At 42.5% G+C, this 72,089-nt stretch overlaps 1 protein-coding gene across 1 annotated transcript; it reads left to right on the plus strand.

Moving 5' to 3' along the window:
• The first annotated feature begins 2,829 nt into the window (after positions 1-2,829).
• Positions 2,830-49,376, plus strand: LOC145394495 (estradiol 17-beta-dehydrogenase 8-like). Its single transcript, XM_080268343.1, has 5 exons — positions 2,830-2,923; positions 4,108-4,301; positions 4,445-4,629; positions 4,868-4,995; positions 49,122-49,376. Exons 1-5 carry the CDS (start codon positions 2,830-2,832, stop codon positions 49,211-49,213), a joined length of 693 nt encoding a protein of 230 aa, XP_080124469.1. The 3' UTR covers positions 49,214-49,376.
• Positions 49,377-72,089: the final 22,713 nt, after the last annotated feature.

A 72,089-nucleotide genomic window follows, 5' to 3' on the forward strand; every position in this document is an offset into this window, starting at 1 on the left:
TATTGATTTTTGACTTGCTAGGGGAGGGCAGAGATGGGTAAAAGTTCTCCTGCACTGACTCCTTTCATTGCATCATGCACTTGAGATGGGTAATTATTCTTGTTTTTTTTTTCTCAGATGCCAGCCCCTATCTGTATCCTTATATGCTTATTAGTCTTTTTGCCCTAGATAGTGATAATCATTGCAGGTTCTGTTTGTAATGTAAGTGAACAGGCATAGGGTATGGAAAATACTGTCTTACAAGGCAACAGCGTGATGTGCCGATTTTATTGTACTTTGACTGTGTGAAGTTAGCCCCAACAAACATCTAGCTCCTTCCACCCTACCCTGCCAGCCTTGCCAGTATTAACCCGCCCCATCCCGCCATTTTCTGGGCAGTGGTACGTCCCAGTCCCGACATTTTTGGACCTTTTTTTTTTTTTTGGCTCAAACATCCACGTTTGGTGAGAAACATCGAAATTCATAGAGAAATCGCTCACCTGAGGTTTAAAATACTCGATCTAGGTAAGAGTACCTCCTTACCTGACTGGGTTTTCTAACAGGCTGGCACCAAAGAAAACGAGTTCTATGGGAGGGTAACTATTTTATCCACTCGTAAACAGTATTTATTTATTTACTTGATACGAATTTATATGTAGTACAAGAGTATATTGGTTTTCAAACAGTAATATAGGCATTATAAGCATTGTTTCACTCACTAACTCATCGCCATTCATGGCCTTTTTTCCCACATTACCTGATCATCATTTTTGACTGTTTCTTCCTCTAATGCTATGTAAACTTTGTCCTCCACATTGTCATCGATTGGGGAATCACTCTGGCCCTGAATGGCTTTATTGGCCAGGTCACTGGTAACAGGTGAATTGCCGAGACAATGTCGTGCAGGGGGGAGGGAGAGGTTATGCGGTGTAAAGCATTGTCCCTGCTTGGCATCTTGTAGAGGAATAGAGGAAGGTGTCCCGTGTATATGTGTCAAAAATCACTCGGGATATCACTCGCGAAAATTGAAAATTGTGCAAATTAGGGACCTTGCAATGTTGCCGTGTTAATTCACGTCTCCAGGATATGAGTGCACATCATGTGAGGACGTGAATTCACCTCTCCGGGAAGCGGCGGGTTAATGTATGTCCTTGTATTGTTATCCAGGTATTTTTTTCCTGTTTATGACTCTGAACTACTCACATTCATTGCAGAATCACGTAGAAAGTAGTATAATTGTGCGTAGGACGTGAGTATGATATCGCACACAGTTACCGTGCAATACTCTTAGTTTATCGTATCGTGACCATTAAAGTGTTGGGAAACATCCAGCTTTACCCTTTTTCCTTACTCAGGCAGAAAATATCATACTTTCCCACACTCACGACAGACAGACAGCAACATATATTGCGACAATAACAATGTAAAATGATAGAGAAAGGTGAACATATTATTATGGGAAAAATACGTTTTTCCCCATCTGTAAACGTATTTATTTCTACTTGTATCTCTATTCGTAATACTTACACTTATTCGTAGTTGTGAAACTGAGTTACGATTCTATTTTTAGCCAAGCATGTGGTGTGAGAGCGGCAAACTGCGACTCCACTCCTCTATTCCTAATCGGATCTGACAAGATGCTAGTCCACCTGACCATCCACTTTCATCCCCGTGGGAGAGCCTAGCCTCAGGGGACGGGCAAATTTCTCATTTAAGACTGAAACTTCGACCCTTACACTCCCTTTTCCAAGCATGGGCACAACGATAACGCAAAAAATAACTCGAACCTACCAGAAACATATTTATTATCAAAAAGGTGAAAAAATATTCATAATAATTTTCTTTTGAGACAATGTTAACATATTATGTACTGAAATTATTTGATATCATCATATCTAATATATGCACAACATTTCAGCACCATTCACATTGTTTTGGGGGATAAAAAAAAAATTATAACAAGACGTGCAACGTTGCAGCGCAGTAGCACCTCATGGTGTCGGATAACGGTTGCCGATATTTCTGCAACTTTTGCGCTCCAGTGCAAGCCACAGAATGGGTCTAGGGAGCTGGGATTTGCACTGTTAGGTGCATCTGAACGTCCTCTTCATTATGGCGACGAAAAACCATTGAATTTTCTAAACTTCAGAAAATGGCCTGGGGCGCACGTAAAATTCAAGACCCACGCCCACAGAGGGGTTAAAGAAATATATATATATATATATATATATATATATATATATATATATATATATATTACTGATCATTTGGCATCTATTGCAATGTCATCATCAGCGGCCAGTCAGCAGCTGTGAATCAAACTCACCCTACTCGCCTCATACGTCTCAGTTGCAAAGGTCAGTCAAATAAGGTAAAATGAATTTTGATGTAATATAGAAGTGTATCGTATGTCTAGGTGACATGGGATGGAATAGAGCAGCCAATCAGGATCACCATTACAAGTGATTAAGTTCATTAATAGAAATCTACGATTTACCACGGCAAGTTGGCAGGGATCACCAAGAGCTTCTTGACGTGTAGGAAGTTCATATGTCTGAGGGAGTACATGGTCTTTCTGGAGCAGAAATACTGAACTAGAACAAATAGGATTCAAGTGTTTGCGTTTTTGGCCCGGGAACGCCGGTTACCCCTGCTTATATATCTGTTTGTTCATGAATTACTCCCTCAATTTTCATTTTACCTGGCCATAACCTACATATTAGGAATCCTTATGACCCAAGGAAGGTTTTAGGGGTCAAAATTCAGATCTGGATCATTTGAGGTCACCAGTTGAATGTTTGCCTTTTTGGCCCCTGCAACGCCGGGTACCTCTGCAGCCCAACTTTGGGCATGGAGACTCGCAAGACCTCTACTTTGGACATACGCTATGTAAGGACTCCGAGGTCATTTGAGGTCACCGGTCGGAGGTCATTTTATGTCACCGGTGATAGCAAACAAGTACACACAAATACAGTGCATTAGTCTGTCAAAGCTGAAATAGAATACTCCTGGACCTCTTATAATCCCAGAGCAAAAGCATGAGATGTAATGGTCTTTCTGGAGTAGAAAAAAGGATTGAACTAGAACAAATAGGATTGGTGTGTTTGTCTTTTTTATCTTATGACACAAGGAAGGTTTTAAGACCAAAAAGACCGATGGTTTGAAGGAGGGGGTTAGTGTAGTACGAGTCAGATTAATAACGAGCGAGAGAGAGAGAGGGTAAAGGACAGGAGGAGGAAGATAAATAAGGAGGGGGAGTGGGAACGCCGGGTATCCCTGCAAGTATATACGAGTATATATATATATATATATATATATATATATATATATATACAGGCTATAGAGAGAGAGAGACAGACAGAGAATCTCTTGCAGGAGGCCAAAGCGCTCAACACGAGTACTGAAGACTGGATGGGAAAACCAAATATAAATGAAGAAACACAAGTTACTCTGAAATGCATTTGCTTCATTCTCTTTTCATATATTATACTGTATATTGCACGTGTTGCTTGGTGCAGTGAACCGGCTGACAATGTTTCCTATGGTGATTTGACATTATTATTTATGAGTATTTAAAACCCATTAGCGCTGTTTCAATATTGGCTCAAGAGTGCTCAGAATAAGTGGATAATTCTTTCTCTATCTCTCTAGGTTCCTGAATCAGAACAGTAGAATTCCATTTCAGGAAAGCCATTCAAGTTCACAAGTGATGGAGCACGATTATTTCTTCTTTCATTGATGCTGGCATGTCCACACCTCCACATGTAGGGTACGATGGTTCAGTTACTACCCGAATGAGAAGGTTGACATTTTGCCTCATGTAAGCAATCTGTTGAAATGCTTATTGTGCCCCATTCTTCCAGTCCTTAGGTAAACCATTCAAATTTTGCATTTAGGTCTGTCCTAGTGATATCCATTTAACTTGTTAACTGGAATAAAAGGACTGTATTATGTTTCTCACAACACAAATACCCTTTATTTTCTACTTTGACGTTCACAAATCATTTGTTTTAATTGCTATTTGCACCTGAGAATTTTCTGGTAAGCGAGATTTTGTTGTTGTTTACAAAACATCTTGTAATATATCATAATATAAGAACATATGCATTATTCCCCTGTCTCCGGCAGGTGGGCAGCAGCATGTGGCTCTGGCCATGGACGTGAGAGAGAGGAGGAGTGTGGAGGAAGCAGTGAAGTCAGCTCAGGACCAGTGTGGCGCCCCACCCTCACTGTTAGTCAACTGTGCCGGTGTGTACATCATCGCTTCCCTCTTAGAGACTGATGATGACACCTGGCATAAGATTATTGATGTCAACCTGACGGTCAGTTCCAAGTCTGTTAACCATTTTAGTGAATAAAAGTACATGACGTAAAAGGTAACAGAATATGGCAAAACTATAATGAAATTAATACTGATAAATAGGCAACAATGAATCTAATATAATTATTATCTTGAACTCCACAGGGAATTTTCTTGGTAACCCAGGCATTCACAAGATCACTGCTGGAAAATGGGAAAGATTCCAAGGGAGCAATAGTGAATATTGCAAGTATTGTGGGGAAAACTGGCTTTAGCAGTTCGATTGGATATAGTGCCAGTAAAGGAGGAGTTATTTCACTCACCAAGACGTGTGCTGCGGAATTGGCGAGGTAGCTAAACCATATAGCAATGCAGACAATGAGCTGATCATGGTTTCCATGCACAGTATTTGCTTTAAAGCTTGTAATTATTTTACACACACACACACACACACACACACACACACACACACACACACACACACACACACACACACACACACACAAATATATATATATATATATATATATATATATATATATATACACACACTAAAGTGTAAGTTTCTGAAACTCCTTACCCTTTCAGCAAAGCCATACGTGTAAACTGTGTGCTACCTGCACTGGTTGACACACCAATGGCAGCGAGAACAAGTGAGGAGATGCGAGAGCACATCAGGCGGCTCATACCATTGGGTAGATTTGGCCGCCCTGAAGGTGAGTGGAGGCAGTGAGTTGGTTGGTAGGGCGATGTCGTGAGATGACTAGTGGCTGGATTTGTAAGTTGATAATACTTAATTAGCCGGATGTAGACGTCTTGCACCAGGAGGAAGGGTGGTTGGCAGGGCAAGGTGTCATTTTAGCCCCAGGCATCACCAAGAGATATGTTACAGATTCTTTTCCCCATAGCTCTGCTGTTACACTGACTAAATAATTTCACGTTATACAGATGGACATAAAAATAGTTGGAGAAATGCGATGCGTTTTCAAATATTTTATCTGACCACAACTAACTGATATAAAGCGAATAAAGCCAAATGACTTAGAAATTTCTATGCAAATGTTCATGTTCTTTGACATCTGATATGAATACTGAATCAAATTAATAAAGGCAGGAATTCCATTTAGAGAATTCACGTGAATGCAACGGGATTACTAGATTTACGGTAAAATTTAATGTAAACAAAATGTGGTACAGTACTTTTTTTTTCTGCCAAGACGAAGGAGTGTGATGGCACCAAGTCAGTTGTGAGGAATCCAACAAGTGTTTCTTGTGCATGACCCATATTACCTCTGCAAATCTTTTGCGTTTTATACAGTATTAATATAAGCAGTGATAACACCGTCAAAAAGACAGTACCTGTAAGCAAGGAACTACTACTACAAGAATAACAATGTCAATTTTATTTTGTGTGTTCTGCTATAAGTGTTTACAGTTCTTTCAATCGGTATGACATCTCATCTATCTCTGCTCTACAATCTGTTTATTTGATCACTGATGTCCTATGCCTCACAGGCAATGACACTGATCCTATTTAACACCCACTACAGCACCTTGCAGACCATACAGAACAACGTCCCAGGCATCATTACTGGCTGCACTAAAACCACCCCCACAGCTCACTTACTCTGAAACTGAAGTTCTTCATGTTAGAAAATATTTTGATATGAGATGCACATAGTTCTATGCAGCAGCCTACGCTAACACACAGTACCCATGCCATTATATAACAGAGCCATACAACACAGCCAGGCATATAAAACAATCACGCACAGACATTACCAGACTCTCTTCAGCAACATCCCACCTTCATACATTACGACACATGCAATGAAGACACACCAGCAAAATTTATTCCCAAGCAGGACAATACAACACCTTATTAACAACAGTGTGTTACCCCCTCCTCTCAGAATTCACCAAAAACGGTATCCTAAATTAGACCTGGTTGCGTACAACTAGTTACATTTACGTTAAGACATCACCTAATCCTCTTCAGTTACCAGCTTCGATTCAGGTTGGGTGGAAATAAAGACTACACATGCCATGCTTCTGGAATAGACCCACACAGTATAACACACATAATGGAGCACTGTACATCACATACCACACTAAGATGCAGACACAGGATCAATAGGGTAGAGAATCTGTGTGACGAACCCAAAGGGGCAGTTGCTTACCTGTGGTTGACAAGTCTGCTTGACCAGGCAGACTGGGGTTATGCAGCAACAACAAAAACAACAAAGCATAAAATCTGATGTGCTATGTCCTCATGCAGAAGATTATGTCATGAGATTTAGTATAAGCAAAATGGAGTAACAGGTAAACTAGAAAATTCTGGGTCCTGGTAAGGCTTACTCCTGAATTACTGAGAAGACTGCAGCCAGGGGATAGATTAACAATGTCATGGGATGATGTTCTATATTCAGTGGTGACAGGGGTAATAAGAATAAGCACTCAGAGAGTGCAACACCCGTGCCTTACAAATGGTCTAAAGGAAGCATATTTGACTTGGTGCAGTGACGTAAACCCTTGACTTACTGATTTTAAAATCGAACTTCTTCATTCTTGCCTGACTCTGATGTCCTTTCACTAACACTGATCCGAACTGAATCGAAATTGTTTCAGTTGTTTTTATCTGTGACAGACTTTTCACATTAATCTCTAAATCAAATCTCTTCACATTTGATATACCCCTCAATTCTTCCATTAACTTTGGTCCAAACTGTAATCTGATCTGTCTGAGTCACTGAGTGGAACATTATACCTTGTCCTTTGGCCTTGACTGTTGACTGAATGCTATTAAAACCGGATACTTTTTCCTTGGCTTACCTTCAACACTTCCACCAAATCTGATCTAAATTAGATAAAATGCATTTATGTTGATCTTGCCATCTGATCTTGACCTTTCATCTTTGTGGTCTTTGCAATTGGCTGATTGTTCTCAAAATCCAATTCCTGCATCCTTGCCTTTCCTGTAACCCTTGTAGAAGGTTTGGTGAAAACTCGACAAAAACTGTGTAAGTAGATCTTACAATGAGAAATTTACCTTTGTCCTATTGTTATTTTTTAACCTGCCTCGTCTCGTTGACGTATGGGTACGTTGCAACATTTTGCATTTGCCAGTCCCGATGACGTACTGGTACGTCGTGCAATTGCAAGGTCCCTAACTTGCACAATTTTCAATTTTCGCGCATGATTTTTTGTACGTATACATGGGACACCTTCCTATATTCCTCTACAAGATGCCAAGCAGGGACAATGCTTTACACCGTATAACCTCCCCCTCCCCCCGTTACGCCATTGTCTCAGCAATTCACCTGTTACCAGTGACCTGGCCAGTAAAGACATTCATTGCCAGAGTGATTCCCCAATCGATGACAATGTGGAGGACAGTGTTTACATAGCATTAGAGGAAGAAACAGTCAGAAATAATGATCAGGTAATGTGGCAAAAGAAGGTCAGGTATGGTGATAGGTTAGTGAGTGAAACAATGCTTATAATGCGTATATTATTGTTTGAAAACCAATATACTCTCGTACTGCATATAAATTCATACCAAGTAAATAAATAAATACCGTTTATTAGTGGTGTGAAATAGTTACCCTCCCATAGAACTCGTTTTCTTTGGTGCCAGCCTGTTAGAAAACCCAGTCAGGTAAGGAGGTACTGGTACCTGGATTGAGTATTTTAAACCTCAGGTGAGCGATTTCTCTATGAATTTTCGATGTTTCTCACCAAAAGCGGAGGTTTTAGCCAAAAAAAAAAAAAAATCTAAAATACCTTGGGATTGGGGGGTGTCAGAGGTGCGAAATAGCTTGGGACGTGACGGGTTAAAAAACAGATCAACCTATTGGCTGATCCCCAACCGTTCCTCCAAGCATGATCCAAATCAGATATTTTTGTTTCTTCTCACACAGATATACATGGGTAGAACCATGACAATCCCCAGTGACTTTGAGCTTTGAATGACTGTTCTAAAAAATTCATCCCTCCAATCTTGCCTAACTTCCATCCCTTCCAACATGTTTGTTATAAATCAAACAAAATCTACTGAGGTTAACCTTGCCATGTGACCTTGACCATTGACATGTTGGTCTAAAGGAATTGGTCTACCACTTGACTTATCATCAACCCTTCCACAGAGTTGTTTAAAATCAAATCTAAACCTAGTTACTGTATTTTTTTTACACAGATAAACACAGAGACAGATACACACACACATATACACACGCGTCACGAAAAGCATTGCATCCGCTGAACCATCGTCCCTGAAAGTGTAAAAATCTGTAATGCCATGATCATATAAAATACAGTCATCCAGTCCTTTTCTGTTTCACAAGGATCATGGGGGTTCAGGTCTAGTGTTCACTCCCATCATGTAAGGCAAGGGTGGCCAGCGTCACTGGTCCCTCAGTGCCATCATGTATGCAATGAAACCCTACCACCTCTCAGATGGTAATCCTTGTGAGCCCCATTGTATTGATGCACATTAACCTACTAGATCACCACACTTCCATTTCGCTCTGTGGTTACCACACAAACTATTACATTTCGGGGGCGTTATACATAAAACACTAACTGTGAGCGCCGTATCTGAATTATGGTGCCACTGTTTATTATCGTGATGTCGAGAAGCTGGAACTCTAGCATAGTTTCTCATAACCAGATATTTCTTTTCCGCCCATCACCCTGTTCATAACCTCAGGCTTATCCTTTGGCGGCAGATGACGTAGTGTCTTCATTCAATCCATTGCAGGCGCTGTCAGAAACAACTCTTAGGGATCGGCAGTCATTTACAAAATGATGACAACGCTATCATTAGTCAGTGGTTTGGGCATCCATAGTAAAGACATTTTTGCCTACAAATAGACTTCTCTCCTCAGGTCTTTCATAAAGAAATTCATTATTAACCCGCGGCGTCCCGTCAACGTGAATTAACGTCCACACGTTTTGTCACTGCCAATCCCGTCGACGTACATAAACGCGAATCAATTGCAAGGTCCCTAATTTGCACAATTTTCAATTTTTGCGAGTGATTTTTGGCATGTATACACGGGACACCTTCCTCTACAAGATGCCAGGCAGGGACAGTGCCTTACCCAGCATGACCTCCTCCCCCCCTTGCATGCCCTTTTCTCAGCAATTCACCTGTTATCAGTGACCTGGCCAGTAAAGCCATGTCATGCCACGGTACGAAATTCAGGGCCAGAGTGATTCCCTAATCGATGACAATGTGGAGGACAAACATTAGAGGAAGAAACAGTCAGAAATGATGATCAGGTAATGTGGCAAAAAAAGATCGTGAATGGTGATGAGTTAGTGAGTGAAACAATGCTTATAATGCCTATATTACCGTTTGGAAACCAATATACTCTCGTACTGCATATAAAGTCGTACCAAATAAATAAATAAATACCGTTTATGAGTGGTGTGGAATAGTTATCCTCCCATAGAACTCGTTTTCTTTGCAGCCAGCCTGATAGAAAACCCTGTAAGGTAAGGAGGTACTCCTACCCGGATCGAGTATTTTAAACCTCAGGTGAGTGATTTCTCTATGAATTTTCGATGTTTCTCACCAGAAGCAGAGGTTTGAGCCAAAACAATTTTTTTCCACAAATGGTCGGGATTCAGGGGTCAGTGGTGGAAAAGTGGTCGGGATGGGGCGGGTTAATAAGCATATTGCAACCAAATAAAGTGTACCAAGCAATTATTGTATCATGAGGCCATTGCTGAGTTCCTATTCCCACTGTTAAAAGCACCAGAACTGTGGAAGCACTAATAATAGAATGGGTATTGGCCATCATTTCTTGCTCTGTGTGTCGTGCATTATGTGGTGCCAGTACCACACGGCAAGGAAGATTTGCATGAAGTAGAAATAAATAGTATCGTAAGAGGTATTCATCACTGACTTCCAGAGGACGTAGTGGATCTATGTATCTCATTTCTTGCCTTCTGCCCGGTTGACCATACAAATAAACAGCTCGACGCCCTAATCCCGTAAAGGGTGGCCGCAGACAAAAATCCTCCAGGTCGCTCTGTTACCCACCATTTGACTGCCCTCTCCACAACTTGCTCCCCCCTCCCTCATGTACCTCTCAACTCCATCCCTCCACCTCATCCTCGGTCTTCCCCTCCCTCTCCCTCCCTCCACTTCACCCACATACACCCTGATAGTCAGTCTTTCATTCTCCATTCTCTCCACACGTCACTAACTCAATTTTCTGCACTGAAACATGACTTGGGATATATTTTTGCTTCTAATTCTAGTCCAATGGTTGATAATTTGGTGTTGTTATTCATCCCATCATGGTATGGCAATTTAATTCTGTAACACTTAACAATTTCTCTTCAGATAGCTGTCATGTGTTGTGCCAGACACACCTCTGTAAATTTTAACTGCTTCACATAGATAAGAAAGCAATCAAAGGAAGATGAATAACCTAACCATTCTGGAATGGCAAACATTGGAACTGCGCATGAAATAGTTCTAGGTATCCTCTGTCTCATCAATTCAACAATCCCCCTATGACAGAATACAGAGGTGGCCATGATATACTGACTGGTATTACCAGTTTATGACATGGCCAATGTGTGCTGAAATACTAATATGCATGTCATGGGACAGCAGCCTTCAACCCTCTCACTTCTTTGCATTTTTGCACATATTGGTTCATAGCAGTACTGCTACACAAGAACTGCAACTGATATATCTTCCTTGCTTGAAGTAACTGTCGCGAAGATATATAGGTATCTTTTATACAGCCAAAATGGGACCAGCCTCTGCTCTTCATTTTTAGGTATAACATGTCTACCACAGCTTCTTAATACATAACAGAAACCTTTATGAAGGAATGCTATATGGTAGGCATGTAATTAAAATTAAAAACGAAGGCTACTGATATAATCAAAACGAAAAGAGATAACGTCACTGATCAATCAAACGATGACAATACAAGTCATGTATCTGTCCTCAACTAAGCCAAAGCTTCGACTATCAACAAGCACTTACTGAAGGCAGGCCTTGGGATCTCTGCATTCTCAGAAGGTAAAACAGGAATTACAGTCAAATCAGAAGTGAAAGGAAGTAAAAATGAGAACAGTGTATATGCAGCATACCGTGCAGTCGATGCTCAAAAACGTACGAGTATATAGCGAAACAGTAGTTGAAATGGATACAAAAACGGCAGAACACAAAGCAAATGTCCGGTGTCTGAGAGTGTATATTTTCCAAGTGTTGCACATATATCAGCACAATCATTTGCCCAAGTGGGAAGATGCTACTGTTGTTAAGAAAGATCTGAATAAACAAGTGTGTAAAAATGAAACTAACCATAGGGATGGATACTGTATTTCAGCTTATGTAGGTAAACAGCAGAAATAACACTAATCACGCAATCAGGGATGGGGTAGGATAATGGAATTTTCCTGTAAGTTAGCAATTAGGTTGCGACACTAGAAGGGGGAAGGAATTTCCAGGGGTACAATGTCTTGGCGCTATCATGTTTTGTTTAGAAGGACTTTGATGCATGGTTGTGCAGGGTACGAACATGCTTGTTCTGCTCTTCCACAGCTGTAGAGCTGCTCCATCAGCATACGCTTTAATGTTCTCCTTTAGGATGTTGTCAAGTAAGGTTAGTTAGTACTTATTTTCCTCCCTTCCCTATGTTGCGATACAATACTTGTTTGTATTTATTGCTTGAGATTGCCTATGTTTAGTCACCTCTAGATTGACGCTCTCACTCATCAGTCTTAGCTGCCTTATTCTGGGGATCTTGTCCCTTGCTCATTTTTTCTTTTTTCCTCTTCACCCACGGAGAGGTGGTTATTATGGCGGACCCCCCCTACTGCCTCTTACCCCTTCAGGGGAGGAGGTGGTACTGGCGGACCCCTGACTGTGTCACAGACTGTTTGCCCCCATCAGCTCATACCCCACTTGACAGTTCTGTAAATAATGCATCTTTGTTGTATTGCCTGCCTTCGGTTCATTCACCTGACTAATCTTAACTCTTTCATTATTAACAAGGTGAGTAACTCTTTCATTATTAACAAGGTGAGTTACAGCTGTTCTGGAGATGTGGAACAAGTGAAAAATTTTGCTAGTGGAGACCTGGTTAAGACTCTTACTTCTTCTCTGGTAAAGACTGATGGACTGAATGCATTAAAATCTGGCGGTGCAATTGCCAGGGTCATATGCCGCTGGACAACAAGGTCAAAGACGCAGGAGAATAAAAAGTGCATATTCAAAATAAAGTTAATATGTCTATCTATCTATCTAATAACAGACGCCTTAATCCCATACGGGATGGCCACAAACAAATCGCTTCCACATCGCCCTGTTCCCCATCATTTCACTGCCCTGCCCCCAACTCACACCCCTCCTCTCTCATATACCTCTCCACTCTATCCCTCCATCTCATCCTTTTTTTTTGGGGGGGGGGTGAAGAAGGAACCAAAGGCAATGAGCCCGGAAAAATGTTCCTTCCGAGAGAAAAACAAAATACAAGAGAGAGCCAAATTCAAGATCCATTCATTTCGAGATGCCTTGACACACTGCGTTTGAAAGACTGGAGATTATAGGAAGCAGGAAATACAGACAGAGGGAGACAGTTCCAGAGTTGACCTGTTGCATAAATGAAGGACTGTGAGTAATGGTTAACTCTTGCATTAGAGAGTTGGACAGAAAAGGGGTGAGAGTTTGCTGCTACGCGGGTGCTATGCGCCCGTCATAGAAGTGGAGGAATGCATGCAGACAGTTCAGAGGAACAGTGACCATCGAAGTAGTGATAGAAAAGAGATAAAGATGCAACACTGCTGCGAAGAGACAGAGGTTGAAGGAAGTCAGTAAGAGGAGGAGAGTTAATGAGACAAAAAGCCTTTAACTCCACCCTATTGAGAAGAGCTGTATGTGGGGAGCCTCCCCACACATGAGAGTTGTACTCCACACAGGGGCAGATAAAACTCCTGTATAGAGTCAACAATTGTGCAGGGGCAAAGAAGGAACGGACACGGCTAAGCACACCCAATCTCTTGGAAGCAGATTTTACAAGAGATGTAATATGATCTTTCCAAGACAAGTCCCGAGGAAATGAAACACCAAGCATGTTCAACGATGATGCAGGATTAAGCTAAGTATTATTAAACATAAGTGGGTATACCTGTGGAAGATTTTGTTGGGTTGATAGGTGCAAAAACTGAGTCTTTGATGCATTAAAAACAACCAGATTATTTTTACCCCAGTCAGAGATACGAGCCAAGTCAGACATTAGGTGTGCCATAGCCTCATCCCTTGCCTGTTGAAGTAACTGCTGAGATGGACGTTGTGGTTTTCGAATGGAAAGGTGAAGGGTGGAGTCATCAGCGTATGAGTGGATAAGGTTGGATGTACAGCTTAGAAGGTCATTGATGAATAAAATGAAGAGAGTTGGTGATAGGACAGATCCCTGAGGAACACCACTGTTAATAAATCTAAGAGAAGAACGATAGCCGTCTACAACAGCTGCTATAGAACAACCAGAAAGGAAGCTAGAGATGAAGGCACAAATAGAAGGATAGAAACCATAAGAGGGCAGTTTGGAAATTAAAGATTTATCCCAGACTCGATCGAAAGCCTTTGAGATGTCAAGTGCAATGGCAAAGCTTTCGCCAAATTCTCGAAAGGAGGGTGACCAGAAGTCTGAAAGGTAGGTGAGAAGATCGCCTGTGGAGCGTCCCTGACGGTACCTATACTGACGATCAGAAAGAAGGTTGTGATAGGAAAGATGCTTTAAAATTTTTCTATTAAGAATAGACTCAAAAACTTTTGAGATACAGGATGTTAAAGCAATTGGACGATAGTTAGAGGGTTGGGAATGGTCACCCTTCTTTGGGACCGGCTGAATGAGAGCAAACTTCCAGCAAGAAGGAAAGTTACAAGTTGACAGACAAAGGCGAAAGAGTTTGCCTAGGCAGGGTGTAAGCACAGAAGCACAGTTCTTGAGAACAACAGGAGGGACTCCATCAGGCCCATATGCCTTATTAGTACTGAGGCCAGCAATGGCAGAAAATATATCAGCTGAAGAAATTTTAATGTTAGCCATGAGGAAGTCAGAGGGGGGAGGTGATGGAGGAACAGCACCGGAATCATCTAAGGTGGAATTGGAGGAGAAAGTCTGAGCGAAGAGATCTGCTTTATCAGTAGAAAAAATAGCTACAGAGTCATCAGAGTAGAAAAGAGAAGGGAAGGATGATGAGGTAAAGTTGTTAGAAAGGTTTTTGGCAAGGTGCCAGAAGGAGCGAGAAGAGTTCGAGTTAAAGAGTTGAGAGCATTTTGTACGGATGAAATTATTTTTAGCAGAGCGAAGAACAGACTTAGCACGATTCCAGGCAGAAATGTATAAAAGATGTGATTCAGGGGTGGGTTGGCTCCAGTACCTTTTATAGGCCCTCTCCTTGTTGCGGACAGCATTAGAACAAGCGTGATTAAACCAAGGCTTTCGTGCATTAGGCAAAGGATATGAGAAAGAAATGTATGCTTCCATGCCCGAGAGAATAACCTCCGTAATGCGCAAGGCACACCCAAATGGCTCCCGGCCATGGAAGCAATAATAATTCCAGGGAAAATCAAAGAAGTACTGCCTGAGGGCCTCCCAATCCACAGCTCCAAAGTGCCAGAAATGACATTTTTTTGGAGGGTCCGCAGCCCGTACCGGAGCGATAGGACAGGTTAAGGTGATAAAGTTGTGGTCGGAGGAGCCCAATGGAGAGAAAAGATTAACAGTGTAAGCAGAAGGATTAGTTTTAAGGAAGAGATCAAGTATGTTGGAGCTCTCTCCAAGGCGGTCAGGGATACGGGTAGGGTGCTGTACAAGCTGCTCTAGGTCATTAAGGATAGAAAAAGTGTAGGCTTGTTCACCAGGTGGATCAGTGAAAGGAGAGGAGAGCCAAAGGTGGTGGTGAACATTGAAATCTCCAAGAATGGAGATTTCAGAGAAAGGAGAAATGGATAGAATGTGTTCCATTGTAGAAGTAAGATAGTCAAAGAATTTTTGATAGTCAGTAGAATTAGGAGATAAGTAACAGCACAGGTATATTTAGTCAGAGAATGACAGGAAAGCCGACACCAGAGTGTAGAGAATTCAGAAGAATCGAGTTCAGGAACACAAGAGCAAGATATGTTGTTGCGTATATATACACAACAGCCACCTTTGGCTTTGAAGTGAGTATAGAGAAAGTAGAAGGATACAGAAAAGGGTTTGCTGTCAGTTGCCTCAGACAGTTGAGTCTCAGTTAGGAAAAGAAGGTGAGGTTTAGAGAAGGAGAGGTGGTGCTCAACAGAGCGAAAGTTAGAGGAAAGGCCACGAATGTTGCAGAAATGAAGAAGAAGAGAGTCAGACAATGGTTCCAGGCACCTTGAGTCGTCACAGGGAGAGGGGCTGAAGGTGGGGGCATTTATGGTCCTCCCTCCTGGGGACTCCGAGGCTATGCTATTCGACGCCATTTTTTTGAAAATTTTGAAAAGGAAGTGTGGTGTGTACTGTGCATGTAGTTTGGTGTTGATAGTTGGAGAAACTTGTATTGGAGAGCATGCTGGTCTACTCTCTGTGTTACTGAGACACTGAAAAAGTTCAGCAAAGGGGGATGGTCGGGGCCTAGTCCCGAGGGCTGATGAAACGGGAGCTCCAGCTCTCCCTGTCATCAGCTTGGCTTCCCCCTTCCTCTATTCCCCTCCACCTCACTCACATACACTCCTTGTCAGTCTCTCTCTCTCTCCATCCTCTCCACATGGCCAAACACCTCAAAGTGTTTCTCCTGACGTTTTCTATCACATTCACATCCACATCACAATGCTCCTTTACATCCTCATTTGTCAGTCTATCTCTCCATGTGACTCCACAGGCTCCTCTCAAATAACTCATTTCCACTGCTTTTGCTCTCGACTTGTGTCCTTCCAACAACGTCCAAGCTTCACTTCCATACCTTAGAGTTGGTATCACAATACTGTTGTGCAGTGACTTGTTCACTTCCAAGCTCACTTTCCTGTTTCTTATCACTGCTTTCAAGGAAACAGCAACAGTGATAAGAAACACGAAAGTGAGCATGGAAGTGAAAAAGTTACTGCACAACAGTATTGTGATACCAACTCAAATGTATGGAAGTGAAGCTTGGACGCTGTTGGAGGGACACAAGTGGTAGATGGGGGCACCCATCATCCACCCACTTAGTGCCCAATGCAAAACCTAGAAAGAGGCACCTCCAATTGTCGAGACATGGAGGGGAGAACCCTTGGCACAACCACTCTGAAAGATTTCTTTTAGTTTATTATGAGCAACACCATCCCAGTGTCTCTGTCAATACATACAAATTGCGTACTGCAAGTAAGGTGTTACATCTGAAGCAGGAAGTGGGTAGTAGGTTGGGGTCTGTTGAGAAGATGCTGCTTTAGCTGATGTACCTACTTTCTCATTGCCCACCACACCAACATGTGCAGGAACCCAACAAAAGTCCACATGGCAGACACGTCGGCCAAGAAGAAAAAGCCAATCTGAAATTGATAAAACCAATGGATAGGATGCATTAAAAGACTCCAGTACAGACAACGCACTATACGAGTCACTAAAAATCACAAAAAACGGATTGGGGGAGAGTAAAAATGATTTTAAGAGCATATAAAATTGCAGTCAGTTCAACCATATACAATGAAGTAACGCCAGGAAGGCTACTGCCCCTACTAAAGGAAAGGAAGACAACACCAAATCCTACTCAAGTATCAGTCTTACACCCGTCAGTATTGACGGGGATAGAACCCTCCTAAGTGGAGGCATGTTCTGAAAAGAGAGAGAAGGACACCTGCGAGGGAAGTAAGCCCTTCATTTCAACAACTGACCTAGAAAATGTCACATGAGGGAGTAGCCAGGAACCTGCCCTTGGGCTCTGATGTGGACAAACTGCTGGTCTCGGAACAGAGAGGGCTAACATAACAGAATGGACCCTGTAAGCAAAGGGCTTCGTGAAGATACGACAGGTGTCATAAACAAAAGATCAGGAATCCTGGGAGATGATGGCACAAGAAATTGAATCTGGAATGTGGTGAAGACGATATCAATACCTCATCATCAGCAACTAGCATTGCAACTCCAAGGGTAGTACACCAGCATCCACCAATAAACTTAAAATCGGGGATGATCTGAATGTCCCAGTTGCCACATGTACCCCAGCATGATGCACAGAATTTAAGAATCAGAGACAGGCATCTGTTGCACAGGAGTACACCCTCACACCCATATTCAAGTTAAGGAAGACTAAGAGACCTATGCAAGAGAAGGAGGGTCTGATGGTCAGCACCCCAAAAAGTATGAGCGAAAACCCTCAAAAGACTCATAACTTTTAGATATGCTGCCTTAACCCCTTAACCGCGGGGCGTCACTTTCGCTTTTGTGATTCTGTGTTATTTTGAATTCACCCAGGCTTCCAAGTGGGGGCTTGTATCATCTATCAGTACTGCCAATGTCCAACACTAGTCAGCACTCCTAATCTCATCTGTACTCCCATCCATTGTTGACAATTTAGCCATTTCTCCCCGTTCTTGACTCCCCTCCCTACCCCCCCTCCATTACCCTATCCTCTCGCCTGCCCGGCCGTGCTACGCTAAGTAAATCTTACCTGGAATTTTTCACTGATTTCATCCATTGAAATAAGCCCTATGTCCTATTCTTATACCAAATAATATATACAAGAAAGAAATAAGGTAAGTGAGAATGCCATACACCTGGATTTGGCTAATTATCACCTGACAACACATCACGTGCACTCGTTCGCTAATTTTCGCTGTTTTTTTCCCCTTGAAATATGCCGTATAATCTATTTTCGTAATAAATATACATGTAAGGAGGGAAGGGAGAAGCCTAAGTGATATTTACATTCACCTGGAACTACCTAATTTATAATGTATTGTCTAGATTTCCTGCCAATCATATCAGTGCTAGACAAAGCTGTTTCAAGATCTAACATTGGTAGCTCTGTATATATATCTCCTAAGTAGGCCTCTAATCTATTTTCGTAATAAATATACATGTAAGGAGAAGGAAGAAGCCTAAGTGATATTTACATTCACCTGGAACTACCAAATTTATAATGTATTGTCTAGATTTCCTGCCAATCATATCAGTGCTAGACTTAGCTGTTTCAAGAAGTAATATTGGTAACTCTGAATAACCCCTAAAGCAGGCCTCCACGCTGGCCCTCCGTTATCAGTTTACTCTCATCTTCCGAAGCGAGGGTACGTATGTTTCTTCTTGCTGACTTCAAGGCCTTTTTTCAACCCCATGCAAATGGCCCTGTGACCTTTACCCCCTACTAAACCTCGTGTGGAAAGAGGTAAAGGGCTGACAATTGATAAAAGAGTGACTACGATCTTTCTATTGAGTAAAACAGTGCAAGTGGAATTGTAAATAATGTGTAAACAGCAAGTGAAAGTAATGAATGTAAATATACGTGAACAATGGAAAATAGTTTAATAAGCTATTTCAAGTGACAGTGCACAACACAGTGTAAATAAAATAGAAATGTAAATAACGTAAATAAAATAGAGAACGTAAATGAAATGTAAATGAGTAGTATTATAAGAATACGAGTATATACCCTAGGAGTAATGAAAGTGAAAGTTTCACTCTAGCATGTCTGAATGCTATGAGTTATGAGAGTGAAGATGAAAGTGACATTCACTCTCAATGCCAGTATACAGGACGAAAAAGTGAATGCTACGTATTTTACTGAAAGAAATTGAATCCCTACAGTGACAATAAACTAATACTACTAAAGGAAACTTATGAATAAAGACTGTCGATATATATAAGTGTTATATAGTAATAGAAATATAAAGTGTGAGGGGTTTTATGAATAATAAATGACAGAGTACCAAGAGCGAACTAGTGACAGTGCGACGATCAGACGCGCTCGTAATTTCCATTGCTTTCACAGTGTTTTTTTTTTTTTTAGTATGGATCCCAAACTACTTGAAATTGTAGAATAGTGTTTATAGTGTTTGTATCTGGCTGTGATAATCATATTACGGGTTGTCGGGAAGTGTAAAGTGGAGACTTCACTACCCTACTTCAGAGGTCTCCACAAGTCCTACGGTAACCGATGAAGGCTCAACAATCATTCCAGGAGAAAGCTGAAGGTATGTGCCATAAGCATATGTAATTTTATTATTCTAGGACTAATAACTAATTTTTGGCAAATATTCTTTGAGAGTCTGTCGGAGCCCAAATAACCCCGCGGCACACACAGGTCATTGGTAAACAAGCCCACTGTGTAGGGGTTAACAGAATGAATACGAGGAACCCAGGTTAGTTGTCTATCAAACAGAAGACACAGAACCGGCGTCTCTCCCGCACAGGATATTCTTCGACCATAGAGATACAAGTCAGGGTCTGAGTGAACCCCTCGAAGATGTCAAAAATGCATAGCCACTGTCTTTGTTAAAGACAGACGGAAACTGCGAGACTCTGCCCAGTCAGAAATTCTATTAAGAGTGAGCTGCAACTTCCTCTCTATCAGAGACATTCTAGATGCGGTGAAGGAAAATGAGAGGTCGTCGACAAGTAGTGATCCTCATACACTGCCAGGAAGTACACTGATTACCCTGTTAATGGCTACAGCAAAGGGAGCAACACTAAGGATACTCCCCTGTGGTACTCCATCTTCTAGTGCACAGGCATAAAAAAGCACTCCTCCCACTCGGACCCTTAAAAAACAGTTAGATAAAAATAGGCAAACGCTCACAAAGACCAAACTCATGAAGAGAAAGTAAAATGCCATGAAGCCAGGCAGTGTCATATGCCTTCTCCTGATCGAAGAAGACCGTGACCTGGTGTTGATTGGTGGAGAAAGCCTCATAGACAGAAGATTCCAAGGACATTGGTGTATCAGAGGTTGATTGCATTTTTTGAAAATCACTCTGAGCAGGGAATAAAAAGTCACCTCTCTCCAAAAACCACACAAGTCTAACATTGACCATCTTTTCCAGAACTTTACATATACAAGACGTCAGAGAAACAGGCCGATAATTCGTCGCCTGTAGATGGTCCATATCTGTTTTGAGAACAACTACAGCAACACCCTAACGAGCTGCAAACCCCCAGAACACCAAATCTTATCAAACAGTGAAAGCAAAAACAAAAGGGACTCATCAGATAGGTGACGTAAAAACGCATAAGGAATATCATCATAACCAGGAGAGGAATCATGGCACTGTCACAGAGTCGCCTGGAGTTCAGAAATTGAAAATGGAACATTGTATGGCTCTCCCCCAGCAGAGACAAAATTGAGACCATGAGCCTCTAGGCGCATGGTGGCAAGCCGAAGGCATATCTACATCCTTCTGTGGCACACTGGCAAAATAGTCGACAAGGAACTCTGCAACTGCAAAAAGGATCAGCCACAGTTCCACCTGCTGCAGATAAAGCAGGAGGGGAGGGAACAGTAAATTTTCCTGAAATTTTCCTTACCCGGTTTCATATCTAGGTGACAGAATTCCATGACCTGATGAAGGAAACATAGCCCTTCCAGAATGAATGCCTGTCCTCTAAAAACCAGCCTAATATGAGCTCGTTCCCTCTGATATGCCACCAAATACTGAGGATCCCTACGGTGACCATGAAGTCGAGTGAAGGTGATTCGTTAGGCTCTCACTGCGGAACTGCACTCAGGATTCCACCAAGGAACTGGACATTTCGGAAATTGACCCCTCGTTCTTGAAATATATAAAAGGTATGCTGAGTGCAATAAGTCAATGAAATATGACACTGCCTCAGTAAGACAGCCAAACTCATTGACAGAGAGGGAAGTGGAGCTTAATTCCCTGAAATGTGGCCAGTCAGCCTTATCCAGAAACCAGCAAGGAAGACGTGGCTGAGGTCCACTAGCAGTTAAAAGTAATGGAAAATGGTCGCTGCCATAAAGGTCTGGTAAAACATCCCGAGCAAAATCTAAAACTGCATCAGCTGAGCATAAAAACAAATCAATGGCAGTAAAAGTTCCAGTCTGGCTATGGAAATAAGTCATTTTATCGGAGATGAAAATGCCCAACACCTCATCTTCTGCTAAATTGGCTCACATGACACCCCGAGGGATGGCTTCACAGTTTCTCAATAGTGGTTGGTGACCATTCATATCTCCAAGTAAGAAAAAGGGAGAGGAAAGGCCATGAATAAGGTGTTCCAGATCCGCCCTTTCAACAGTAGCACTAGGAGGAAGATAAAGACTGGAAAGTGTGTACTGCTGATGTAAAAACATCCGAACAGCAACAGCCTGCAGGGGAGTGGGGACGCCCAGATGACTGTATGGAATATCCTGGTGAAGGAAGATAGCAGCACCTCCATGACGACCTTGGCCTGGCACAGGATCAGAATAAAAGGCATGGTAAGTAGAAGGACTGGAAGGAACAGCATCACCTACCATGGTCTCCTGGATGTGCATGCAGAGGAGTAAATTGAGAAACAAGATGACACAGTTCCTCACAGTTAGCATGTAAACCGCGATAGTACCACTGGATGATAGAGTCCATTGTGGAGGGATGATGATTAAGTGCAGGATTGTACACCTGACAAGTGAGCAGGTTTGGACTGATGCTTATGAAAGCCCTTTGGAGGAGCCTACCCGGCACCAGAAACCCGCATCCGAAGGCAGATGTGAGGATGAGGAAGTAAGTTTTACGACATTCCTTGGAGTGGACATACCAGTTTATTTGAAAGGCAGCTTGGGGGCCGCCTTTGGAGTCAAGAGCCCCCACCAGAAGCCCCAGAAGTGGAAGTAGAGTCCACTGGACTTGAATCAATTGTGGAGGCCATCCTATACTTCAGATCTGAAGCACAAACGACTATCCAACATCATTTCCAGGTAAGGATGGGACCAGAAGTGAACCATCAGCTTCAGATGACACCTGGCTAGATCTCTAACCCTGCTGGGCAGAGGGAACAGGAAAGGTGTCGACCGAAGGGTCAACAACAGAGACCTTAGGTGACTGGTCTTCAAGCTCAGAGGACTCTGACAAACAATGGTGATGTTTGCCAGACACAGATGGAGCATTAGGTAAGACAGGAGAATAAATCTGGCCAACGTGGACATCTGTCACCACCACAGAAGTGTGTAAGCCATCGGCCACCGGAGTAGGGGCAGAAACAATCGGAGTAGCGGTCATGCAAACATCATGCTCACAAACAGGACTAACCATGGGGACAGCATTCTGTATATCATGGGTTGAAGGAGTGGGTACTGGAATGGGGCCTCTTCCATGTGTTGCTGTCACATTACCATCCCCCAACCGGGATGTATGTGACGACTGATTACCTCGAGTTGCAGGTGGGGCAGCAGGAAATGCAGTCTCATTGCAGTGAGGGACCTCCTTAAGACGCGAGAGAGCTGAAACACAGGTGACCCCAAGGTGGATAAACATCCCTTTGACCCTTTTCTTTGTGTCTGCAAAAGAAATCTCATGGGTTCGAACTGACATAACTTTATTCTTAGACTTATACTGGTCACACTGTGTTGATGAAGCTGGATGTGCACCACGGCAGTTGATGCATGAGGGGGGATCCCGGAAGTCCATCTCATCATGTGAATTACCACCACAATCAACACCTGTGAGAGACCTTGCATGGTCCTACAACAAGACCTGCTGACAAGCCCAAATCTCTGGCAGTGGAAGCACCTCCTAGGTCTTGGCACATATGCCTTAACCCGAAGGCGGTAGTAAGCTGCCTCTAAGACGTCAGGGAATGTCAGCCAATCAAAGGTGACAATCAGTGATGGTGTGCCTGTCAATATCCCATTTACCTTTTTCTTTATCCTCTCCACCTTCACTACTCCCTGGTCTTTCAGCCCATCCAGGAGGTCTTCCTCTGAGTACATAAGGAACTCCTTGGAGAAGACAACACCCCACATCTGGTTCAGTGTGGAATGACTGGTGACTGACATCAGAGGAGGCTAAGCATTTATTGACATGGATGCGAGCACTTTGGTCAGCATCCCTGGCCTCTATAAGGAGTGACCCATCTGCCTGTGGAACAACCTTTGGGGATGACCCACAAGCCTTGACCAGGTCACAGTGAACCTTAACCCGCCCCGTCCCGGCAACTTTTCGACCACTGGTACCCCCCAATCCCGGGCAATTTTCGACCTTTTTTTTTTTGCTTAAACTTTCGCTTTTGGTCAGAAACAATGGCCGGTGGCAAAGAAAGTGGTCCCTGGGGTCCCTAATTAGCTTAACCAGGTATGCGATGGTCCCACCTGGCCCCGTGTTCTCCCTATGCGGTGTGAGCATCAAACGTTTTCTATGGTATTATAAGTTTGGGAAACCAATGAAAGTAAGTAGAAATGAATTTATTACAAACATAAAAACATGTGATAAAAGAGTATATTGGATTTTATACAAAAATAGAGCAGAAATAACCATTGTACCATCGTGAGAAACGAGCAAAATCGGCCAACTTGGTTCCCATGAATCGCTAACATTCTAAAATCATGATACATATAATTTTTTTTACTTACATAATACTTCTACAATAACATTATACCATTTTACATTATATTGAACTGTTTTTACGTATTCACAGGCCTTTTGATAACATTTAGCGTAATGCTAGCGCTAATTTACGTAGTGAGTAAACTCGCTGTGACTGATGTTTCAATTCGTATTGTGCTTTTTCTACTAACATAATACTTTTCTAATATTATTATACACTTTTCAACTTTATAGAACTGTTTTGAGATTATTTCAGGCCTTACGTAAATATATAGCGTAATAATAGCGCATAGTAACACACACGGTGAAGTCGCTATGACAACTAATTCAACTTACAACCTATTTTTTTACTTATATAATTATTCTACACTAACATTGCACACTTGATATAATTGATATTACATCATTTCTGAACGTACGATGGAACTTAGCGTCATATTTGCGCGTACTTACACAGGGAGTGTTATCGCGATATCATTTGTTTCATCTTACACAAGTAATCAACTTATAAAATACCTTACTACTAACATTACAACATCATCCACTGTATATAATTCCTATCACATACTTACTGACCAGAATGTGGGTGTAATCGTGACATCAATTATGACAACTTACAGTAATGTTCAACTTATACGTTTTATTCATGCTAACATTACACCCGTTTCTACTTTATTTCCTTGCTATCACATATTTACTGACCAGATTTACACAGTGGGTGTAGTTTTGATAACAATTCTTTCCACTTACACTAATTCTCATCTTATACATTACTTTTCTGAAAAAATAACACCCGTTTCAACTTTATATTTGACTTAGCACCTACTGACTGGCCTTACCATTACCATGAGCGTCATTTCGCCTTCCCACACAGTTTCAGAAGTGTACGAGATTATGGTATTCCTTGAAACAAGGCTGAAGGCACAACGCAACATTGCACTCGACACACTCGTATCTTGTGTCTTTTCTCTGCGTTGATGGTCTGACTGTCGAAAGTGCTTACATACATGGCAGCGACGCTGGGGTTTACGACGGTTTGGTTCGGAAGGGATTGCGCTGGGGTAGTGGCGGGCTGCAAGACGTAGGGGAGTCTGAGCAGCACGGGGGCGCGGGGGCGGTGTGGGGGTCTTTCCTGGGCATGCTTGGCGATTATTTCACGTGCCAGCTCCCTCACAAACCCCTCAAAGGTCCTCGGATACTCCGGTGGTCATTGCGTGCAGGTAGTGGGCGTTCAGGACCGTGATGTCGAGCAAGTGGAAAAAGAGTTTCTTGTACCACTTCATCGTTGTCCTGGCACAGTCAACACTTGAAATCATCGAGTCTGACTGATCAACTTGCCTCATGTTCAGATTATAGGCAAGTACAGACTCTGGTTTCCATACGTTGCGCCTCCTCTCGCTACGGTGATCCACGGAGTCTGTGCGGTGCATCAGGGGGCTGTGAACAGTTGATAGGAGGCAAACTTCCCTGTTGTGGTTCCACAGGGTGGCAAGGATGTTATTGGCCTGGAAGAAAACCACCTCATTCTTGTCAAGTTTCCTCCCTATCTTGACCATATGGCGACGGTTTCTCTTGACTGTACCACAGACTCCGGTGTCGTGTTGGTGGAGGAACCTAGCGAGAAGAGGGCTAGTGTACCAGTTGTCCAGGTACAAAACATGACCACGATGAAGGTACTCTTCTATCATTGTCTTCACCACGGCCCCAGAGAGTCCTATACTCCGATCTTCTATTATATCTGTCTGTGCGCCCGTGTACAAGACTATGTCTTGCACATAACCAGTCTTACAGTCACACATAACAAAGATCTTGAACCCGAAACGGTGTCTCTTGCTGGGTATATACTGCCTAAAGGAAATATTGCCTCTCCACAATACAAGACTCTCGTCTATGACGAGGTCTCTGTAGGGATAAAATGAGGAGCGGAACATTTCCCGCAAATGATCAAATACCAGCCTAATTCTCCTCATTTTATCGGTGTTATTTGCATTGGCTGGATCATCTGCATCAAAAAAGTGGAGGCGGCCGAGAATAAACTGAAATCTATTACGACCCATCACCTTTCCAAAGAAAGGTGTTAGGATGATTGGGTCCGTTGTCCAATAGGCAGGAATTTGATTTTTCTTCACCACACCCATCAAGATTACCAGGGCCAAAAATAGGAACATCTCTGATATAGTCACGGGAAAGTCATACTGTTCTGCATGCTTGCTTGTGGTTCCTAGGCGTTCACTTTCAAGGCGCTGGGATTGTGAAAATATATTCGTCTGTTCTACTATGCGCCCAACAAACGCCTCATCAAAAAACAAATTGAAAAAATCTAAACGTGACGACCCAGCATTTACACCTGGAGCCGGTCAGCCTTACCGCCACTCCTCAGTGAACTGGTGAATGATGGGAGTAAAATTACTCCCATCCTCCCAGTTCCACGTGACACCACCGTCTCTAGCCACGTCACCATCGTCCCCTTCGTCAGGGTAGGGAGGTGAGGGTGGTCGGGGAGGTTGGGGAGGTGGAGAGTGGCGCCTCTCATCACTCGCACTTCTCTTCCCTCTCCCTTTTCCTTTACCCTTTCCCTTCCCTTTCTTTCCTTTCCCCACATCCTGGGGCTGTGGGGAGGAAGTTTGGGCATATTCAGGGGCGAAAGAAGTGCTGGGGAGTGACTCAACCTCCTCTCCCCTAGGCCTACGAGCACCACGTGCTCGTGCTGCCTCCCTCCCACCAATGGTCCCTTCACCCCGCACTACCCCCACACCACTCTCACTTTCACCCCGCGCTGCCGCCACAACACTTTCCCTTTCTCCCAGCAATCCCACCACACCACTTGCTACTTCCCCAGACAAAGTACTTGAACCATACCTTAGGTGTCGTCTCGCCCCACCTTCTGATCCACGTGGTGATATTTTTTCCTTTCCCAACCACTCGGCGATATCACGTCCTAGCCCTCCGTCATCCTCATCGTCCTCATCCTCGTCCTGATCAGAATCGTGATGGAGAGATAGCTGTGCACGTGGTTGGGGAGCAGCCTGGCCTTCCCTTGCCTTACGGTATGTCACATACCGCGTTTTCGGGGCGAAGGGACCTCCTCATCACTGCTACTTATTTCTTCCTCTGGCTGGACGTAATCGCGATCCACCACATCATCATCGAGTGGAGAATCACTGTCTCCAGTGAAGGCTTCCAGGACGGATGCAATTTGCTCATCTGAGAGACCTTTCCGCGCCATGTCTGACCTGGGTCACTGCTGGCAGGTGAGTGACCGAGACAAGGGCGAGCGCGGGTCACGCGGGGTCTAGGACGCTGCCCGCCTGGCGGCAGGTAGGGGAGGCTTGGGTACCCGGGCGAAACGAAAATCTCCCGCGAATTTTGAAATTTGTGGAAATTATGAACCTTGCAATTGCAGGACGTTGAAGTACGTCCTCGGGACTGGCTGTGACAAAACGTGAGGACGTGGAAGTACGTCCTCGGGACGGCGCGGGTTAAATGCATTCTCGTCCCTGAAGGAGGAGCCAAAAGCCAACTTCAGTACTAGGAATTTCATGAATTAGTCAGGCACAAAGAAGCCAGGCATCATCTCAGTAAAGGGTGAGAAAGTTTTCCTGGAGGGCTGTGTGCTTCTCCCTCGAAAGCGTTCCTTACCCTTGTTGATCTTATGTGGTACGAGGGGGCAGGAGCAGAGACGTGGCTGGCTGTTGGTGACTCGTGGGCCTGGCCACCTGCCACAGGAATACCAAAATTGGGGGGAATTGAACCCATAATTAGATAAAAAATTCCTTGATTCCCCCACCCAACCACCCACCATGGTGCCCAACAAGAGGAGGTCGTATGCCACGGAGAACACCACTGGTAACCCCAGAGGTAGTGGCAGTGTACACGGGTAACCACTGGGTGACCTGGGCAAGAGTGACTCCAGGATGATTGTAGCCACCAGGCTCCCCAGTGCCAACCTGACTCTAGCCAACGCATGACCGGCTGATTGACCTGGTTGGCCCCAACCAGGCCACCGTCTAGCCAGAATAAGGGACCAAAGAGATGTATTGCTAGCTGTAGGGTGCATCATGTAGCATTACTCAAACCACAGGACTCCTGTCTCCCAGCATTACGGGACACCTCACACAGCAAACACGTGGGGAGGTAAATAGTCCCACCCTAGATGGCAAATGGGCAGGGACTAACATCACCAGAAGGCCTCCTCCACCAGTGATGTAGGGAGTGCTTGGCCCACAAGGCCAACAGATGCCGAACCCTACAATAATAGGCATGCCTCCAGAGTAGGTGGCACTGCCAGTCTTGCTTCAAGCCCCAACACTGCATCAAGGAGACCCCTCTCAGTGGAGCTCACAGGTAAAAGACTTGTTGAAGCCGCATAAGTTTCACTCCTTTGAAGTAGAGCCGAGGATCTCAGTTTCCATGAAGTCATGCAAGAGTGTTATCACTGGTAGGGACCTCATGGTTATGGAAGAGGACATCATACATTAACATATTAAAAGTACTATATGCAAAATTTAAAATATACATTCAGTTACTCATAAAACACTTGAGAAGCAAGTATCTGAAACCTTATTTGCCTTGTCCTCTAATGTATGTGATATGACTGAACATGTCCCAGCATATAGAATTATCAATTTTGGTAGAGGGCAGAATAGGTTGATTTTAGAATGCCAAATTTTACATTCAAGATATATGGGACAAATGACAACTGTTTTTTTTTTAATCCTAGAAAGAAGGAACCAAAGGCCATGAGCCCACATAACCGCTCCTTCCAAGAGCAAAACAAAATACAAGAGAAAGCCAAATTCAAGATCCGATCATTTCGAGATGCCTGGACACACTGTGTTGGGGGGTATTACATGTCATTATTCAATTTTTCATTTTATTTTCACCCCAGCTAGTGGGTAAGACTAGTATGACCAATTCTAAGACGAGCTTAAGCAGTCCCCCAGCTCCTATTATGGTGGCAAGGGGTCAGTCAAGGAGAAATAAAGGATTTAACAACTTGGAGTTAATTATTAGTGGTAGAGTCCCAACAAGACTGCCACTAGTGTTGAAGGAAGGAAGATAGCGCAGGAAAAAAATCAGAGACTGAAATGAGGAACGAGAGGCATCTCTGGCAACAGCCATGCTAACCAACTGATCAACATGTTCATTGCCTGCGATGCCCACACATTCTATAAACCAACAGAACTGGACCATTTTACGCCTAGAAGAGATACGGAACAACCATTCCAAGATACTAAGGACTTAAGGGTCACAAGCTGAAGGTGACTGAATAATGGACAGAGCACTATATGAACCAGAAAGTATCACAAATGAGGGAGAGAAGGCATGACAAATATGCTGCAATGCAAACAAGAGGGCATATAACTCTTGTGTTAGAACACTTGCCTAAATGGGAAGGCTAAAATGATAAAAGGTTTCAGGAAAGAGAACCATGGCCCTAACACCCACAGGGATTTTTGAGCCATCATTTTATATAGGGACTGCAGAAGACTGGCAGGAGAGATGGTTGGTGAACTGGGAACGGAGGATGAATGAAGAAGAATTGGACTTGGAATAAGGGGAAAATGGGAGGACAAACTTGGGGTTACGGAAGTAGCCACGGGGGAAAATGACACGTGGAAAGAAAAAACATTACCAACGGTAAGGGAGGTGTGCGAGAGGAGAGTACGAGCTCAAACTGCAAAAGGTGGTTTGATCCTACGATATGAGGAAAACGTGTTTAAGTCAGGACTGAGAGGAAGTAGAGAAGGGGTATTAGGAAAACAGTGTAACGTAGCATAGATATGAAGAGAAAGTAAAGCACGAGAGTTGAGAAGTGAAGGATCTCCTGATTCAGCACACAGACTCTCAATGGGGAAGAATTAGAAACACCAAGAGAAAGACACAAACCGTGATGCACAGATTCAAGTTGTTCGAGGACGATGTCTGAAGCGGAAGAATAAACCTGGCAACCATAATAAAGTTTGGAGAGAACGAGAACAATCTGGAGGCGAAGAAGAGTAGTTTGATCAGCACCCCACAACACATGAGATACTATTTGTAAAAGATGGAGGCTTTGCATGGCTGAAAATTTAAAGGAGACAATATGATCCTGCCAAGTAAGATGAGAGTCGAAAAGAAGGTCAAGAAACGAAAGCAAATTTTTTTTATGGGAGAGGAGAGCCATAGAGAAAAAGAGCGGTTGAGGTTGAAGACAAGAGCGAGTAAAAGTAATGGCATATACATATGAGGCATAAGAAGAGACAACCGGAAATCATGATGCAGCAGAAACCAGACATTGAATGAGAGCACCAAGGGCAGAGATATCAAAATTTGAGGCATATATTGCAAAGTCATCTACATATAAAGAATAGTGAACCTCACCTGGGAGACAAGAAACCATTCCATTAATAACTCACTGGTCAACAAAAATAAAATTACTTCATGGTTCTAAATTGAAATGATCTGATGCCAGAGTAATCGAAGGTGCTGAACTCGAATATGGCATCAGTAAGGACGTATCAGGTCCGGTTCTTGAAAACCTGTATATCAGTGCATCTTTCTCACAGGATGTGACTCATACATTTGTCTATTTAGTTCCATTGATTATACAGTATTTGTATTTTTGTTGCAGGTTACATAGACTGTTTTCACTTCTATTCTTGCAGAATTTCTCGGTCACTTTGATAGTGATGAAAGATGGAACGCCGCAAATTTGTAAACAATCCTGACCGTTTTTGTTAATTTGTGGACGGTTCACCCCATAAAGCCTCAAGAAACCCATCACGAAGGCTGTTCAAGTGAACTATAAAAGCTACTTCAAATGGTTGTTGGGCGACCAAGACAAGAAATGGGCACCTCACATAGCGTGTAGGTCCTGTGTCAATCACGTGAGTGAATGAATGCATGGAAAATGAAGTTAGGGTTTGCTATTTGCTGTACCAATGGTGTGGCGAGAGCCCGAAGACCACAGCAATTACTGCTGCTTCTATCATACAAACATCATAGGAATATCTGTCAAGACACGAGCCACAGTACTGTGCCCCAATATTGCTTCTAAAGTCTGACCAGTGCCACTCAGTGCAGAACTACTGGTTCCAAACTCACCTGCTCAACACGAGCTCAGCAGCGAATCTGAATCCACTCATAGCCTTATAGATGTTGACTACCAGGATGACTCAGGAAACACTGGGCCCAAACTATTAAACCAGGGAGCCCTTCATGATCTCATAAGGGATTTTGATTAGTCTAAAGAAAAGGCAGACCTCCTGGGATCATGACTGAATTAGCATAACCTGCTGGAAGATGGAGTGCACATCACTGCAGTGCATCATCGGTGTAGACAACTGTCTGTATTTTTCAAAATGGCAAACAACCTTTGCTCCTGCGATGACACGGTGTCTCTCATGTAACTCTGCATGTCTGATCCATATAAGTCGGATGATTGGAAGCTATTTATAGAGTCATGAAGAGATACTCTGAAAGCAGTCCTCCTACACAACGGGAATCGGCTTCCATCCATGCCAGTAGCACAGACGGAGAAGATGACTGAGAGCTATGATACTATGAAAATTGTGCTTTCTGCTATCAAGTATGAGAAGCATCAGTGGAAAATATGCGGGGACCTCAAAGTGATCAGTCTACTTCTGGGCCTTCAGAGCACACAATGTTACACAAAGCACAAGTGCTTTCTCTGATTGCCGAACAGTAAAGCTAATGCTGAGCACTATGAAAGAAAGAATGGCGGCAAGACCAAAAGATGCACCTGGAAGGTTCAACTGTTTTCACAAACTTCTTGTGGATCCAGAAAACATTCTTGCCTCCACTGCATCTCAAGCTGAGCTTGGCAAAAAATTTCGTAAAAGCCATAGATCAAATGGATATTGTGTCTCAATACTTCTCTATGAAGCTCGGTGGCATGGTATCTGAAATCAAGATGAAAGAATGGGTCTTGAATGGTCCTCAGATCCACATACTGGTTAAAGATGGTGACTTTATCAAGGCATTAAACCCGTTGGAGAGGGACGCATGGGAATCATCTTTAAATGTCTCACAGAACTACCTTGGAAACCATCGTGCAGACAACTACGAAGACACTGTGGCAGGCATGTTACGGAGTTATCAAATTCTGGGTTCACACATGTCCTAGATTTCTTTCACTCCAACCTCGATTTCTTCCCATATAACCTCGGAGACATCAGTGACGAGTACAGTGAAAGGTTTCACCAAGGCATTGCTATAATGGAGAGCAGGTATTTAGGCCGATTCATTCTCAGCATACTGGGCAACTACTGCTGGATGCAACTTGAAGAGAGTCAGCTGAACAAGCAGGAAATCAAATTGTGGAAATATTTTTAGAACTTCATTGTTTGCTAATAAAGTGTGCATTTTATTTCCATATTGTTGTACCATAAATCATCACAGTATTTTCTGTGTGTGTCTCAATATATGTTATAAGGTTGAGCCGAGTTATGCCACACTGAATATGTTTTCAGTGTGATATTCAGGAAACCTGGTCTGATGGAGCAAAATGAATATATTTGAAATCAGTGCTATCAAATTCTTCAGGGACACATACGTATGAGAACCATTTTGGCTGCTGACCAGTATAGCCAATAAAAAGAGAGTAGTGCTTAGAACATTGCCTTCGGGAACACCTTCATATTGTGGTATTGGATCCGAATAAGTAGGTTGAATACAGACTCGAAAGAAACGTGCTGATAGAAAACCCTTTAAGAAAACACGAAGGTTACTGTCAATACTGCAAGAAAGAACTGTCTAAAATGTAGTAGTCCCTGGCTGTATCATTAAGCTTATCTTAACCCGAGACGTCCCATCGACGTATGGGTACGTTGCAACATGTTGCATTTGCCAGTCCCGTCCATGCAGTGGTACTTTTTGCAATTGCAAGGTTCCTAATTAGCAGAATTTTCAATTTTCGCGCGTGATTTTTCGTACGTATACACGGGACGCCTTCCTCTATTCCTCTACATGATGCCAAGCAGGGACAATCCCTTACACCGCATAACCTCCCTCCCCTCCCCGCATGCCATTATCTCAGCAATTCACCTGTTACCAGTGACCTGGCCAATAAAGACATTGAGGGCCAGAGTGATTCCTCAATTGATGACAATGTGGAGGACAAAGTTTACATAGCATTAGAGGAAGAAATGGTCAGAAATGATGATCAGGTAATGTGGCAAAAGAAGGTCAGGAATGGTGATGAATTAGTGAGTGAAACAATGCTTATAATGCCTATATTACTGTTTGAAAATCAATATACTCTCATACTACATATAAATTCGTACCAAATAAATAAATAAATACCGTTTAGGAGTGGTGTGGAATAGTTATCCTCCCATAGAACTCGTTTTCTTTGCAGCCAGCCTGATAGAAAACCCTATAAGGTAAGGAGGTACTCCTACCTGTATCGAGTATTTTAAACCTCAGGTGAGCGATTTCTCTATGAATTTTCGATGTTTCTCACCAAAAGCAGAGGTTTTAGCCAAAAAAAAAAAAAATCCAAAAATGATCGGGACTAGGGGGTGTCGGAGGTGCGAAAGTGGTCAGGACGTGACGGGTTAAGGTCAAAGAACACTACAACCAGAGATTGGCAAGGGGCAAAACTGAGTGGATATAAGTCTCTAGATTTAGGAGGGGGGTTAAGGTACTGCAAGCTTTTTGAAAACCAAACTGTGTAAATGACAAAAGCAGTTTGGATTCTGGGAGCCACATAAGATGATGATTTATCATATGCTTGAAGAACTTGCAGAGACAGCTAGTAAGAGCAATGGGGCGACAGTCTTCAGGAGCATGGCCTTGCTCTCCCGGCTTAAGAAATGGGAGAATGATGGTAGTGCATAAACAGGGAGGAAAAACACCCTCTGTCCATTTACGATTATAAGTAGCAAATAACGTCATGGCCTTGGGGGAAACGTGATGGAACATATTACAGTGAATGCCATCAGGACCCTCGCAAGTGTTCTTACAAAGATGAAAGGTGGAGAACAATTCATGGAATGTGAAAGGCATATTATACAATTGATTAGATGACAGCCGGAAGACAACAGGCATACATTCAGAAGTAGCTTTAAGGGAATGGAATTTAGGTAAGAGATGAGAGCCACCACCAACATCACTAAAATGAAGACCTAAGCTATTAGCAACAAGATGAGCATCTGTAAATGGCTCGCCATCCAAATGGAGGACAGGGGAAGATGCCTACCAGCAATTTTGCATGTACGTTTCCAGACGGAAGCAATGGGTGTATTGGCAGTATTAATGGAAAATAATAATCTTCAGCTACGGTGTTTTGTCCCATTTAACAGAGTTCCAAAGAGAAGCACTGGCCTTTTTAAACAACAGAAACACACTCTCCTTATCCGGGGGTTGCGTTTACATAGGTAACTTTTCCAATGTGTGCGTTTAACTTGGACTGCCACAGTATAATTAGATTCCCACCAAGGCACACATTTAGAAGTAAAAAGACAGGACGACCTAGGAATTGCAGTCAAAGCTGCTCTCAGACCTAAAATATTAAAAGGTGAGCATATGTAAAACAGTAGAAAACGAAGAAGGTGGTACAGAAGGAACCATTAAGGATGTAAAAGACGTCAAGTTAGCCTTTGGGAAATACCACCGAGAAGGTCTGAGTATGGAACATCTGAGTATGGAACAATATGGAGTAAGAGTAAGTTTAATAGGAAAGTGATCATTATTTACAGCATCAGAAAGAGCATACCAATGAAAATCTAAAGAAAGAGAAGGGGAACAGAAGGAGAGATCCAGACAGGAAAAAGTATGAGTTCTAACATCAATATGCATCGAGGCTCCTGTATTCAATAAAGAAAGATCATTACTAAAAACAAAAGACTCGAGGCAGTGGCCATGAGAATTATTAATAGTATCACCCCATAAAGCATGACGACAGTTAAAATCTCCCAACAATAAAATTTGGATGGGTAACTAGATCAGTAAAATAGATAAGACAGGAAAATCAGTTTGTAGGGAGGATTAAAAATAAATGTAAACTACCATAATCCAATGTCTGAGAAAAACAGAAATAAAATGATATGGAACTGTGGTGTGAAGGGATAGACGTTCAAGAAGAACTGTGTGGTGGACTAAGATAGATGAGACAGGAAAAGAAGGAGGAGAAAACAAAAACAGTAGTCAGGTATATGTACTGGGGGGGAAGACAAATGGGGTTCTTGTAATCAGACTAAGGAAGGACGGTGACCAAAGAAGATAACAAAGGTCATTAGGACCTGGCCGTGGGTCTACTCCTCAGAGGCTGTCGAAGCAGAGGAAGAGGACAGCATGGGGACCAAATCACCGCAAACCCCCCTGCCCCTCATGGGGCCTGAGAACCTGGGAGTGGCTTCGGTCACCCGGGCAAGTACCACTTCTCTCAATACAACACATACAACAACACATTTTTCTACACCGGGAAATGACTCCCCAGTCGTCATTTCTGGAAGACTTCTTGTAGCCGGTGACATTGAGAGCAATCCAGGACCCGTCAACAATACATATGTCCAGCAAGTTCTATACTAATCACTTCGAGCTAACAGAAAAAGGGTTCAGTTCAGTACAGTTCCTACAAGAACTGGACCCATGATACCTGCACAACACTTGCATCCAGATAATATTACACAAACACCTGGACTTGCTCCCTATGCTCCTCCCTCCCTCCCATTAATGCCCCCACCAATCCCTCTCCTACTTACTCCACATCTCCTCAGCCGATTGGGGGGGGAATGTATGTATTGGTGATTGTTGTGTGATTTGTTACCAGTGCATATATTAATTGACTGTATTTCTGTTGTGGTGTCATGTGAGGGGAGAAGCAACTTGTGTGTGCACACACAAGCCTAACCCACCGATCCTTCCCACACTGTCCAATCCCCCCACCCCTACCATTCCATCTCAGCATAATTCACCCCAACTCTTACATCCATCACAACCTTCTCCTACCTACCTCTTCCTCTCCACCCACACCCCAACCTCCCCCCCGTGCTGCAGCATCCAACACACACTGTACACACAACATAAACATTCTTCAGATAAACATAGATGCCATAAACACCAAAAACAAGGACTCACCCAATTCGTCAAACAACAGAACATACACATTGCCATCTTACAAGAAACTAAATTATGCAGAACACAAAAAACACTTACATTTCATAATTTGACCACCATTAGACTAGACTGGGCCGACGATGGTGACGGTGGACTCATCACAGTGGTACACCAATCCATCAACTTTTCAGATACTAGTGCACACACAAGTTGCTTCTCCCCTCACATGACACCACAACAGAAATACAGTCAATTAATATATGCACTGGTAACAAATCACACAACAATCACCAATACATACATTCCCCCCCCAATCGTCCCCCACAGTACCATACAATTACTCTCCTCAAATACACATCACTAACATACCCATCATCATCCTGTTCGGTGATTTATGCCAAGGCATTGGCCTGGCATGTCAACAACCCTGACACAGACAGAGGGCTGGTACTACAATCCCAAACAGATAATCTTTTCATACTCAATAATCTCCATCAACATACCCATCCCACACCAAACCCTCTTCCTCCCATCATCCCCAGACATCACCTTTTCGTCCCCAAACCTTGTCCCTACAACATCCTGGAGAGTGGTCAGAACCCTTGGCTCTGACCACCTCCCAGTCATCATCACTACCAAAACCAGTTGGCCAAAGACACACAAAAGAAACAACTGGGAGGCCTTCACAACTGAAACAGAACAACACTTTGAAACATTAAACAGTACGCCCATCACAAACATCAACAACGCTGTGCACACATTCAACACAATTATTCAAAATGCACACAAAAGACACATCCCTAGGGGCAACAGAAAGAGACACAACCCCAATCACACATCAGAAATTCAAGGCCTCCTCAGTCAATGCAACACACCATGACACTCCACAACATCCCATACACAAGACACAGCAGAACAAATACAAGAACTCAACACTCAAAAAAACATTAAAATATCAGAACATCAAACACTAAATTGAAATAATTGTCTCCAAACACTTGATCACAAAACAAACACCAGGAAATTCTACAATACACTAAATAGCATCACACTGTCCAACAGCAGCACTACACAAGAACATGCAGCCATTACAACAACAGACACCATACCCTCAAACAAACAACAAGCAAACACTCTCAACAATCACTTTTCACATGTCAGCCATCTAAACCCCCATCACAATGACTGACGTGTCATCCAACACAAGAGACAGTTCCCTACAGGCCCAGTCTTTGCACTTTTCACTAACAACCAGACAAAGCATATTAGCAGCTTTAACCCCTTAACCACAAGGTGTCACTTTCGTGACGCTCGGGCGCAATGGATCATACCGTGGGGCGTCACTTTTGTGATTCTGCGTTTTTTTAATTCTCCCGGGCTTTCAAGTGGTGCCTTGCATCATCTATCAATACTGCCAGTGTCCAACAATAGTCAGCGCTGCTAATTTCATCTGTACTCCCATCCATTGTTGACAATTTAGCCATTTTTCCCCATTCTTGAATCCTATCCCTACCTCCCCTATATTACCCTCTCCTCTCGCCTGCCCGGCTGCGCTGTGATAAGCAAATTTTCCCCCGATTTTTCCACTGATTTCATCCATTGAAATCAGCCCTATGCCCTATTCTTATACAAAACAAAATATACAAAAAAGAAATAAGGTAACTGATAGTGCTGTACACCTGGAATTGGCTAATTATCACTTGGCAACACCCCTCATGCACTTGTTCGCTAATTTTCCCTGGTAATTACCCCTTGATATATGCCGTATGATCTATTCTCGTAATAAAAATATATATATCAGAAAGGAAGGGAGAAGCCTAAGTGATATTTACATTCACCTGGAACTACCTAATTTATTATGTATTGTCTAGATTTTCTACCAATTTCATAGCATATAAAATAGCAGCTGTCACCACACTGACATTGTCAACCCTTGGCTCCCCATATATGCCACATCATTCAGTTCCTTGTCATCCTCTGAGGTGAAATCGTGTCACACTCGCATCCTGCCATTTCCGCTGCTTCTGTGTCCATTGCAAAGGGCCCTGTGACCTCTACCCCTAGAAAACCTCATCTGGGAAGTAGTAACGGACTAACTGACCCAGCAGTTGAACGTGAACTGGCCGAATTATCTATGATAATGATGGATAGTGACTTTGATCTTTCAGGTGAATTGTATGATGAGCCTGGGGAGGAAATCGTGACAGAAACTGCCAGTATGAGTGCTTCAGTGTCCCAAGTTCGTCTTAGCTCCAAAGGAAACGAGTCCTTATTGCAGCAAGGGAAGGAATTTGGGAAGAGAATGAAGAGGAGGCGGGTTAGCCCCAGAACAATAGCCCTGCGTGACCCAGCTCGTCATGAGTCCTGAGGTGAATCATCTCCCCTCTCTCCCAGCCCCACTTCACTAATTTCTTCTTCATCTTCAGCAGAAATTTCTCCTGAATTTTCGTCGTCGGAGTCTCCACCAGCACCTACAGTGAAGGCAGGCCATAGGAGACGAGGTAAATCCCTGACTCGTCGTAAAAGTAGAGTAGCAACTAGTGTAAGGGCTGCTAGTGCTACGTGGCAACCTAGGGTCAGTCAGAGTGACCTTGAAACAGCCCGTTCTGCCTCACAGCCACCCTCCACCCTCACCCACCCTACACCACCAGGAGAGGGAACCCTTGACGCCTTCGTGTGGACGGAAGGTTCTGATTTCGTCCCTGAACAACTCCAGTTTGATGAGAATTCCTCAGGGATACAGCCTGCCTTCATTCTTGACGAGGATGCTGAATGTTTGGACTTCCTTTTAGCCTTCCTCGATGACGAAGTCATGCAGAACATATGTGATGAGACCAATAGGTACAAGTCACAATGTGCTGCAAGTGGTGCAGGTGCAGCGAAAATGCAATAGTGGACTGTGCTTGGAGTACAGAAGCTGTATGTGTTCTTTGCCCTTAAGCTTCTCATGCCACATTCAAAGATGCATGAGTTGGAAGATTACTAGTCTACGGATCCCTTACTACCCTCACCCACCTTCAATAGTAAATGGTCAGAGATCTCTTCAGTAACATCATGGGAAACCTGCACTTCACCAGCAACGATGTACCTTCCCAGACTGACCCACTCTGGAAGATCCAGGAGATTCTGAACAGAAAGAAGGATAAATTTATGTCATTCTTCCACCCATTTCAGAAGGTTGTCATAGACGAATCCTTGGTTTTGTTCAGAGGACGTCTGAAGTTCATATACTACATTCCAAGCAAACGTCATTACTTTGGAATCAAGTTCTTTGTACTGTCCCACTCTAAGACGGGGTACATCCTTGACTTCATCATCTATTCAGCCAGCACTGTCGATCTGGACAAAACACATCCCCTTGGCTTCTCAGGCTGTATAGTGAAAGTGCTGCTTGAAAGGTATTTTGGTGGGAATCATGCGCTGTATACTGACAACTACTATACAGCACCGAAACTTGCTAAATACCTTTCAGAGCACGGCATTGGCTCCTTCGGCACTGTAAAGAGCAATCGTGCCAACTTCCCCAGATTCCCAGACGCAGGAAACTCGCAGCTAGGAGATGTACACCTACGCAAGTCTGAGAAGATGCTGGCAATACGGTGGCATGACAAGAGGGTCGTGCACATGCTCACCACCGTACACAAGGGAGAACTGAAAGACAGTGGGAAGGTTGACCATAGGACAGGCGAACCTGTGAGGAAGCCTGATGCTGTCATCGACTATAATATCAACATGCGGCTGGTGGACAAGTCCGACATGATGATTGGAGAGTTCAAGTGCCTCAGGAAGAATACTAGGTGGTACAGGAAAGTTTTTCTGCATCTCATTGACATGACTATGCTGGACGCCTTCATCCTGTACAAGATGAAGGCAAAGCCACCCAAGTCCTTCTCCCTGAGGTTGTTCGCCAGGACTTGTGTTCAGGAGCTGCTTGAGAGGTATGGTAGGGTGATAGCAGCAGCTCCAAGGGGCCATTCTGTAAGACTTCCTGACAGACTTGAGCAGAGGGCGTACATGGATCGGCACAGACTGGTGCAAAGGCCTGCCACAATGAAGAGGAAGGCTGCAATCCGCAGGTGCCAGGTGTGTGCACATACCACCAGACGCACACCTGAGCACAAACGCACCTCTTGGCAGTGCACTGAGTGTCAGGTTCCCCTCTGCATAACCTGCTTCTTTGATTACCACAGCCTCAAGCAATTCTAAAACAGTGCAAGTGGAAAATGTAAATAATGTGTAAATAGCAAGTGAAAGCAATGGATGTAATTATGATTGAACAGTGGAACATAGTTTTATAAGTTACTGCAAGTGACAGTGCATAACATAGTGTAAGTAAAATAGAAGTGTAAATATTGAAAATACAATAGAAAATGTAAATAGAAATGTAAATAATTAGTAATATAAGAGTATGAGTACAAATACTTGAAGTAATGACAGTGAAAGTGAAACCTTGGCTCTCTACATAGTTTACTGAAAGAGAAAGTGAATGCCTGGATTGACAATAAACTACTATTACTGAAGGAAACTTATGGATAAATACTGTAGATATAAGTGTAATAAAGTAATAGGAATATAAAGTGCGAGTGTTTTTATGAATAATAAATGACAGAATACCAGTGGGGAACGAGGACGGGTGGGAAGCCCATAAGCGCTCGTAATTTACATTCCTTTCACAGTGTTTTTCTTTGGAGTATAGATGCGAAACTACTTGAAAATTATAGAATAGTGTTTCTAGTGATAATATCAGGCTGTGGGAATCATATTACCGGGTGTCGGGAAGTGTAAAGTGAAGACTTCGTTACCCAAATTCAGAAGTCTCCACAAGTCCTATGGTTGTCGATGAAGGCTCAACAAACATCCCAGGAGAAAGCTGAAGGTATGTGCCATAAGCATATTTAACCCCTTAACCGCGGGTGTCATTCCAGAATGACATTGCAAAAACTGGACCAAACCGCGGGTGTCATTCTGGAATGTTTGTGAAGATTTTGAATACTGCGTGTTTTTTCCGCACGCCAATTGTTTCAAGGGAGAGTAGCTATTAAGTTCTTTCACTCCAGCCAACCCCCACCTCCCTCCTCCCTCCCCTCGGGCCCCCACCTCCCACCCACCGGGCCCCCCACCCCACCCCTGACCAAACACGCATCAGTATCTGTCTAGCTTTGTGAGTGACAACAGCGCTGATGTGGCAGTGATGTGTGGGCAATTACAGTGCCTTTTACCTGCGTCAGTGAACACAGAGTGGGTGTTTATCGTATGTGCAGTGTTCATATATGTTTATAGTATTATTATCAGAATGAGATTGGCATTTGGTAATGGTGTGTGAGCGAAAAATAGTGATATTAGATTGCTCACTTCTAATGGCATTGCCCATCCAGTGATAGTCAACAAAATCATGAAACCTACATCATTGCAAAGCCGAAAGTTAGTACTTTCTAATGGTACCTTATTTTTTGCTCTAGATTTATTCTGTGCAGAGTTATAAAGGTTTAAAGTTTGTTTACATTTTGGCTGGAACCCCCGCGGGGGGGGGGGTCAGTCGGGTCAAACCAATGCCCGCTGTTAAAGGGTTAATTATAATATTCTAGGGCTAAGAACTGATTTTTGGTAAATATTTTTAAAAAGTCAGGTGGAGCACGAATATCCCCACGGGACGCACAAGGAGTGGCGAAAACATCCCCGCGGTTTAGGGGTTAAGCACTCATCCGCCTGTGAACCAGACAACATAAGCAACATACATCTTAAGTACCTTGGACCACAAGGCACACAAGCACTCACCAACATAACAGACTACAGCTACTCACACAACATAATACCCAACATCTGGAAGCATGGCACTATCAACACTATCCCCAAACCGAAAAAAAGACCCCACATTACATTCCTCACACTGCCCCATGACACTTCTCTGCACCCCCCAAAAAATCACTGAGTGACTGGTATCACAACCACTCACACCTCATATCCCCCTAGCCCCATCATAACATGGTTTTAGGCCACTGCACTCCACAGATACTCTTCTTACAGACCTAACACAGAGAGTTTTTGATGGCATCAAGTCAGCTAGGCCACCACACAGAACACTCCTAATCACACTAAACATTAACAAAGCTTTGGATGCCATCCCCTGCCACAACCTCACAAACAAAATATTCAACAAAAACATGCACAATAACACAATAAGATGGCTGGCAAACTATTTAGCAGGCAGATGTGCACATGTATCATTTACTAGTCATTCATCTAACATCAGAAACTTTACAAACGGCATCCTCCAAGGATCTGTTTTGTCCCCTGCACTCTTTAACCTACACTTGCGCGACATACTTACACCCCATGCACCACAGATACATATAGCTTCCTATGCAAATGACAACAATAACATGTACACAACAAAATGCAAGCACAGCCGTACACATCCACCAACCTTACCTCAACACACTAGACGAATGGTTCATCACAAAACAGGCTCAAAATAGCCTCAGCCAAATCTACAGTGACCCTTCTCACAAACTGGACAGCAGAACAGTCACATTCCACACCTCACAATAACTCTCCCCTACCACACACACACACACACACACACACACACACACACACACACACACACACACACACACACACACACACACACACACACACACACACATTCTTTGGTGTAACATACAATACATTAATGCCATTTCAACAACACATCACAAACATTAAAGATAACTTAACACCCAAGACTCAACACCTTAAGGTCACTTGCCCATACATTTGGACACAACAAAGAAACCACTACCACAGTATACAAAGAATATACAAGTTCAGTGATGAATTATGCAAGCCCTGCTTGAGCTTCTCAATAAAACACACTACAAAACTCGCTAGGCCATACAGAATAAGGCCTTAAAAATAATCACTGGTTGCACAGCTACTAGACCCACAGACCACCTACACCAAGAAACCAAAATCCTCAAAGTCAAAGATCATCCAGGCATGAGAGACACACAAATTCTCTCTTCAGCCTTCTCAAACTCACACCATCCACTACACTACATGGCAGCACATTCACACACATAAAGGAACATCAAAGCAACACCCAGCACACGATATCACACACAAATACTGTCATCTCTCCCCTATTCCCTGTCTCAACCCAGCTTCCAGAAATATATCCACACTCAAATCACATGCCGCTCCATTCAGTCACTTAAAGATAACACACTGCTGCATGAACAGCCTCCTGATATTACCCTTCTGAATCCTGTCTCCCTCGTGAGGACAGGGTCCACCTGGCCAGGCTGAGATGTGGGCATCATCCAGCTCTCTTGAACTCTGAGGAGAGGCTGGATGACTCCGTCACTGACGCCTGTCCACGATGCAACACAGCACCCTATACCATTAAGCACATTATGGAAAACTGCATTGCACACAATCACCAGCACCAACAACACAACATACACTCCTTGAATCTTTGTGGGAAAGCCCAGTCTCTGCCGTGGTCGTCCTTAGGGACTCGGGGCTGCTCGGCCAGATTGCCTAGGGAACAATTACTACTGCTACTACTACTATGGTCATTATGATGGGACGTAAAACTTCGAAGGTTTCACTGTGAAACAGACATACTAAAGTTTACAAACCAAATATAAGTAAAACAAAAGAAAAGTACAAAGACAAAGATAGATCAAATAAAACATAAAAGATAAAATATAATAAGCAGGATATAAAATTTATGACAAACGAGCACCATACATCACCAAGTCGGTATGACAGCAGGAATAGGAGCAGAGGGTGGAAGAAGAGGACGAGTGGGACAGTCAATATAGCCCAGTGGCATTGAGAGGGATAAAGAAGAGTGAGTAGAACAAGAAGAGAGGGGGGCAGGAGGGGAAGGATGGAGGGGAGTAGGAGGGAGATCAGAAGGAGCCGAAATGACTTCAGCCTTATAAAGCACGATTTCGGGACTCATGGGGTCTTGTTAAGGAGTCGTCAGAAAATCCATGATGTCAGTGAGGGTTTCATCCTCAGCAACTGTAGGGAGTGTCGTCTGCGGTGTCGACAGGGGAGGCGGAACACATTGTAGAATGGCTAGCGGTGCTGGGTTAGGGATGAGACCAGACCGTGGAGTCGATTCAGGGATCTTCATTGGAGTAGGGATCGCAGAGAGAGGGACTAGCGGTACCTATCTTACAAGCCGTGGGAGAACGTGAGGGTTTTGTGGAACCCTTGGCATCAGAAGCAGTGGAAGGCAGCCCATGTTTACCAGAGGGGGGCAGACTGCAGCTGCCATGCTGTGGCAGAGGGAGTGGTCGTTGATGGAGAGAAGAGGAAGAGCGAGGGGAAGCAACAGAACGGGAAGAATGATGAGAGGAAGAAAGAGGAGTGGATAATAAAGGCGACAGGGAGGAGGTAGTCTAGAACAGAGAAAGAGGTGGAAAGAAAACCAGGAGGGGCCTGAAAGCAAGGAGTAGAATAGGAAGGGGGAGAAGGGGATGAGGAAGAGGGGAGAACAGAAACAGAGGGAGAGGAGACAACAGTGACAGATGGAGGGATACAGTAGGTAACGTGGAGGTATGATTAGAGACACAAAAAGAGGCTGAGACAGTAAAGGAGTTAAAGACTGGCGACATCAAGGGAGCAGGCATGTCAGATAGGGAGGTGAGTACAGAAGAGGAGTTAGAGGTTATGATACTTGCAGTGAGGTGGGACTGAGAGACAGCAGAGGTAGTGGAGACAGGACGGGTCACTCGAGCAAAATTGGTATGGAAAGAGAATCCTAAGTCACGGACATGTTGATGGGCTGCATAGAGGGAAAAACCTTCTTTCCAGAGAATCCTGGAGACTTCAGTTTCAAAGTTGTAGATCAGACATTTCCGAGATAAGGCGGCATGTTAGCCTTGGCAGTTCGGGCAGACTTGTGTCTCAGCCACGCATCCTGTGCGGCCACGTAGTTAGCTGGGTGACCTTATCGCCAACAGGAAGAACAATGTTGAGGACGAGGCGTGTATTCCTTGACCTGAAGTAATGTACCTCCAACAATAACAAAGGTGGGAAGGTCGCAACTCTTGAAGATGATCTTCGCTATGTTGGCTGAATATTTGCAACACCCCTGAGGGGGACGCTTGTAGCACTGAACAGAAAGTACAGCAAGGTGTTGGGCAGACAAGATTCTTGGATGTCAGCATAATATTCAGAAAAACTGTGGTCACCTACAGATAAATATGACGGGATCAGCATGGTTCTGGTGGTAGAGTTTAGATGGACATCTGAATTGAGGTGATAGAGCGACCGAGGGGTCTGTAAGTAATAAATAATACCTTCTCAGCCAGCACAACAGATTGAACAGTCAGGAGTCGGTCACCATTAGGGTGTACAACGAATGTGACATCAGGACCTATTTGTCAGAGAAGAGAGATATAGAAAGTGAGGTCGTTAGTCAATGGTTGGACCTTGAAATATTTTGGCCATGTTTGGCGCACCAAAAATCAAAGACATTCAGGGGAGATTCGGGAAAAAGGGAGGAGGGAGGAGGGGGGGCGGGAGAAGAAGAAATAGTAGGATACGAAGAGGAGGACAGGGGCGGAAAAATAGGGGAAGAGGAATCCGCCTGTCTGGGAGAAGGTTTATAAGGAGCATCTCCCATTGCTCCTTGAATTGGGAAAGTAGATTCATTATTAGCCATGGTGAACTGAACTGAACAATGCGGGAAATAAACTGGTCCACTCCTGAGAGCCCGAGTCAGGAATAAGGGTGAAAGAGACAAAGGGCTACCGTACCCATGGTTCCCTGAGGCAGTTTGCGACTGACATAAAAGAGACAGCCTCGCATCCTATCGGCAAGACTCTCACACCTTAAGAAGGTGGGAAGAAAATAAGATAAAAGAAGGAAGAGAAGAAAAAAAAACAAAGCAAAATTTGTAGGGCTAAGGGCCGTGACCCGAGGGCGGGTTAAGCAGCACAGAGCAACATCATCCCCGCCATGAGGCCCCAATCCCAGTCCCCAGAGCCCCCTCACGACTGCAACGGGCTTGGTTGTTGGTGAGGGGGTGCGATGGAAATGTTAGAAAAAGTTTGAGTAAAAAGATGTGAGTTTAGTGAGCGTGGGTGTAGGTAAGAGTGGGCTTAAGTGGAAGTGAGTTTAAATGGGTGTAGTTGTGATGCTTTTGTGGTTGTGATTCTGAATGTGGGTGTGGGTGTGGGTGTGAGTGTGGGTGGAGGCAGGTGTGGGTGAAGGTGGACTATACTGTAGATGTATGTGTCAGTGTGAATGAGGCTGTAAGTATGGGTGCGAGTGAGTGGTTGGCGTATGTGTTATGATGGTTAAAAATGTGAGAAGTGTGATTGTGGAGGTGTAAGTGACAGGTATTAGTGTAAAGGGAAAAAAGAACTGAATGGCTAAAGAGAGACGATTCATGAGAAAAATACTTGTGGTCAGCTGACAGATCTATATCTTCTGTATACAAACAGTTAATTCTCTATTCCTGGCTGGGAAAAAGAAGTTGGGATGATGACAGTGATGATGATGATGGTTTTGTTTTCTTCCTTCCTTTTCCTAAATGGTTTAGCATCGAATGAAGGTGTAGGTGAGGGATGTGTAGGTGTGGGTGTCGACTGGAGTGTGAGGTGTTTTGTATGTCTGTTTCCTTGGGGAGCAAGTATGGTGGTAAATGTGGGACAGAACTTTGATGTTGTGTGTGTGTGTGTGTGTGTGTGTGTGTGTGTGTGAGAGAGAGAGAGAGAGAGAGAGAGAGAGAGAGCAATATGATTACTGTAAACCCTGTCATGAACGGGTCCTCTGTAGTATTCATTCCAGGTAACGACATAAGCTACATTTTCGTTCTACCATTTTGACAAGGGAAATTTCTACACAAATCACGTTACGGGAAGCCTCATGTTGCGAACGGTTATGACCTCTCAAATGACCTTACATAAATACCACTATAGTATGGACAGATACTGTTAACCCTATCATGGTATGAGACATCTTATATTCTCTTGCCAGCGTCAAGGGTTCAGTGGAAGTGAAGCAGGATAATTAACCCGGTCAGGGATGGTTCGAATAATCGGCATCACCTTCTGCACAGATTATTCTTTTTTTCCTGGTAACTTTACGTGATTTTATGCATATTAGTAGAGATATTTTAATGGAAGGGGTTAGATGCAGCCATCACTAATTTCTTTAATATTGAGAGAGATTAATTAGCTGCAAAGAATCATCTGACAGTGAATAAAGACGTAGTAGGAGGCTTCAGGAGTTCAGAGCATTCGAAGCAGAATGTTGAACTCAGCAAAGGAGGGTTCGGACAACTGTACCATGTTCTTACTCTCTCCATGGGACATACTGAACTGTGAGAGGTAGATAATCGTATAGCCTTCACTAACCCCTAAATAAGAGAGGACTTTCCTAAGTTAGAATTCAACAATGAAAGGGTAGAACTGTCGAAATTTGTTTCTTCACAGCCATTACGTTTTCTTTTAGTATATTCTTGCATTACCCAGATATTTTATAAATAGATCATGAGAGAGGTTTCGAACTGGAGGGGTTAGACTATATAGCCTTCCTTAACACATCCAACAGAAGAGGTGTTTCTTAAGCTATATTCAGTCCTATGGAAGTCGACTGGATAGAGAAGTCGTCTGCAGATCGACATTTGCCTGGCGAATGTGACTTAGTGGCAAAAAGTGCAAGTGCGCACCCATGTATGAATGTCTAATCCCTCATTAAATTGTAAAGTCTTCCACACGAAGGCTGTGTGAATGTCAGGCTTATAGTAATGAGGACAATTAGACAAAACACATCAGAGAATGAAAGCTTCACTTATTTTGTAAGTTTATTTTTCTGTGTGTTAATTTAATGGTTCTGTCATACGTGGCACCTTTTCATGGCTATGCTGACCCACAACAAATTATGATTACGGAAGAAAATGTGGTCATCAATAGATGTAGAAAGCAATGACTGAATTTGTAATCAATACCTTGGTGCCATCAGGCACCTTCTCAAAACTTCATACAACCAGACCGTATCCAGCACCCCGATACACTACAACACATATTTAGTCTTTGGACAAACCCCTGAAATACGCTCCAGACACACCCAAGACGTAAAACACCCGAACCACAGATGCACGCCAGACACCATTAATACTCCCACCTTTCAATACTACCCATTTGTGAAACTCAGAGAATTCTGTGCTTGTAACTTGCCTGAGTTCATCCTTCATAAAAGTTCAGTGACTCAGTAAATGAGTGATATAGATAGGGACACTCAGTGAATTCGGGTTCTCGTGTGTGTGTGTGTGTGTGTGTGTGTGTGTGTGTGTGTGTGTGTGTGTGTGTGTGTGTGTGTGTGTGTGTGTGTGTGTGTGTGTGTGTGTGTGTGTGTGTGTGTGTGTGTGTGTGTGTGTGTGTGTGTGTGTGTGTGTGTGTGTGTGTGTGTGTGTGTGTGTGTGTGTGTGTGAGTGTGTATGTGTGTGTGTGTGCGCGCGAGGAAAAGAAAGGTCGCGTCTACCTTGTTTTTACTTGTAATAAGTCTAATATATAATATGTACGGTCCTAAGCTGGTCTTTGACTTGTAGCGAATGTATCTTATAAGGTAATAGATTGAATGCTTAATAATGCAGTTCTGTACTACAACCTTTCTATTGTTCATTTCTGGAAACTGCAGTTATGTTTTCTGTACAAAAGCCGTGCTACACAAATTAATTTGAAGGCTAGAGTGAGGTTAGAAATGATATTACCAGTATGTGATAGATGGAAGGTTTAGGATGACGGCTGAATGTATCAAGAGAAGCATTTGGGGAGGCTGGTCTAAGAAAAGAAAAGTAAGGAAATCTAATTAGACTACCGAACTGACAAATCATGGGTTCAATCACAAAGCTTCATTGTTATCATACTTATCACTTTGTGTAAATTTTCAGGGCAGCCCTCTAACGATGATACAGCCTGTGTGAAGGAAAGGAAAGAACCAGATGTTGGTGGTTAACCACCAAGTCGGTAGAAAGGAGGGGGACAGGGGAAGAATTAGTTGGTAAGGAAGTGAATTTCAGTGGAAGGAACAAGTGCCGAGGCTCAACCGAACATGTGCCGGCAGTATTTAATGGCAAGAGACAATCACAATTACATACCAGCGTGATTTAGAAGGAAAGCATCCAAACATTCTCCAGTAATACCACACGCAACCGTCGATTTACTTTCAGCTGTAGTTGTTGGACAAACTTAACGAACTTACTAAACTTTATTAGTTTTGAAAATATTTATATTATTTTATTTTATACGTTTTTCTCGCCAAATGCAGAAGTGGCTGAAGTGGTGGCTTTTCTGCTGAGCGAGCGGAGCAGCTACATGGTGGGAGCCTGTGTTGAGGTGACGGGAGGATACGCCATGTGATCACCATACACATCTTTGTCTTCCCAAGTCAAGAGCCTTGAGGAAAGATTAGAGATGACCTGATCTATATTAACTGAATGATTGATGTCAATTTGATGTTTTGTTGTTAGGCCAGGATTTTACTCTTCCTTCTGTTCACTTAAACTATATTGAGTTCTGATTGCCTTTTGAGAGATCATATTCAGGTTGAAAGAAGTACATCCTCTACAAGGAAGACTGGACTTTTTTGTGGCATAATGTATCGCTTTAGATAAAATCCTATTAAACGGTGTTATAAATATGTGAAAGAAAAGGACGATTGCGGGTATCGTAAGATTTTGATATCACTCAAAAATTATGACATAATTATTACTTGTCCCAATACAGGAAGTGGGTTAATTATCTTGAACAAGGATGATTATGAATTAAAGCTTAATCATATTCTCACTTACACCTCTAAATTTAAGATTATTAATTCTGATATTTCTTCTACCATCCTTAACCAAGAAGATAAACTAAACAATTTACTACAAAGGATTAAAGATGAAGTTGGTGACAGTACGACTATTAGTCGGAGTTACTATAATGTGTGGTCTACCGAGACATTTACTGTACAGTATAGCGTGACGCGCACTGGAACATTGTAGAATAGGATAGGATAGATTAGGTAAGGTTAGGTTAGATTAGATTAGGTTAGACTAGATTAGGTTGGGTTAGATGAAGATAGGTTAGGATTGGATAGGATAGGTTAGGCCAGGACAGGATAGAATAGTTTTGGTTATGTTAGGATAGGACAGGATAGGTTAGGTTAGGCTAGGTTAGGACATGACCGGTGTACTGGCATTAGAGGAGGTATTTTAACATGTCGGCATGTCTTCTGGTAGATCAGTAAAGTCTGCTTTTATGAAATTCAAATCCTTAAACTGTTCCCTGCCCCAGCCGGGATTCGAACCTGGGTCCATTAAGACTGCAGGCCACCTCTCTACCAGTCCAGCCACCGCCTCTGAAGTATGACCTCTCAGTCATCCTGCCTAGCGCTGATGAAGAATCCCTGTTCACGAATGTTCCCCTGCATGAAACGGTTCGGCTCATTTCAGATAACACCAGTACTTCAGTTGGCTTAAACAGAAAATCATTGTACATCTTGTCTGAGATAGCTACTCTACCAACTACTGTGTACATTTAACGAAACACATTTTACTCAAACAGATGTAGTGGCGATGGGGTAACTACTTGGTCCTTGATATACGAATGTTTTTCTTTGGCACAATGATCAAATCTGGCTTGATAATTGTCCCCAGTGATTTTAAACCCATTTTCTTTTTTTTACCGAAGGTACGTGGACGACACTTTTCTCAAATTTAACAGCCTTGTTCACATTAAATTTTTTTGGACTATGTTAACTCCCAACATCCCAACATATTGTTTCATCCATGAACTTGAAAAAGATGCAAGCTTTCCATTCCCCCTACATTGTGGTTACCAATCATTCCACTCACTTATCCACAAGTTTATCGCAAACCTACTCACTGGCCTAAGCACAAACTTCCTCAGTTAGATCCTGTAGAGTTTTAATATGAACAGAACAACTACCTTGTTCAAAATGACGTACAATTTGTGCTCCATATGGCTCGCCTTCCATTCCAAAACTTGTTTCTTATTAGCTTGTTTTGCCTATAATCAGTACCTCGTCCATTTTTTTGAGAAACTACTGAGCAAGTTTCAAAATTCAAAGCATTCCTCAAACAAGCCAGTTCACACTGTCGAGATGGAGTGTATATAAACATAGTTCCCATACTTGGATTCTTTATCCTGCGAAACAGGAAAACACCAAACAAAATTCTCCTCCACATATTACTTTTATGATAAGCTTTACCAACAAGATCACTATTGCCTGCTTTCTCAAACATTCCTCCTGCCTTCCCACTAACTTTTGGTCCAATGTGAATTTGTTATTATCATGATCTAACTGTTCTGCCAAATACACGGGGTCGACCTCACGTTGGCTGCTCAATCGAATTCTTGAGGACTAAGTTAAATCCACTCGGACTGGAAGATTCCTTTTTAAGTCCTCTTATTCTTCTGTCAGTGAGCAGAAGAACATACAGATACTAACCTCATGCTATGACCTCTTCACTGCCGATTCCATCTTGATTCATAGATTTCGACCCAGTCTTAATAGTTCGATTAGCGCCACCCCAATATTCACGCAATAGCTACATTAACAGGTCAACTCCTACTTTGTCTTTGTATTATTATTTTCTACCCTAGTTAGCTTTTGTAAAATTATTCAGATTTTGTGAAGAGTAAGCTTGCTGCTTTTATACTTCACCTCTTATCTTACCTTAAGTGATGTATCATAGAATACAGGGTTTTATATTTTTCCTGACAATAATTGTTGTCTTTTAAACTTTCAAATCTGCTGATAATGAAGATTATGTTTCCGAAACACATGGTGTAATAAAGATGCTGTTCATCACAACGTTGGTATTACTTTTCCTGGCAAGACTAAGGCTACCAAGAGGAAGATTCAGTGTGGGAAAAGTCTATCTATCTATCTATCTATCTATCTATATAGTTATGGACTACTGATATGTCCAGCATGTACTGCCAAATTCGATGAATAACAAATGTGTCTCCATGTACGTATGTATTCTGGTTACCAAAAGCTATAATGTCAATATTTGTGTTAAAAGATTTTTGTTTATTTTTTTTAATGTGGTTTTGCTCTCTGTCGTAATTTATGACAGTGAGACACGAACTCCAGTTAGCAGCTTGGAATAAATAACTTATTTAATAGTAAGTGCTTTTGTGGGTTCATAAGGTATGACTGATACGATTATAGGCATAATGAGTGAACACACGCTGCAACTGAATCAAGATCGATTCATTGCAGAATACTTGAACGCCAGCTCAAGATATATATATGGGGAGAGTGCATCCTTGTTCGTCCAGGGTTTACTTCTGCCTTCTTATAAACACTTCATTACACTCTTTAATTTTTTAAATATCTTTTTAATAATGAACATTTACAACCTTCCACTTTTGATATATTTTCCCATAAACAGCTCTGTTCTCTCCCTCCTCTGCATTTCATCATTTCAATACCTATCTCGTTAACACCTATGACTTTCCCGTTCTTCAAGCATTTCAAGAAAGAGTTCGTTGCACTCATATAACTCGCTTTTCCCCGTTTCTCTCCTGGCTGGAGGGAATTCATTGGCTGAAATTCACACCTTGCCCAGATCCCTTGTTCAGCTTTGAATCCCATGACGCATTTTTCAATACCAGCCGCGATATCGAAGCTGGTATTGTTATCAAACTGTGTGTGTGTGTGTGTGTGTGTGTGTGTGTGTGTGTGTGTGTGTGTGTGTGTGTGTGTGTGTGTTTTAGCACGATAACTTCGCAGCCGCTCAAGATATCATCACAGAATTTTACAGGTGTGTTATGGGGATGGAAATCTCGTACGAGTTCAAAATTGGTGGAAGTAGGTCAAGGTCTGTGTGTCAGTTACCACGATAACTTCGCACCCGCACAAGATATAATCACAGTATTTTACAGATGTGTAGCAGGGATGGAAATCTCCTTCGAGTATTCTTTTCACTTTGTCTGTCTGTCTTTGTCTATGTGTCTGTTAGCATGACAACTGAGCAACCGCTCAAAATGTAAAATTTTACACGTGTGTAGTCGAGATGAAAATCTCCTTCGAGTATTGTTTTCAGTTTATCTGTGTGTCTGTTAATGTGATAACTTGTCAACCGCTCAAGGCATCATCACAAAATTTTATAGGTGTGTGATAAGGATGAAAATCTACGACTTCGAAATTGATGACTGTAGATCAAGGTCTGTGTGTCTGTTACCAAGATGAGGTAGCAACCGCTCAAGATACCATCACGATATTTTACAGGTGTGTAGTAGGGACAAAAATTAACTAAGAATTCGAAATTGGTGAAAATAGGTCAAGGTCAAGGTCATATTCGGCATTGCACTAAATATGTATCGGCCTGTGGCTGGTGCGATTCGCCCATTGGGAGACCTCTGGTTAATTCTTGTTTCCATTTTAACAATTTCTATTCATCTTTGGCAGGACCACTTGCGTTGATGAGGTTGATGGAGGTTATACCTAACCCCTTATGTTCGAAAGTCTCTCTACTAAGTCGAATGAAATAACCGGACACTAGTAAGATTAAAATTACAAATATGTCATGGGGTTCAAGTGGCTTTAGGTTTAAGTTTGAAGTCTTGTGTCATCTTCCAAATGGCTTTAGAGGTTTCATAACGCCTTTTTTTACGACTTATTCTGCAAGTTAAACCTCGACCTTTTATTGTAAGTTATTTATATATTTTAAATAGCGATAATGTTTGCAGGAGTAAAATACAAAAGGACAGTGGCCAGTAATGACAGGGAGACTGGAACTCCCGTTTCATCAGCCCTCGTGACTACTTCCTGACCATCCCGCTTTGCTGAACTTCTTCAGTGTTTCAGTAACACAGAGAGTAGACCAGCATGTTCTCCAATACAAGTTGCTCTAACTGTCAACACCAAACTACAGGCACATTACACACTGCACTTCCTTTTCAAAATTAAAAGAAAAAAATGTCCTATAATAACCAAACCTCGGAGTCCCCAGGCAAGGGGGACCATAAATGCCCCCACCATCCACCCCTCTCCCGGTGACGACTCAACGAGCTGCCTGGAACCACTGTCTGACACCCCTCTTCTTCATTTCTGCAACACTCACGCCTTTCCTGTAAATTTCTCTCTGTTGGACACCACCTCTCCTCTAAACCTCACCTTCTCTTCTTAACTGAGACTTAGCTGTCTCAGACAACTGATAACAAACCCATTTCTGTATCCTTCTACTTTCTCTATACTCATTTCAAAAGCAAAGGTGGCTGTTGTGTATATGTACACAACGATTTATCTTGCTCTTGTGTTCCTGAACTTGATTCTTCTGAATTCTCTACCCTCTGGTGTCGGCTTTCCTGTCATTCTCTGACTAAATATATCAGTGCTGTTTACTTATCCCTTAATTCTACTGACTGAAAAATTCTTTGACTATCTTACTTCTACGATGGAACACATCCTATCCATTTCTTTTTTCTCAGGAACCTCCATTCTAGGACATTTCAATGTTCACAACCACCTTTGGCTCTCCGTTCCTTTCCCTGACCACCTGGTGAACAAGCCTACATAATATCTATCATTAATGATCTAATGCGGCTTGTACAGCACCCTACCTGTATCCCTGACTGCCTTGGAGAGAGCCCCAACATACTTGACCTCTTCCTTACAACTAATCCTTTTGCTTACATTGTTAATATTTCCTCTCCGATGGGCTCCTCCGATCACAACCTTATTACCTTCACCTGTCCTGTCGCTCCGGTATGGCCTGTGGTTCCATCTAAGAAACGTTGGTTGTGGCACTTTGGAGCTGCTGATTGGGAGGCCCTCAAGCAGTACTTTGATTTCCATGGCTGGGAGCCATCTGAGTGTGCCTTGCGCATTAAGGAGGTTATTCTCTCGGGCACGGAAGCATACATTCCCATCTCATATTCTTTGAGTAATGCAATAAAGCCTAGGTTTAATCACGCATGTTCCAATGCTGCCCACAACAAGGAGAGGGACTATAAAAGGTATCAGAGGCAACCCACCCCAGAATTACATCTTTTTTATGTTTGTGCCAGGAATCATAATGTCTATTCTTCGCTCTACTAAAAATGATTTCATCCGTACTAAATGCTATCAGTTCTTCAACTCAAATTCTTCCAGCTCCTTCTGGCACCTTGCCAGAAACCTTTCCAACAACTTAACCTCATCATCCATCCATCCTCTTTTCTACTCTGATGGCTCTGTAGCTGTTTCTTCTACTGATAAAGCAAACTTCTTCAATTAAACTTTTTCCTCCAGTTCCACATTAGACGACTCCAGTGCTGTTCCTCCATCACTTTCCCCCACTGACTTCCACATGGCTGACATTAAAATTTCTTCAGTTGATGTGTTTTCTGTCATCACTGGCCTCAATACTAACAAGACAAATGGGCCTGATGGAGTCCCTCCTGTTGTCCTCAAGAACTGTGCTTCTGTGCTCACAACCTGCCTAGGTAGACTCTTTTGCCTTTGTGTATCAACTTGTACCTTTCCTTCTTGCTGGAAGTTTGCTCTCATTCAGCCAGTCCTAAAGAAGGATGACCGATCCCAACCCTCTAACTATCACCCAATTGCTTTAACATCCTGTGTCTGAAAAGTTTTCGAGTCTGTTCTTAACATAAAAATTTTGAAACATCTTTCTTATCATAAACTTATTTGTGATCATCAGTATTCCATCAGGGACGCTCCACTGGCAATCTTCTCACCTACCTATCAGACTCCTGGTCATCCTCCTTTCGGGACTTTGGCGAAAGGTTTGCCATTGCACTTGCCATCTCAAAGGCTCTCGATCGAGTCTGATATAAATCTTTTATTTCGAAACTGCTCTCTTATGTTTTCTATCCTTCTATCTGTGCCTACATCTCTAGCTTCCTTTCTGGTCGTTCTATAGCTGCTGTTGTAGACAGCCATCGTTCTTCTCCTAGATATATCAACAGTGTTGTTCCTCAGGACTCCGTCCTATCACCAACTCTGTTCCTTTTATTCATCAATGACCTAAGCCGTACTATTGGGGACAAGAATTCTTACACTCCTCTGATTGGCTTCAGCCAGATTTCATCTGGTAACACTGACCCTCCTCTTCCCCCCCCTCTCCCCCCTCTCTCTCTCCCCCTCTCTCTCTCTCCTATTCCCTATCGCCCCTGCTCCCTCCCTCCCTCTCTCTCTTTCCCCATTCCTCCTCTCCTTTTATTCCCCCTCCCTCTCTCGTGCTCCCACCCTCGCTGCCTTTATTCTCTATCCATTCACCTGTGTGTGTGTGTGTGTGTGTGTGTGTGTGTGTGTGTGTGTGTGTGTGTGTGTGTGTGTGTGTGTGTGTGTGTGTGTGTGTGTGTGTGTGTGTTGTATTTAAATATAACTGCCTTTCGTAGCACTAACTATCGTATTGGGTGCATAAATTTTTACAACTCCTATAGGATCTGACTGAAACCACATTTATACAACACACAAGAGCTGTGATGAAAGCCTATGACCAGTTTACTATCGAAGAAATTCGGTTCAATATATATATATATATATATATATATATATATATATATATATATATATATATTTCAACAATACAGCCCAGGTTACTATTCATATTTTAGACACTGGTAAGCACTAGTTTCTTTGAACTTCGAGAAATCTAGCACAGAATCGTTTATTCTAGAAGGGGTTTTAATAACATCGGTCTCAGATACAGTAATCTCCGCCAATTCGAACGTCATATTGTAACCTGCTATCTTCCTCTTATCGAGTTTATCATCTTATGGATGTGTATTTCCCTTCTTATCTATCCCTATCACCTTAGTTTAATACGTAGGGGTATTAACGGCGGCATTATTAACGCTTCGGGTCAGCTGTAGTGTTTCGAGATAATCGTGCAGGCAAACATAGTCGACAACAAAGTCATTCATTCATTCGTACTCTGTCCTTGCCTGCCTGCCGTGTCTCTCTGACCGTCTCAGTCCGAGGCCAGTGTTATAAACATGGATACCTTCACTGCCAAAATAACATTGGGAGGACGAATAGTTGGTATGCGAGAAGGAGGGGCATCAATTACAGCGATTGCACATGAACTTGGAGTGACGAGAAATACGGTTTACAAATGGTGCCAGAGGTGGGAGGAAGACGGTGATCTGGGTGACTATCCTAGAAGTGGAGGACCAAGGAAGACCACTGCAGCGGACGATCACAGAATTGTAAACGAAGTTACGAGGAATCCACTCACAATACTGTTGCAGTCCGTGCTACCTTACAACTACAAGTTTCGAGTCGAACTGTGCGAAGGCGTCTCCATGAGGCATGCGTGCATCACAGAACCCCAGCAGTGAAAGGGAAACTAGAGGAGCGACACCGTCTCAACCGGTTACAATTTGCTCAACAATATGCACAAGAAGGATTACAGTTTTGGGGCAGAGTGATATTTTCAGATGAAAAGACATTTCTATCAACCACGCACGGCCGCCTGCATTGCTGGAGACGAAATAACACAAGATATGAGTCAAAACATCGCTGAAGAAGCCAGGAGTGGACATGTTACTTGTAACACCTGGGGGTGGATTCATTTCTTCGGGATAGGAGAACTGGCACACAATGACGGTCGCTTCACTGCTGAAAAATATGTTGAAATTTTAGATGAAGTTATGCTGCCCACCTTTCGTGCCATGGCTCTACGTGAAGAACAAATGATATTTATGCATGTGAGTATCCATAAAGTAAGTAGTTCCTTTCGGACCTGAGTCGACCACTTTCAGTTCTTAAACTGGTCCCTCCCTTCCCTATTCTTCGTGCTTTGCTGTCCCTCTTGGGTCTTTCTCCCTGGCGCTATAAGGTCTTTGTTACTACCGCAGGCTTTTTTATTATTTTTTTTTTTTTGTCTCATCTGTCCCTCCTGTCCCTCTCATTCGTATACTTAATGTCCCTCCTATCTATCTCCTCTGCGTTGCTTATAACAACTTTACGGCCGTACTGGTTTTGGTGCTTGGTCTTCATGAACATAGACGTATTCAATCAATCCGCTAAAGTAGTGCATATCTATGTGTGCACTACTCGGAATTAATATAATGCATATTTTTTACAAAACCAACATTTTATATATGCGTAAGCTATATACGGTATTGTAAAGAATGATTTTTATGAATATGAATAAATTATTCGGAGCAGTAATATTACGGACACAAAGGCAATGGGCGATAACATTTGTCGATACTTTTCAGGACAATTGCCCAGTTCATACAGCACGGATGGTGAGACAATGGTTTGCAGAGCACCCTCAGATAGAAGTACTGAACTGGCCAGCCCACAGCCCAGACCTCAACCCCATCGAGAACTGCTAGGGTGCTATCGTGAATTCATGGGAGCCAGCTCAGGAGAGAACACCCCAGCAGCAACTACAGCACACCATGACAGAGTGGGAACGGTTTAGAAGAAAGCAAGACCACATCTACAAACTTGTCGCCTCTGTCCCTGATAGGTTGAAGGAAGTGATCACGAACAATGGGGGATGGACTCATTATTAATTTTTTGTATTCCCTGTAAACATTTATATTGTGAACGGATGCCTATGTTTATGGTACTGTGTGTGTGTGTGTGTGTGTGTGTGTGTGTGTGTGTGTGTGTGTGTGTGTGTGTGTGTGTTCTGCAGAGCAAAATATGTGTATCTGCAATAAACGTATCGTACATATACTGTATAACACCTTATATCCTACGTATAGATTTTATAACTGTTTCACATTTGATTGATGAAAAAATTAATAGATGATGTTTGGAAACATTTTGGAACTAATGTGAAAAAGGAAAAACTTGCTATAAAATTAATTATAACGTTTACAGCAAATCTAGTATGCTACGGAGCAACAGAAGGCATTTATAAAGATTATACAAGGAAAGTCTGTAAAATATTTGGGACAGCATTGCAATTTTACAGTTTAAGGGGTCACAAACCTGTGAAGTATCCACAACCTCTAATTCAAAGCCACCACCTGAAGCCCAAAGAGGAATACGGGGCCCAGGGGTATTATAGTTAATGAGTGAGGGCCAGCGCTAAACGGGCCATAGTAAAGCCTCCAGCAACACATTGAGACCGAACTGAAACTAATGGGAAGAAATGACAGAAATGTTTAGTTTTAGACCTGTCCCCTGTCTCTGACAGAGGGAAGGAAGTTATCCTTAACTGCGAGGTGGAACGATCCAATACAAACTATTCTCTGCACACTGCACAATCTGTGCAATAATTTATAAGTTTCGAAAAAACAAATTTCGCTACTGGGTTACCAATATGTTGAAAGATCTTCGGTTTTTACTAATAGGCTGTTACCAGAGGAACTATATAATAAATATTATAATGCTTTCGGGAAATAACATTCCATTAACAAAAGAAAACGTCTTCGTTTCCTTCTTGATCTCCACAACCTGCCCACAGGGGTGTGTGTATGTAATATTGCAAAATAAACCCTGAAGAGTACTGAAAAAAAAAAGAACAATTGGCCATGAAACGACTCAGAAATGCAGGGAAAACGAAAGCTTTCTGTATGAATGAAAAAAAAAAATGGTATAAAGAATCCTAAACACTGCCACTTCTCTATTTGAGTCATAGCATATGATAACACACACACAGACACACACACAGAGCGGTGCGAATGGATAGAGAATAAGGGCAGCGAGGAAGGGAGAACGAGAGAGGGAGGGGGAGTAAATGGAGAGGAGGAATGGGGAAAGAGAGGGAGGGAGGGAGCAGGGGCGAGAGGGAGGCAGGGAAGGAGTAGGAGAGAGAGAGGGGGGGGGAGAGGGGGAGTCAGTGTTACCAGATGAAATCTGGCTGAGGCAAATCGGACCCCAATAGTACATCGAACCCTAACCACTCATACACTGATGATTCCACCTTTCATCTTTCCATTGTCTGACTTAGTTCGTAACTCTGACTTGGGTAAAAATAATCTTGTATTTAATGAATCGAAGACTCAGTTCTTACAGCTATGGAAATGACAAAATCATTCACAGGAGTACCCACTAATGTTTAATAATATCTGGCTAAATCCTGCATCATCCTTAAACATACTTGGGGTTTCATTCGCTCGGGCCTTATCTTGGAAAGATCATATTGCATCTCTTGTAAAATCTGCTTCCAAGAGACTAGGTGTGCTAAGCCAACTCCGTACCTTCTTTATCCCTGCACAGTTGTTGCTTTATACACGGGTTTTAGTCGCCCCTGTGTAGAGTACAACTCTCATGTATGGGGAGTCACTCCACACACAGCTCTTCTCAAAAGGGTGGAGTCAAAGGCTTCTCGTCTCATTACCTCTCCTCCTCTTACTGGCTCTCTTCAACCGCAGTCTCTTCGCTGCACTGTTACATCTTTTTCTCTTTTCTTTCGCTACTTCATTGATCACTGCTCCTCTGAACAGTCTGCTTGCATCGCTCCACCTCTGCGATGGCTGTGTACCACCTTTCTACCAACAAACTCTCATTCCTTTTCTGTCCAGCTCTCTAATGCAAGAGTTAACCGTTACTCCCAGTCCTTCATTTATGCAACAGGTCAACTCTGTAACTGTCTCCCTCTGTCTGTATTTCCTACTTCATATGATCTCCAGTCTTTCAAACGCAGTGTGTCCAGGCATCTCGAAATGAACGGAGCTTGAATTTGGCTCTCGTTTGTATTGTTTTCGTGTTTTTCTTGGAAGGAACAGTTTTCGGGCTCCTGGCCTCTGGTTCCTTCTTCCTTGCATAGAAAAAAAAAAACATATGCAGAGTAAGTCACTGTGGAAGATGTGTTACGAAACTCCAAATCTGCTTGGAATGCAAACTCTTGTTAGAGGACACGAGGAGTAGTTACCAGTGGCACTGATACTCGTGAAGTTTGTAAGTGTTCTGAACTGCCAATAACAGGTGTTGGTTCAGTGTGAATATTTGGCTACGACTTGCCTCCTTGGGGCGGATTAGAAAGTGTTAACCAGGGACACAGCCCCTCAAATTTGGAAAAGGCGGCCCTGAAATATAAACTTTTGTATCTTATATTTTTATATCCTGTAGCATTCCAGGAGCATGGGAAAGTAAGATACTAATAAAAATATCAGTGCAAAATCCATACAATGAAGCATAGTTTAGATGTGATTCTCCGTGTCAAAAGCCATCAAGTAAGAAACACTTTATCTGCAACACAGTAGTGCAATAACTCCATAGTATTAATTTTCCAACTTGAATGCACTAAATACCCTTCATTAAACCCACTGCAGTATGGTAGTTCTGTAGAACATATATATTTTCAAACTTTATTGAAAAAATACATACGGAAATACGAGATTTACTGAACAAAATATACATGTTTCTGACTAGTGGGTCTAAAATAACTACCAGGAACTTTGTATCACTTCTTTCATTAAAAAATGTCTAACTACTGATGTGCTTGAACAGAGAAATACCTTAGTATTTAAATCCATGGCAACACAGGCTCATAAAGTGAATCAACTGACTGTTGTCAACTGATTCACTTTATGCCAGCAGACAGCTGGAGTGCTTGAAATGTTTGGCAGACAGTTGGAGTATTTGAAATGTTTGGAAGAGACCAGAAATATGATCATGGACTGCACCTCTGTTAAATGATCACTCCATGAGCCTGACCCCTCAGCTATATTGTACAGCTCCGTTCAGAAATTCGTACTACACCCAAAATGGAAGGCACAAGCCTCGGTCCGCTCTTTCTGGACGACATGTTAATACCCCGAACTTCTCGCCAAAACAGCGAGAGCAGCAAGTACCGGAGCAGTTTCAGTCACACAGCGAATGCTAAATTTGTGATGAAATGGATATTTACTTAAATATTGGCAAATATTTTTACAGATTAATGAAGGCAATACTGGACATTCTGCAGCTGTGATGAAAACATGTATACAAATAACAATTTCAAATACACAAATAGAGGGAAATGAAGATAATGTCTGATATGAAGCATTAAATGATTTATGAGTTTAATACTCTCTCTCTCTCTCTCTCTCTCTCTCTCTCTCTCTCTCTCTCTCTCTTTCACACACACACACACACACACAAGAACAACAACAGCCACCACGACCACCGACGCCACCACATGCCACCCACCACAACCACCTACCACCGCCCCACCACCAACGCCGCCGCCACCACCCACCAAAACAGTCGCTGCCACCACCCACCACCACCATCGCCACCACGCGCCAACACCCACCATCCACCACCATCACCGCCGACGCCTAAACAAATCGCATATGAAGGAAAATACATTGAAGTAGTCTACTTCATCTGTCTCATTCGTGTGGAAAGGCTATGGAACACAATATAGGTATTACGTGTGAGTGATCTTGCTTCTAGCAGGCGGTGGATAATAAATAAGGATGATTATACGGATGTTTTCATACATCCGTATAATTATCCTTTCTCGTACACACATATATATATATATATATATATATATATATACATCATCCAATCCTACGTTGCCCCATGAGGAGCGTAGGAGCCCAGGGCTAGGCAGTTGGTCTTGACATTCAAGATGAGTGACCAACCTCACTCATCCCTGAGTGGCATTACGTGAGCAATAAACCCCAGCCACCCCTTGGATATAAACCTTCACGGGCTCAATCCGATTGGAGCACAATAATTACCCACTAAATCACCAGGTGCCAAAAGTTGGTTATATGGTTACCACCCCGCGTAGTAAATGGTTTCCTGGTGTACAGGAAACCATTTGACTTGTCACTCAGTGTAGAGTCACCCACAGGCAGAAGGAAGAGGAAAGAATGAAGGAATGAAAGACAGAAGAGGGAGTGTAAAGTCATCCGTAGGCAGAAGGACGAGGAAAGAATGAAGGAAAGAAAGACAGAAGAAGATGGAAGGAAAGAAGGATGGAGGAGAGGACAGGGCATATATATATATATATATATATATATATATATATATATATATATATATATATATATATATATATATATGAGTAGGCTATAAGGTAGATATAAGGAACAGAAGGCAAAATTTCATACTACTGTAGATTAAATAAAAAATATCAATATTTTTAATAATGCATACATCCTAAATATAATGATAACTATTGACTAACTTTTCACATCAGTTTCGGGTACAGCTTCCCTCTTTCTCAATCACTGCTTGGAACCTGTTAGGCAAGGAGCTTACAAGGCCACGGATGAAGTCGTGTTTGCGTCGGCAAAGTTCCCACTGGGCGATTACGTGATTAAGCAGTCCATTTCTTGTCCTCTCGTCTCCTCTGCCAGGTATGAACCATTTCAGCCCTATATGTTCTGTTACATTTACATCGGCCCCCTTGCCAGGCCAGTCTAAGAGCTGAAGTGTGTCCTGTCTCTGAGACCACTGCTGTACTACACGTGAGGTGTGGATGGGGCACCGGTCATGCATGAAAATAACAGGTCCATCTGGGAACGGGAAACTCTTTGCTCGTAATGATGACAGGAAACATTCTCCAGGATATGGGCGTATTGGTCAGCAGTAAAACGCCCCTCGTCCTGAACATGTCACCCAGGCCATGTAGAGGCAGGTATCCCCCAGATGTTACTGGTACGTGACCCGATCGTGTCTCCTCACAAATGTTGACCCTCTCTTATCTGCATGTGGAAAATATATATATATATATATATATATATATATATATATATATATATATATATATATATATATATATATATATATATATATATATATATATTTATATATATTTACTTTTTTTTTTTATTGCAGTCATTTGACAGAATACTAGTTGATAACATGTCCCCCTGCCAGACCTTACATTATTTAGAATTGATTCATCAAACTTTTTTTGGTGCTAATGTCTTTGTGCAAAGAAAACAGAGGCAAAGACTAGAATGAATCATGTCTTTTTCCTGGGCAATCTGAACAGGATAAGACCAAAATATGGAATCCTGATTCTCTTAGATGTCGGACCATATTGTCTTTAAAAGACTGGAGATGAAGGACGGAGGGGTTTGCAGAGTGCGGAAGACAGTTTTATAATTGACCTGTTCTTAACATGAAGGTCTGAATATCGGTTAACTATTGTAAAAGAGGTGGACAGAAAACAGATGACTGCAACAAAGACAGAGGCTGGTGGGGGACAATAAGAGTAGGGAATTTTATCAGTAATAAAAATGGTAATATCATATACCTGGTGTTGTTTCTTCTCCAGCAGTGAACCCTGCCATGTGAGGTGGAGGAGAAACACTTGTCATCCGTGAAGATGACGCGTGACCAAATGTCTAGAATTTCCTGGGAGCAGCGTTGAGCAAAAACTAACCTCTCCGCTCTGTGCTGTTGTGCCAAGTTCCTTCATTGCTGGATTTCTATGGTGTATGCCAGGGCCATGCAGACTTTGCCTGACAGTCAGTGCAGACATTTCTGAATGAAGACTGTCCCTTATGGCCACCGAGTTCGTAACAGGTGTTGCCTCTGCTGGTGCGACTATAGCAGCATATTCAGTCTGGATGGTTCTTCGAGGGGCTCCCGTCCTTTCTATCAAGAAAGTATTCGTTATTACTAAATATGGCACTAATAAAAATCAACGCCGAAAGTTGAGTTTGCAAACAACATTATGTATACTTGTTAAAATAAATTATTTGATATGTAAATATTGTTATAAGGGCAACAGTTGTACTAAACAAAATGCTGCCTATAAAGCTAGTGGTGTAGCGAAGCTAAATGCTGCTAAAGGCAAGATATCCTAGTTTCACCCCGTCCCTGCATGGGATAGCCCTGCAGAGGCGATTGCTTGCCTGCGGTTCATGGCTCAGCTCGTCCAGACAGACCAGGGGTACGCAACAACAACAACAACAGCTACATTAGGAGAAGGGAATTGAAGTTTCGTCCTTTGAATAATTAGGACTGGTTTGTATGTGACCGTCATAGCTAAGTCAAAACCCTGTCAGTTCCTTCCAAAGAAAAGTAAACACACAAATATCCATTCCACTGAAATGCCTGGACACACTGTGTTTGAAATAATGTGGCACTGCATTGGAAAAAGACATGCTAAGACATTTCAACAAATAACCAGTCGTAAACAAGAAAGGCAGATTACCAGTTAACTGTTGCATTACACAGCGGGTGAGAGGGTGTGGCAAGGCTGGTCCCTCTTTTCCGTCATAATGGGGGAGAGATGCAAGCAGAGAGTTCAGAGGAACAGTGGTGTGTGTGTGTGTGTGTGTGTGTGTGTGTGGAGAGAGAGAGAGAGAGAGAGAGAGAGAGAGAGAGAGGGCAAAGGGAGTCAACAGAGTTAAGAAGAAAGATTATAAATCAGCGCACTATGTATTAAACCTGGAAAGTGTGTGTAATATGCATACTTTGGTCTGACATGAATCTGACATGGATAAGCTTCATCACAAAACAAAGCCTTAAAGAATAAGTACACTAAGCATCAAAATCATAATTATTTATCACTTTCATCAAGAAGCAAAAATATTGTCAAAGATCATATGAATACCAGAGACACACAGTGAAACAGTGAATTACGTCAGCTCAATGCCCATCCCACCTTTGCAATTTCATGTTGCATCACATCCATCAAAAAATAAACACACGAACAACTGCCCAACAAAACATAGAGCATCTTGGCAACATAGCCCCTCTCCATCGAACAATACAAATCACAGATCGCCCAACACTGTAAATCACAGACACATACAGTGCATAAACACCTAGCTGTTAGGCACCATAGCCATCCAAGCCCTTCAGCCAAACAACGTCCTTCGTGAACCACCACTAGGCATTCACGCCTCAGAAAGATCCCTACCCAGAAAGACGCGAGCACACCTATACTCAGTATTTTTTTATTGAGGGGAAAACGCACTTGACAGGTTGGTGATGATTGGCTGAATGCAACATGTGTGAATTTCCTTATATTTCAAATAATTACCAGGTAATGCCACGTTACTTGGTAATTATTTGAACTACAACAACGTTATTCGGACATGTCGAATTCAGCCAGTCATCAACAACCTGTCAAGTGCATCTTCGCCTCAATAAAAAAAAATAATGAGTGTAGTCAGACTGAGGTGTGGTCACCACCGTTCCCTGCTACGATACCGACACAAAATACAAGTCACAAACAAGTTGCTTTGCCCACACTGCAAGGCAGCCCCCCGCGCCACACCGCATTCATTCACCACATGCACGTCACTGTTGCAACACGGTCTTTCAATATAACCTCAACTAAAGACATGGATGCGACCGGTAGAAGCTTCCGATTTCCACTGGGATCGCAACGAGATGTATCTGGGGTTGCAATAACAACAATTACAACATCCTAACCTCCGCCCGCTTTCAAACTCGAATGTACTTTTTCACCACCTTATCAAGATCCATTCTCTCTTCATAACAGTGCAAACTATATACTTGTATGTTATCAACAAGCTTCCTCACACCAACAATTTCTCAATTCATAATAATCCTTATTCAACCCTATTTACGCACTCCACACACATTTCAAGAGAAGTCCCATTTCCAATGCCCTTAATCTATAATTTTCGCCAGTATGCTATACAAAGAGATTCAAGAGATATTACACACACACACACACACACACACACACACACACACACACACACACACACACACACAACGCCACCTCCACACCCCCACACCCACTCCCATACTCCCACACGCACATCCACACACCCACACCCACACCTCCATATCCCCACACCCACAACCAGTGTGGACAATGCATCACTGAACCGAAATCTGATATTTTGTGAAACCAAGACAAAGTCCAGCAAACATTGGCTGGGAAAGTATCACGGAACATTATATATTGCATGTAAGTCATGAATTTACTAGGCATAATGAATATTCAGGTGTGAGGTGTGTGGAAGTGAAAAAAGCAACAAAAGAAGCGAAGTGAACATCGGCCACCGTGCGTGACGCCGCCACTGGCTCTGGCAGCCACTAGTAATTGTGTATGTAGTGTAGGGGATACCCGGCCATGGAAATAATGCATAATAATTTTTACTGTTTTTACACCCGTTGCAGATTCTTTCCATTAGTCACCCACACCACGTCAAAAAGTAAAATGGGAACGTTTATTATATACTCAGGATGTAACTTGCCACCCTCCCAAAAACTCATGCTCGAGAAGGTTGCAAACTCACTCCCATCCTCTGCCCCCTTCCTACTACAGTATATACCGTAGCTATTTTCACTGAAATCTTCCATAGGGAGGTGTGGGTGTGGGTGTGGGTGTGTGGATGTGCGTGTGGGAGTATGGGAGTGTGTGTGTGTGTGTGTGTGTGTGTGTGTGTGTGTGTGTGTTAGCTTCTATTAGCACTGGAATATAACACTACTGTAATACAAAAGACTTATGACCGACGTTGGTCCTGAAGGTTGCCACTCTCCTCCCATCTCTTTATCCACTTCATTACAGTTTTTGTAGTGAGGCAAAGCTGATGTGCTATTGCCCTGATGGAAAAGCCATTATCACGTAGAGCGATAATTTGACCTTTAAGCACGAATTTGTCGTCTCGCCGATTCACGTCGACTTACTGGGGCACATGAAGCCTATGAGCAGAGGATAGTCAAAATACCTCGGCTGCCCCCCCCCCTTGCACACCCCAGAGAGAGAGAGAGACCGACGGTTATGTAGGGGAAATATCATGTTAAGCTACTTCATGTTAAAACATGTGATTTCCATTATTCCTTAGACTCCACCAATCGTCTTCATCTAGTTTTGAGTATGAATATGAGTTTTAGCTGTTCAGATTTTTCTTAAATGTTTGAAGATCTTGATTGCATACAAATTATTTTTGCCTGCTTGGATTATCCTTGAAGCTGTAGAACTGTTCATAGATACTGAGCTAAGATGGTTTGCTGAAATACTGCCCGTGTCTAGGGAGTAAGACATGATAACTCACTAGCTCACATAATTACATTGATTCATAGCCGACCTTCTCATATTCTGGTAGGTTACGTGCTTTTTCTGCTATTTATTATTGTATTATATTTTCTGAGGCAGGCGAATATAAACATACTTTCATAATTAAATCAGCAGTAAGATCGAATGATATCTACGAGTATGAAAATAACATTTTCATTTCATTTAACAGTTGGTGAGCGAATGACTGCTTCGATACTAGCCAAATTCTGGATGCTCGTGGGAGGTTCGAAGCTGTAACCTGTCGCCGGGGAAGGAGGGGCCGGGACTAGCGCTTTAAGCAATGGGTGTAGTACGAACTTCTGAACGGAGCTGTACCTCTTTGCAATATACACCATTTCCTCAAATATGGACCAGAAATTGGATGTTGGGCCAAGAGTATCTTCAAATGTTACCCTGAGTGGTTGAAGAAGGATGAGAGCCAGTTTAACCAGATGCATTTTGATTTGTATATCTTCCTTGATAGAAGATTCCATAGCCTAGGACAGCTCATTACCATATGTCTCAAGCTCTGGTAAAGCATCAGATTGATTGAGAGAGTCCAACCACTGCTGAAATGCATTCCGTTTGAGATGCATCATAGCCTCACACGCAAAAGAGTAATACCGAAGCATTTTGTAGTAGTCGTTCCCACTGATGACTTTATTAGCTGTGCCTGGCAAACAGACTTCACTCTTAACAAGGATATCCTCAGTACCACTCCCTTGCATGAAAAATCCGACCAATGAAAGTTCTCAATGATGTGAAATCCTCCCATGCGAACAATAAGGCACCTATATTTATCAGGATTCTTTGCGACAATATCATGAATAGCCTGGTCACATGTAACTATTGTTTTTTCTTGGCCAAGTTTTTCAGTTACCATAACAAAGTAATCAAATGATGCTTGCACATCAGGTTTAGTTGGGGATTCAGGGAAGGTTGGCCCATTGGCAATGACAGTCTTTGGTTTCGGATCACAAATCATTTCTAAGAATTTATTTCATGGAACTGTTTTTCTCTCTTCTTGTTCTGCGTGAATCTGAGTCAGTGGGCAAACAAAATTGTCATCATCTAAAAAACTGTCCCTGAGCTCTGACTCAGAACCATAACTTACTAGTAGTATGTTTGGTGATACAGCTCTTGCTTGTCTTCTGTTATACAATGACAAATTACTTTCTGAAGCTGAGAATCGTAGGGTACTTGGATTGACTGTTTTCTCTCTTTCTTTTTACAGGAATTTCACATGCTGAGTCGTCATCTGTATCTTGGTATTGGTACAATATATGTGTGGTTGCATGAAGTGCTCTGCCAGCCTATGTGTCTTCTGAAAAATCTAGATTATCTAATGCACATCGCAGAAAATGACCGTGGTTCAGATTGGTTGGGATGAATACCTCATCAACTTCAATTTTGTCATTCACAAGGTCAGCCATTGAAGTTATGTAGCGCTGTTCATCGTCATAGCTGACACTATGTCCAAACCTGTTAAGAATCCTTACAAGATCCTTGCTTCTTGTTTGCCTCAGAATACGAAGAGCTAGGCCGATTTGTTAGGGCAATGGTACTCTAGATACACTAAAAATCTGATCTTGGGCTATATTCAGAACCTTTTCATGCTCTTTCACTGAAGAGTTACTCTCTCTGTATCTTCTGGTAAGGTAAACTCAGTTTTTGTCACCATCCATGCAACAAAAATATACAATATTTTGGGGATAAATTGGTCTGCAGATATTTATGATGTTTCTATATTTTCCTCTGGAATATTAAATAACTATTGCACTTTTTTCTTTTGCTTTGGTTTTCATTTCCATTTGGATCTGCTTTGCTACCATAAATGTTTGCTGGGGAGGCTCTTAACTCACACCTTCTTCATCACTGGAATCTGATTCTGTAAGTAGCTGTGATTCATCTAATCCTTTATGTAATTTTGTTATTAAGCTGAACATTTCACTAATTATAATATGGGATAAGCATATGATACTGGTGTGTTTCCTTTGTGGAATGATTTGTATATCAGCTCCATAAAACCCTTTCAGTTTGGATTTAAGTCTACCGAATTTGTACTGATGTGCATTTGGGACACGTTTGGCAACTAAAATATTATGGTATTTGTCTAGGAGGTGTGTGGACTAGCAGGATATCTGAAATATCAGTACAAGGCTGTTCAAATGCAGAGTCATATGGGCTATTACTTGCTGAAGAAGATTCCTCCTCCTTTTTCCGATTTAGATAGCGTGTCATACAGAATCTGTGATACCTAAAATCTTTAACAATCGCATCAACTGTGGAGTCACCATGCCCTTCTACCTTCATCAAGATGAATCCATCAACCAAGTCCTTTGCTTTTTGGTGAATTGAATGCTCCATATAAAAAGAAATTACTAAGACATGTATATGCCTACCTTTAGGATCGCATCTCTTTTCACAACGAAAACATCAAGTTTTAGCATCTATCTTTGTTGGTAAGATTGCTCGACTCGTTACACAACCAGCTGTATCCATTGGCAACCTCCCACTCGGTTCTACTGCTTCTTGTTCCTGTCTCCCCCTAAGAGCTTCGATCTTATTTTTATCTGCATAGACACTTTTACATTCTTTGTGACATTTAGGATCATTCTTGAGGAAGCCCTCTTCATCATCTGTATACTGGGATAATCTGTGGTACACATTATCATTCCTAGTGAGCAAAACAGACCTAAAACTTGGAAATCCTCTTGCTGTTAATTTTCTGAGAGGTTTTGAAGATGTTCTCTGGCATATCAAACATTCTTTAAATGTGAAGTCAATACGTGTTTTTGAGCTGGTTTCTACTTTCCAAACAGGATCCATTTTGACTGCAGTTAATTCCGAAGTAGGTGCCTATTCTGAAATGAGTATTTTTTTTTTATAGTTTGCTCCTACAAAGCTTTGTTTATATATTTTTATTATCTACTCATATCTGAAGCATATGAAAAAAAAAAAAATCTATCTGTTGAGGTACAATTAGGCGAGAAAAATTATGAAATGTCACAGTCTTTCCAAATTTCTGTTTAAAAAAAAATTATTTTTGGCATAACTTGTGTGGTAATTCATATATCCTTTTGCAATTTTATACGTCGTATCTACAGCCCAATCGGCGGTAGTCGACCAAATTTTTGCTTAATGTGATCATTCAAAGTTAAGTTTTTAGCAAATTTGTAATTTGAGGGAAAATCGAGATTTTCGCATTAAACTCTTCAAAAATAGTTTCGCAATGCGGTTTTGAAAAGTATCTTACTTTCTGATACACATAGATATCCTTCTTAACAGCTAAGGCACTGCAAAAAATTTATCTGTTGGGTCCAACAAAAACCCCCTTTTTTAAAAGGATAGCCTCAAGTGGCTCCCTGACAATATGTTGCAGTGATGACCCACAACTGTACTCCATTAATACCTTCAGTGTGTGCTGGAAAGCGTTAATAATTACTGTGGCAAAGGATCTGCTTTTAATACCTCAAGCAGAGAGAGAGAGAGAGAGAGACTGTGGCGTATAGTTTATTGGTTCGAATAATTTTTTGCAGCCGTTGTGTGAAGCTCATGTCAACACAATGGAAAATATTGAAAACATCTTAAGCACTGTCAACGAAGCATTACTGGTAGCAGGAGAAACTGAAAATACAAATATGATAATACGAAAAACTTCTAGTAAGAAGCTTAACTATGCTCATAAAGACAACCAGAGTACATAGGAGAGGTCTAAATAAAGTAAAGCATCAAGGAAAAAGAAATATGAAGATATTTGCTTGTAAGTTAGCAGAACTGAAGAAAATCGGGAATCGAAGAGTACTGGAATCATTTAAAGGGAAGCTTGGTATTGGAAGAAATGAAGCGTTTGTTCTGCGGCACCAATGAAGAAACAAATGTAAAGGTGATCAGAGTAGTAGAATAATTTCATACAAATCTTTACAGTAATGCAAGTATCTCCATCAATCTGTTGGTTCTGGGTAAACAAATGATAGACACAGTGCATCCCAGCATTACGTCCGAACTAAAGAAAGTGTTGAGAGGAATGAACACGGGTTAGGCATATTGTAATAACGGTATCATCACTGAGATTAATTTCTTGAACATCATAACGCATTTTTGAGCTTATTGTTACACTCTCCAAGCTATTTCATTCATCTTAGGAGAGGAATTGGATACTGAGGTGTTAACTAGATATACCTCCATTAACCTTTTCCTTTCTTGACATCTTCCTTAACCCGCCCCGTCCCGACCACTTTCTCACCAATGGTACCCCCCAATCCCGACCATTTTTCGACCATTTTTTTTTTTTTGCTAAAACTTTCGCTTTTGGTCAGAAACAATGGTCAGTCACAAAGAAATTGTTCCCCGGGGTCCATAATTGC

This window comes from Coenobita brevimanus, chromosome 27, assembly GCF_032717465.1.
Source record: "Coenobita brevimanus isolate Jiangsu-jjx chromosome 27, ASM3271746v2, whole genome shotgun sequence".
NCBI lineage: Eukaryota > Metazoa > Arthropoda > Malacostraca > Decapoda > Coenobitidae > Coenobita > Coenobita brevimanus.

Bases quoted from the DNA above. Each gene is read 5' to 3' on its own strand.
- LOC145394495 (XM_080268343.1), top strand. From the start codon at position 2,830: ATGGAGACTCGCAAGACCTCTACTTTGGACATACGCTATGTAAGGACT. The intron at 4,302-4,444 runs GTCAGTTCCAAG...TGAACTCCACAG, and splicing joins TTATTGATGTCAACCTGACG to GGAATTTTCTTGGTAACCCA. The intron at 4,996-49,121 runs GTGAGTGGAGGC...CGCCAAATGCAG, and splicing joins TAGATTTGGCCGCCCTGAAG to AAGTGGCTGAAGTGGTGGCT.